The 71,871-nt window shown below is 42.5% G+C and overlaps 4 protein-coding genes across 4 annotated transcripts in view; all 4 read right to left on the bottom strand.

Moving 5' to 3' along the window:
• Positions 1-18,408: 18,408 nt before the first annotated feature.
• Positions 18,409-47,690, bottom strand: LOC142948205 (carboxyl-terminal PDZ ligand of neuronal nitric oxide synthase protein). The gene is made up of 10 exons (XM_076090073.1): positions 47,586-47,690; positions 46,307-46,378; positions 28,404-28,496; positions 28,200-28,258; positions 26,537-26,645; positions 25,412-25,553; positions 24,196-24,368; positions 21,576-21,737; positions 20,426-20,627; positions 18,409-18,752 (listed from the first exon to the last, which is right to left on the bottom strand). The coding sequence occupies exons 1-10, from the start codon at positions 47,688-47,690 to the stop codon at positions 18,409-18,411; spliced, it is 1,461 nt and encodes a 486-aa protein (XP_075946188.1).
• Positions 47,691-50,838: 3,148 nt separating this feature from the next.
• Positions 50,839-57,210, bottom strand: cacfd1 (calcium channel flower domain containing 1). The gene is made up of 5 exons (XM_076085877.1): positions 56,354-57,210; positions 54,400-54,472; positions 53,442-53,567; positions 53,184-53,291; positions 50,839-52,744 (listed from the first exon to the last, which is right to left on the bottom strand). Exons 1-5 carry the CDS (start codon positions 56,463-56,465, stop codon positions 52,654-52,656), a joined length of 510 nt encoding a protein of 169 aa, XP_075941992.1. The 5' UTR covers positions 56,466-57,210; the 3' UTR covers positions 50,839-52,653.
• Positions 57,211-57,353: 143 nt separating this feature from the next.
• Positions 57,354-60,479, bottom strand: ptcd2 (pentatricopeptide repeat domain 2). The gene is made up of 10 exons (XM_076085865.1): positions 60,350-60,479; positions 59,672-59,764; positions 59,441-59,570; positions 59,065-59,182; positions 58,873-58,951; positions 58,680-58,771; positions 58,460-58,573; positions 58,264-58,338; positions 58,067-58,180; positions 57,354-57,948 (listed from the first exon to the last, which is right to left on the bottom strand). Exons 1-10 carry the CDS (start codon positions 60,477-60,479, stop codon positions 57,727-57,729), a joined length of 1,167 nt encoding a protein of 388 aa, XP_075941980.1. The 3' UTR covers positions 57,354-57,726.
• Positions 60,480-66,118: 5,639 nt separating this feature from the next.
• The window catches only part of map1b (microtubule-associated protein 1B), a 15,198-nt gene continuing 9,445 nt past the window's right edge, over positions 66,119-71,871 (bottom strand). Inside the window, exons 5-9 of the mRNA XM_076098535.1 lie at positions 70,007-71,871; positions 69,435-69,937; positions 67,043-69,389; positions 66,691-66,929; positions 66,119-66,274 (exon numbers count right to left, since the gene is read on the bottom strand). The exon at positions 70,007-71,871 is cut by the window's right edge and continues 326 nt beyond it. Coding sequence (XP_075954650.1) covers positions 66,119-66,274; positions 66,691-66,929; positions 67,043-69,389; positions 69,435-69,937; positions 70,007-71,871 — 5,110 coding nt within the window. The remainder of the gene's footprint in view (positions 66,275-66,690; positions 66,930-67,042; positions 69,390-69,434; positions 69,938-70,006) is intronic.

Genomic DNA, 71,871 nt, shown 5'->3' with positions numbered 1-71,871 from the left:
CAGCTGCACCGCTGAGGGAACTGGCTCTGTGAGTTGATTAAGTCTTCCTGTTCTGCCTTTCAGGTTACATCTGCCTCTGTCAACTGCAGCGTAATCTCATGTGAATCACATGCAAACAGGTGTGTTGGAGATGCATTCAATGCACGACTACAGAGAAACAAATGGACTGAAATGTGGGTGAATAGGAGACAGTGGGTGAAAAGGGTAAAGGGGGGGAAGATTTAAGAGAGAAGAGGTGAAGATAAATTTAAAATAGCACTGTGCATAGGACGAATGAGAAGAAGAAAAGACAAGAGGACGGGACAAAACGAATGGGAGCAGGAGGCCAAACAGAGACACAATGAGAATTTATATAAATGAGATGGAGACCAGACGAATGACTCTCGAGGTCAAAGACAGGCCACAGTCAAAGCACATCATCTATATGAAAGCAATGGGCTGATGAAACTGCAGGCAGCTGCAGTAACAGCTTAGAGGCTGATCGACGCTTTAAGACAACAACATGAGAATATTATTTTCTGATGTGGAGCTTGATGTGGTGATGCTGAATGAATGGGGCTTTGTGTGGCCGCTGCCTGGCAACACGACAAAGTTGCTTCAATGATACAGTCACTCCCTTCCTTTAAAAAAAAAAAAAGAGAGGATAGATTAAAAGACATAAATCAATTTTAGAGAAAAAGATAAATCAATATTCCTTGGCTCAAGTGTGTGTGTGTGTGTGTGTGTGTGTGTGTGTGTGTTTGCGTATTCACACACTTTCCTTTCTGACATGTATGAGATTGAGTGCTGCAAACGTGCTACGTGTCCCTCCGGAGAGTGGTGCATCAATTTGTCACTACACTGAATAATCTGATTCATCTCCATAAGGGAGGAATTCAATTAAAAAAAGTGTGACCGGAGGGGGGGGGGGGGGGGGGGACTACAGCTGATTATCAGACAACATGAAGGGAACGCAATCAGGAGACACGCAGGAGTGAACAAAAGTTGGAAAGCAAACGTTTGAGAAAATCTCAGAGAAACCAGCAGTTTTGTCTCGTCGTTGTAATTCCTTTCCAAGGATGCCAGTCATGCTGCAGTCAAATCCGATCTCTTCCTCGGGATGAGATGAAATAAATTGAGTGTGAGAACGTATCAGATTGGCAGAGAGCTGAAAAAGCACCGCTGAGTGAGCTTATACTGACTGACGCGTCGCTCTGCGTGTCACTGCTGTTATTACTGTCAGGCACACACACAGGAATTAAAAACAGGCACATGGGGTCTGATAGGAGGTGGCAGGTATCTCATTTAATGAACAGGGAGGCAGAGAGGCAGGGCAAAGGGCTTAAAATGCTGACTCATGCTGTAGTATAATGTAATAAAGACGGCTGAACTTGCAACTCTCAAACACTCCATTGCTCAGCGTTTACGGCCTTGCCGTATTGTTCAGTGGTGGATAGCTGTCTCTACGGAAAGTGCAGGTATGTGATTGACTTTGACCAGCATTGACTCGTCTAATTCTAATCTGCAACTGGCAATTAGGTGAAAGAAGTTTGCAGACCCTTCATTTCAGTAAAAGCATCTTAAATTCCCCATTACAAGCTCTCCATTCCAAAATCTACTTAAATAAACATAAGTATTATCCTCAAAATGTTACTACAATAAGTATCAAAAATAAAAGTACTCATTCTGCAAGAGAATGGCCACAAACAAAGTTCTGCTCCATATATTTTTGTATTTTTTGCATTCATTATTTCCTTTGCTTTTATCTGAAATATTTGATGCTTTCTTCTATTATTTTATATTCATTCTATTCTGCCTCAAAGTATTGCTTTTTGACATCTTTGGCAGTGTCTTTTTGTGTTGTTTGTGTGTATTTCTGGCTTTGCTAGTCCACCAGGACTGGCAAATGCATTAGAGGGACCTCATGGGGATCTAGTAAATGCAACACTCTTCTGCAAAGCATAAATGCACACTAGCAAGCATCTTATGAGCTGAGTCAAGTATATTAACAGCTATGCATCCTTAAGACCTCTATAAAGCTTTGGCCACCAGCTTGTGCTATATCCATGTAACTCCTAACTTATAGCAATACAACATACAACTTTACATGAAAACAACACAGGGTGGTGGGGGTCACCCAGCACTGTATTGTCCAATATTGCCCAGTACAATACTTCTGTATTTTGAAGGGGAAGCATGGTGTATTAATGTAGCTCAGCTGTTGAACAAAAGGGAACTTGGTGAGTGCAACTGAAGCATTTTAGAAACACACAATTATGCATTGCAAAGAACAGGGAGTAATTCTCTCTCACTGTCCATTTGTATGGATGCTGTGCTCAGCGTTTTGTCCAGATGGCAGATTACAAGCAAGGTCACACACACAGATAAACAAGGGGGATCCGAATGAAATGATGTTTTTACTGCTGGAAAATCAATGAGGGTTTGTTCCTCTGCTATTTATTACTGTATTGATAACCACAAGGAGAAGTCCCCGACACACCTTAACAACACCATCGAAAACACAAAAAAAAAAAGCAAGAGTGGTCACACTTGTGCCAAGGCAGGGAGGCAGAGAGGCAGGGAGGCAGAGAGGCAGGGAGGCAGGGAGGCAGAGAGGCAGAGAGGCAGGGAGGCAGAGACAGGCTGAGAGGCGGCGACTAAAAGAAAGCTGATGGAAATGGAGCAAGGTAAGCTGAAATTATACTTGTGGCCCCTCAGGGCTGCAAGAGGATGTATGAGAAATGGGCAACTTGGATGAGGAAATGTCAACCATATTTACAGTTTTACACACAGTTGGATTTGTGCAGTCAAAATCAAGTTTTATGTCATTTTTATACGGAATACCTGTGGTAGTAAAAATCTCGTAAAGGGATGGCTGAAGCTGTAGAGATAACGACCTGTCGGTCTACGTGTATTATTTTCTCCTCTGTTGTTGTTCAGCACTTTTATGTTACATGTTGGACGTGAGGGTCGGTCCTACCGCCATTGTGATTGAATGGTTGGGTAAAAAGTGACAGTGACAAGCAAAGTGTTTTACCCTCGGCGACCCCAAAAAAACCACCAAAGGTGTAGCAATCAGTGCAGAATAGATTGCTATTCCTCTTTGAGCTGCTTGCATTGTACCAGACGCTCCCATTGCAAAGGGTTAAAAAAAAGAAATAACATGAACATAGCAGTTTTGGCGGTTGGCTTGTCAATAGCACAGTATTACAAAATTGCGGTTATTGCCACAGCCCTGTATTTGTCTCTTTAGCGGATAAATGCTGCAAAATGCTCATCAGCTGTCGTTAGGTGATGAGCTCCATACTGGGGATGTTCAAAGCTTAGAATCTGTAGCATTTTTTTCAAAAGTGCTACGATAACATTTAGTCTAAATGTGCTGACAACACAGGCTGGATGAATTGAGCCTTCTTTGAGTTGGTTCACACAGGAGCAGTGTGAACTCTGGGACAACGTCAGTGAGAAGAGGAAGTGAGCTGTGCTGAAACTGTATTGGGGTGGAGACTCATTTTGGGTCCATGGGTGTGGATGACAGATGCAGTATATTTAGGAACAGTGACTGAGCGGAAATGTGCAAGTTACACAAGCTATGATTGTCTTTATATTGTATCAGTGTAAAATGCATTGCCATGCAATTACAGATATTCATGGTCCCAAGACAATGAATCCTAATGACTTTGGTGATCCCGACTGTTCGTCTTGCGCAAAGTTTAATTTGGCCACTACTTTGGCTTATGACCTAATAAATGCTGACAAGCTAACACGCTGAACTAAGACGTTGACATTTTCATTTTGAGCCACTGAGATGGGTGGTGGAGCTCGCAGAGAGCCACGGAGACGCGCTGTTGACCTCCTTAAAAATGTGACAAAGACTCTTCATGTTGTTGTGTTATCAGTGGCTGAATCACTGAATTAGATGCATTTTTAGAAAGTACACTACCGACGTGCTACAAAGCTATTTTTTAATTTATTGGATATAAAGTCATTAAAAAGGATGAGATCCCGAGAGTGTGATTGGCTGCAATTTGCAATCTGTCGTCCCTCCGTGACTGGTTCGCTTCCAGGACCCTGAAGCGAGCAAGAAGGATTGTAGCCGACCCCTCTCACCCTGGGCATAAACTGTTCCTGCCTCTTCCATCTGGCAAGGAGGCTGCAGTCCATCAGGACCAAGATATCACGCCATGAGAACAGTTTCTTCCCGTCTTCAGTTGGACTCATTAACAAATCCCGGGACCCCCACTGACTCTTACACCCCCAGGATTTCTTCTTAAACACCACTCTATTAATATACACTTGACACGTATATAATATACTTGTTTTAATATACTCTTGTTTGTTTATTTACCATATTTTATTGTAAATTTCACTAAGTTTCTATTTTTAAATCATGTCTTGTAATTTGCACTGTGTTGATTGTTGTTAAGTTCCTTTTATGTGCAACATACTTTGGCAATTAAACGGTTCTGATTCTGAGATGGTGACTAGGGAAAGGTGAATAAAATGATTTTGACAAAATCATGAAGTCAATTGTGTAACATGAATAGCAATAACTTTCTATCATTTATTTTTTACACTCAGTAAAGCCTGTATGTTTTTCCCCTTATTAATTAAAGTTTCCATCTCTCACAATCATCGTGGACCCTGGTGCAGGCTTAAAGGTTGCGAAAACAGACAAAAAAGAATCACAGTTGAACAATGTGCTTATTCTCACGACGCGGATATTAAATCACCCCAGGCAGCTCAAGGCTTTTAAACACACGTAACAAAATACAAACGCTGTATTACTATTCTGCACCGCACCACGTCCATGCTCACAAAAAAAGCAAAAAGGGTGCCAAACCTCCAACCCCATGTTAACATGCAGTCATCTCCCTCGCTCCTCCTTCTGTCCTCTGACCTTCTGTGGGGAGATGCTGCCAATCGCCTACAGCAGTTGGGAGAAACCACAGCGCTTTTCAGCCAGATATAATATGATGCTGTAATTCCATATTCATACTCTGTGCAAAGCCATCAATTATCATATTCCTGAGACTCCCTCTGGATATTTAGCTTTCAACAAAATGGTGTTTACATTTTTATTCACACAATATAGTTACAATGATTCTCAGCAGTTTTCATCTGCACATTTTGTTTGCCCATTACACCACCCTGCTCTGGATTACACTTTATTACCATTTCTTCCAATATTTGATGTAGTCTGTGAGTGGGTGTTAATGGCTGCTGTTGGGTTTTTTCTGAACATGCATAACATCTGAGACAAATGAAGTGTGAGTCACGGGTTAAGTAACTCCGCAGTAACGCTATAAGCTAACCATCTTTTGGCAGTAGCTTCATATTTAACGGACAACTATGAGAGTCTCATCTAACTCTCCACAAGAAAGCAAATGTTTCCCAAAATGTTGCACTATTACTTTAACAGTGAGATTTATTGACCTTTGTTACAGGTGTAGTTCACGTCAACATACTATAGCTAGACTCTTGGCAAACAGAAACACAACACACTTCAACCCACCTCCTCAGCTTTCTCTCTCCTGGCCTCGGCTTCAACCCCTCCATGCGGTGAACACGCCAAGCAGCAGCTCTGAAACAATATCTCCTGCTCAGCTCTTGTGAACTCGCTGAGCAAGCTGACTCGCTGAAGTAGTGTTTCTTTCTTTGGGCAACTCCCATTAGACACACACACACACACACACACACAGAAAAAAATCGAAATCAAAAATCACTTTCCAGACTTGTCATCACAAACTATATTTAGCTTTTCAAAAAGGGCCAGGATGTATGAGATCTCAAAGTGCAAACAAGAGCTTTCTTGGCTTTCAGACTGTAGCCGACTGTTTTGGTCAGGTTGTAAAAGTAGGATTACTTCTCCTCCACTTGACTTCAGAGGCAAATAATTCTGTGGAAAGGAAATGCTTTGAACCGAGGGGTTATTGCGTTTCCTCCAGACACCTAAAGCCCTCACTCACATGGGCCTCACAGGCTCTTGAAGGAACTCTGTGACTCAGAACACTTTATGTCCGTCCATCGCCCCTGTGAGAGGAAGAATAAATGCAGCATTAACCACCCCAAATTCCTTATGAAAAGGAGTCAGGATGTCACACCGAAAGATGTAGGCGCTCCTCCGCTGAGACTTAAAGAGCAAAAGGATCAGCATCTCCATGACATTCATGTTCTCGCTGCCTGCCGCATGTCTCCACAGTCCCACCACTGTTTCCTCTTATTCCCAGCTCCATCCATCTGCCCGACAGCAATGTTTGCATATCTGAGATGACGGTCTTCCTAATAAAGCCATGACACCGTGAGGAAAGACTGCAGCTAGGCAGGGCAGCAGAGGGATGCTCCACCGTGTCTGAAGCGTTTGTCAAATACAGATTCTTTCTCTTTCCTGTTTTAAGTTTGGGCCTATTCATGACATTAACTAATGTTAATTTGTCACAGACGTCAGATATTCTGCATGTTCAGAAAAAACCCAACAACAGCCATAAACTCACAGACTGTACATAACATATTGGACGAAATGGTAATAATAATTACCAATATGTTTTTGTATAATGTTATATATATATATTAAAAACTAAAAAAGGAGCATTAACTTGATTGATATGGCAAATTTCTACCATGTCGATTAGATTTAGTCTGGGGTACTTTTTTTTGAATAATTTATAAAGTCTCTTAAAGCTCTAATAGCAACAAGAAAGCCAAATCTGCCGTCTTATCTTTATTTCCACTGGCAGCTGTTAAAATGAGCAACCATATGCGCCTGTGATCACCCGCCTCACACACAAAGCTCTTTGATCACTGCCTCGCTCCTATACCAAGACTAATGACTTTCCAGCAGCATTAATGGGCACATGAAGGGACGGCGTCCATCTACTTCTAAGCATCTATGTAAAGACACAGAGCCAAGGTTAACAGTCTGCACAGAGCGCCGGTCTGGCTCTTTGCAGGTACGGCGGATTGATCGCAGATCAGACGCAGTCTGGTTTTGAACCGGCTGAGATGGAGGCCACCTCTCTGGAGAGAAAGAACAAGAGAGCAGGGAGACGCTTCAACTAACCGGAGCTGCAGACATAGGCCTACTGCATTATTGATTAGCCAGTTGGGGAAGTCCAAGTTGAAGGAGGGCGTGAGGGCTCCTGTCCCGTGCCACACATGAAACACACCACACACTTTCTCGTGTTTAGCCTGCATCAGGGGTGATGTTTGCACTCCTGAGATAACAGGAGAAATAATAGCTCTAACACCTTCGGGCTGAGGATTTCCTGTTTGCTTCCATTCTCAATACTGCTTCCGTCCCACTGACGCCCTGAACCCATTAGGCCCCGTCAGTCATCTGTTCCCTTCTCGCAGCGACCGTGTTACACTGAGCAGAGCTGAGCTCTGTGCGCCCGGGGACAACAGAGAGGAAACAGCACGCCTTAGAAAAGGCACCTCGGGTGCAGAACAGCTCAGAGAAAGTGACAGAAAGTCTCTACAAGCCGTGAAAATGCTACGCGTGTGGAAAAGAGTTTGAGAGGCATGAATTCTTAATGCCAAATGTGAATGTAAGGAGATGTAATGAAGGCAGAGTAAAAGGGCAGATGAGGAGTGCTTGTTCCCATTCAGACCAAAGAGATGAAGCGAACAGCGCTTCTGTTTTTAATGGCCTGTGGTCGCATCGTTACTCAACGGGTTTGAATCCAGCTGTGCGCTGCTTGTTAGCATCTCCTCGGCTGCACCTGTCTGAATCCTATATGTGAAGAGAATCCAGCAAAAAACATGCAAATGGTGATTCAAACAGCGAAGTGAGAAGAGGTTGCTTTGCATACCTACATAGAAACGTACAGAGGCAGTTTTGTCTTTATCCTGTGTACAAGATCACATACATACGGGTGTAGTTTTCTGCATAGAACACAAACAAACTGGATAAAGACGCATGAGAAAAAAAATCAAGTAAGTGCTTAAGTTCTTCAACTATTCCTCTTTATTATTTTCTTCCACGTGTTATTGCTGTTATAGATTCCTGCCACATGCGATGTTGAGAAAAGCCTCGTTTCGGGGAGTTAAAAGCCTTCGGGCCGTTTACACCTGCACCGTTACACCACCAACCTCTATCACACCTCAGCTGCTTTTCCTCTTGCGTCCATTTATTATCACTTAGACCTGCTTAATTGAATAAAACACTTGTATACTCCAACGCAGTACAATGCTGCCACTTGCATGTAAAAAAAAAACATTATTATTATTGCCATTATCTGCTGATAACTTTCTCTGATTATTTATCGCTTAATCTACAACACGTTCAGTGAATATCTGAAAAACAAGCAAATTTTCACCAAATATTCACATTTGAGAAGCTTGAACCAGTACATATTTTGTACATTTTTTGTCTTTGGGCCTCTGTGATTCCCCAATTATCTCCCCATTGTGAGTGAGGGCTCATTTAATAACACACTACTTACTCAGAGAGTTGCAATCCAAAGCGTTCAAGGCTGTTGGCTCGTTTTTTTTGAGGGTTTGCTTTCTTCCTGCGCTAAAATATCTTACATTTAATGTTTTTTGGAAGAGACAACCATGCTACATACAGAATCAGTGCAATACAGCATTCAAAATCCAGACGGATATTCCGCTAATCTCTCCAGTGCTGCTTCAAAGCCGGCAAGTCTGGAAAGCCCCAAATACAAGGAGCACAAAAACATTCTAAAACGCACTCAACAGCCACGAATGGATGTGCACAAACCAAAACACATCTGCTCACTTCTATCCTCCCTTTATCTGACTTCCTTGTTCTTTGCTTCCCCTCCCATCATCCGGTCAGGTGCTTTACAGAAGGCGAGGCTCTTCCCAACATCACCGACATGTGCGTGATCATCACGATCACTCTGTCAAATCTGCAGAATACGACAGTTTCGACAATAGCTTGCACCACACAAAGGAAATGTTTTACGGTCGACAACTAGCAAAAATAAAATGTGTTCCCTCGTTCTCTTTAGATTCTACGGTGACTTAATGCGTGACCATAACAGTGCAAGAATTGCTACATGTATTCTGCTTAACATTCTAGTCGCTATAAAGTAAATTAGATCATTAATTTAATTACAAAAATACTAAATCTGTCTATTGGCTGATCATTTATACAATAGATAGTTTTGCAGTAACCGGTATATGCTATGTCTGTACTGTGTCACAAGTGGATGGAAGAATTAAAGGTCCTGAAATGGAGCCCAGTGCAAACACAGGAGGGTCAGACAGTAGGTATTGCATTAAAAGCTGATTGAAGGACAGAGTGAAAGGTCTCCAGGGGCCCATCAGCTCCTCCTCCTAACTCCGCTGAGGGACATTAGGGTCTTCCTGATTGCTCTCCAGCAGCTCATCCTCAGAGAAACTGATATGAAGGCAGGTATCATTCAGAGGAGCAGAGAAGGGCATCGGCCGCTCATAGGTGTCCGGATGTGAGGCGAGGGTGGGGGGCTCAGCGGAGTACGACTCAGAGGAAGAGAGAACAGCTTCGTTTCTCTCCTCCGGGGGACTGTCACAGCCGCTGGAGGCCGTCATAAACGTCTCGCGGTCTCCGAACAGGTCGTCGTCGTCGCGCAGCGGGGACAGCAGGGACTTGGTCTCGGAGCGGACGCCCGAATCCTCGCTGACCGAACAGGAGCTGCTCTCGCCGTTGCTGAGGGAGTGGAAATCAGCGGACGACAAGGAGCTCGGGGTGACGTCCGGGAACGAGAGGCTACTGCTGCTGCTGGGGGCCCCGTCGTTAGCGGTGACCTCTCCGGGCTTTGGCGCCGCTGTGACTTCTGTTCCCGGAGAAAAGGTCCTGCTGGCCCGCTTGCGGCTCATGGAGGGTGGAGGGTCAAGTTTAGGGATCATAAACCTGCCGGGGAGAGAACAGAGAAAGCGGTTAGTCTGACACAACGCCTTCATTGGTTATCATGTTGTGAGTAAATCCATTTAGACATTTTTATTGTCCTAATCGTGCAAATTCAGATTCAGCCCTCCTCTCTACCAAGCAGGTGCACGACAATCAGCCTCAAGCCCGTTTTCCTCTCCATCAGTCACGTTATACCCCATTAACCTGAAACGTACGGTGACATACGCTGTTACTAGATAGAAACTCCCTCTTTCTCACTGGCTCCCTGCTGTTTCGGCTGTCTGGGGAATTATCTACATCCCACAGCTGCCCTGTTGAGAAGAGAGAGGAACGGGGGAAGAAAGGCAGCTGAAGAAAAAAGAATAGTGAGAGGGGGGGGGGTCAACGAAGCGAGAAAGGAGCTGCAGGCGTCCCCCTCCTCAAACACACACCAGAAATAGCTACACTGCAGTCTCTCTCGCTGTGAAAACAGAAATGCCACAACTAGCACCAGTGCGCTCAGCCACACACAATCAATGTCATTCTCTTGGACAATGAGTCCTAACGAGCCCCGCCTCCTCCACCGATCCACATTATACCGGTGGCTGCTGTGAAATCCGGTCCACGGTTGGATCCTGGTCTCAGAAATGAACTTATGTATGTGCTTCTGTAGGAGATTGGTGTTGATAGCTACGCTAATGACAGACTTGTAATGGTGCAGGGAACCCATCACCAGAGATCATTACGGTGCCGCCGTTTCCCTCTTCCGACAAATGGAGACGCACATACATACAGCACTGTGGGGTAAAAGTCAAGTTGAACTCCACAAGCGGTATCATTGGTTGTTATTATGGCTCTAGGCGTGGCACCGTGGTAGATCTGTGGGTCCACCACTTTGGTCCGGAAAAGATTATTGAATAGATTGCTGTGAATTTTATACAGACATTCATGGTTGAAGCCAGCTGACTTTCATGATCACCTGACTTTACCGCAAGCAACACCATGAGGCCGATGTTTTTGAGATTTAGAAAATACTTTTGATGATTTCCTTGATTTTTCCTCTAGTGTCACTAGCGGATTTAAGTTTTTCTTTATTCTCTGAAATATCTTAACATCCTCTGAAAGGATTTGAACAGAATTTGGCACAGACACTGATGGTCCCCAGAGGATGAATCCTTGTGCCTTTCCTGACTTTTCCTCTAGCGTCACCATGTGGTTTTCACAAGGTGATTTTGAGTGAAATGTCTGAACAATAATTGGATAAACTGCCATGAAGTTTTGCTCATTGTTCTATTTGAAGAGATGACATTAGGGATGTGACAGTGACTGATAGAGTAGATCACACAACAAAATGAAACCCTTGGATATTTGCATTGTTTCCTCGCCAGGGGTAATCGTTCCTCTGGGGCTTATGAAGATAAACAGTCCAGTTTGAAGTTTGATTATTTTTGTCTGCTGCCAAGTTGTGGAGATGAATTTGCAGCGGTTTCCAGGAGCAGGCTGGTCTCATTATCATAACTTTGACTCAGCACTCCTCTCTACTGTCACATCGACGCCTCTCTCCACCTCCCTGCCCCCTCTCCCTCCACTGTGTCTTCTCTCTCTCCCTTTATTACTCCCTCTTTGTCTCTCCATTCATCTCGCTCCAGTCTCATTCAGCCTCACTGCCATGCATCTCTGCATTTCTAATCCATTTACTTTGGAAATTCTATCTCATACGTGACAAACAAGGAAAGAAGAACTGACATAAAGGTCGATTCCATTCATTTTAATAATTCAAACCATATTTGTGTCATTTTGGATGTCACTATTCGTGATTTTCAGAATCAAATGCAAAGTATCTTTGCGTATGATGAACATTAGACAAATTGGATTACTTGCGGTGACTAGCAAAGGGTTATTTTTCATACTAAACTGCTCAGCACAACACTGCTGCCTTACTGTAGGTGTTGGTGCACAGACTGAAAGACAAGCTTAGGACCTGTGATTTGGCCCACACTGCTCAAACCCTCCAGTGCTCATTATACCGTGATGTTGTCACGGTAAAACAGATTATTAGGAGCTTGTTCAAGTCCGACCATTTACGACAGCTCATGTACACTTTATATTACTGCTAAAGAGGAATAGCTCAATGCTTTCTTCTGCTGTGCTATTTAGGCAGCCACTGGTTTCTGTTCATTTCATGGTGGAATAAAAATGGACCCGCGGAGACTTGTGATACAGTAGGTTATCCATCACAGTGAGAACTCATTGGGTTTCTTTTTCCCAGTGAGAATCTTTTTGCCAAAATGCAGCTGAAGACAGATTATTTCACGTCTTCTAAATTAGTGCATGTACTGTAATTGTGGGGAAGCTCCGACATCAGAGAATAAGATTGTTTTGTACAATGTTGGGCAGTAACACATTACTGTAGTGTAGTGCACAATCTATCATGCATTAAATAGTTAGGACCCTCAGTTGGAATTCAAATAATGACTAGCCAAAGTAATGTAGTTATAGAACAAGTAAAGTAACTAATTACTTTTGATATCAAGTATTAATTGAATTCACATTGTTCATTTTTAAAGGAGTAATAAATAAAAAGTAACTCATTACACTTCCTGAGTAACTTGCCCAACACATTATCTTTTTCCCATGATGCTTATTGTTTGTTATCCGTTTTGGTCAGACTCTATAAAGCAAAACATGCACATGACACAAAACACACATACTTCAGTATAACAAACCTCCCTTTACCACAGAGGTACTCGTCCTCTTCCTCTCCTCTGACAGCTTCACTGTTCAGGTGGAACCTCCACTGACAAGTTAATACCAAATCTTGACAAGAGCATTTCTTCTATTTCGGCGCAAGTATGCGAGGACAAAAAAAAGCCCTCGCAGTCCAACACAGTGTATAAAACACAGACAGTGCTACCGTGCGTATGGAATGCGTGGCTCACTGCTTACCTCAATGCAAATGTGGTTATGAACTTGCAGAACCACATGCAAACGGAGGTTATTATGCAGACATTAGCAGAGAACTCACTGGTGAGACCTAAACATGAGCCAGCAAAACACCCACACAGTTCACCCACCACATGCTCAATCACCATGCTTGTGCCACAGACACTGGTTCCACATGCTGGTGGTCATGAGTAATACTCACATAGAGGGAGGAGAAAGGGCAGAGAGGAGAAGAGGAGGAGGAAGAGGAGAGGAAGGGGGCTTAGGCAGTGGCAGGGAGCTCCTGCAGGCTCCTAGGGAGAGGCAGGCTGGTGCAGCAAACGATGAGAGGGGCGGGGACGAGACGATGGAGCGTATGAGTGGTGGGTTAAAGGAAGCGGACCTGCTTGTTGGGTGTTATTCAGGGGTTCAGTTTGTTGGTTTGGGCAGACTGACGGGGGAATGAGGGATGGTTAGATGAGGAAGAGGAAGAGCAGCAGAGGGTCCTCGCACCTGTACCAAAGAGAGGCAACAGTTAGACTACAGAGGATCAGGGAGCCATGTAAGGGACTAGTGAATTTAAAAGCCCACACCAGCGATTTAGTATGTTTTAGCACATTAAAGCCACGATGCGGAGGATATTAACAACTGGATACTTTAATACTACAGTACCCATGAGCCTCTGCTGTATTTGCAATGGAGAAAAAGCCAGTTGGAGGCTTAAATCAGAGCTGTGGAGAATTCAAAATGCTTCCACTACTACGCTGTGAATAAAACACAATGCCATTGTGACAACATTTCATTCAGAATTGAGCCAGAATCAATTCAAGCTGCAAATTGTTTTATCATTTTATTGTCTCAAGCTACAGTCAGCCAAAAACAGAACTGTTACGTGGATGATTGTTAAATTAAAAGGGATTTTGGGAGTCATAACTTCTCAGCTTACAGTTTTATGTACACAGGCCTGTACTTTTTCATCAACGAAGATATATTTCAGCGCAATAGTCTTTTGTACTGAAGACTCAGCTGAGAGAGTTTCACGCCCAAAGCAGCCATGAAAGTGCTCCGACTGTGATCCACCATCAATTGAGAAAAATACCAGCGGTGCCCAGAACAGCTGTACACCGTCTGCTCCTCTCACCAATCCACCCCAGGAACACTGAGCTGGATGAAAAGCATCCCTACTTTATACTACAATATCACCACATGGTAATGAATCATACTGCAACAATGTTCACTGTGTTGGGTTGTCTAACTTTGCTGTATTTCTACACTATAATGAATGCAACCCCATGGCAGTAAGGTAAGAGATCAATCTCAACATGTCTATTCTTTGGGAAAACATACAGAGCCACTGGTATGGACCTTGAAGGTATATATTTTAGGGATAGGGATGTGTCTCAGGCCATTCACTGCCAAGACGTCTTAAAGTGTTACATAAAAATCCATATAGAGACCATGTGTGTCTGCAAAACACATGACTCATAAGCACAGCATGCAGATTTAATTCACCATTCAATAAACAGGAATTAAGCAGGCAATCAGGAAGATAGCACGAAAGAATAACACAACAATTTCATATTAAAAAAACGAAAAAAATAAGCTCTGCAGATCAACAGGTGGAGACAAATAAAAGGAATCAATATCTTCCTATGTCTCTGGACAGAAGGTTACCAGTAAAAATCATTCCCCCTTCAGCCTTTGGGACAGACAGACAGATGCACGCACACGCGCACACACACACACACACACACACACACACACACACACACACACACACACACACACACACACACCTTTGCATCTTGCTTTTGTGAGCGTCCGCAGGAGCAACAGAGTCTCTGTCAAACATTATTCAGTGTCCGACAGGCCGACATAAACCTGAGAACACAGATGACTCTTAAAAGGTAACGTCAGTATCGCATGACTCTGAACAACAACGCGTGTGAATCCAGCTCCACCCAAACGCCTGGAAATATCATCCGTTACAATTCCATCACTGCAATTAAATTACTGGCCGACGAGGCTGCCGCTGAAGCTCTGACACGCAGGAGATGATGTTAACGATGAAGAGGGGAAACAAAAAAGGATCTAGGGGGAGGAAGAAGATCCCCGGATAGGTCAGGAAATGTGATTATGCGACATTCAATACTGTCAGAGAAAGAGAGTGCAGTCTATAGCATGCCAGGGGAAACGCATGACTCACTTGTGTATAATACATAGTTGGGTGTTCATATAAGCTGGTCACCATATGCGTTTGTTTTCACTCTGTGTGGCCATGCTGCTGCTTTCAGCTCTGGGGATGACAATGTTGGTTGATGGGTTGGTCCAACTACTGCATAGATTGCAAAGACATTTTATACGGATATATTTATGTTTCCCAGACAATTTCCCCAACTGACTTTGTTGATCCTCTTTGTGGTTTTGCCATGAAACTTGGTACAGACATTCATGTCCCCCTGAGGATGAATTGTAATATTTTCGGTCATCCCTTAACTTTTCCTCCAGCGCCATCATCAGGTCAGGATATCCACAAAACTAGCATGGCTGCCGACTCTTGTTTTTGTGTGTGTCATAAATAAAAGGACAAAGAGGTTGATGACTCAAAAAGTTGCAAATAATATGGTGCAATGTTGTGCACACAATGTGTATTTTAAATCTACGATTACATCCTGTTTTGATCCTACTTCCAATGTTGTGTTTGTTGTGTAAAGCGTGACTCACTCCATGGTTAGGTATTGTGTTGCCAACACACCACATGCAGTGATCATATAGCGCTCGAGTCAGTGGGCCAGCTGGAGAGCACATGGATAATGTCTGTGTTGGTCGATAATGCCTGTGTGATTTAAAGCTGAATGGCACCGATAATGTGAAGGGAAATAACCCTGCATGACCAGCCCTGGACCCAAGGGGGAGGTCATCTTAGTCAGGGCGAAGAAAGGGAGGAAGAGGAGGAGCAGAGACGGTCAGAAGAGTGTCTGTCTGCTAGTTGGTAGTACATAAAATAGGGCCACTCAGGCTGTAAACATTGATTCGCTGGGGAAATCTGGAAAACAAGAGCAAATGGAAGCAATAAAATGTGCCGTGCGGAGGGGGAGGGCGGGTACACCAGACTGTGCCAAAGGTAATGCAAAGGAGTTTAGTGGGGGAAAGCAAAATAACACAATAGAGCTAAAGTTTCCATTTCTTCAACCCTCATTCTGTCTTGTTCTCGTGATTTAGTGAGATTAAAATATATAGTTGAGTCGCATAAGCAGAGAAACATACCATTTAAAAACATTGAAAGGTCACATCATAAACTAAGCTGCCAATTTTTCTGTTCAGCAGGCAAATAAAGAGTCTTTTTGTGCAGTAATAACCTGGCTTTTTATTCTTTTTATACGCCATTTGTGAATAAACCTAGTGTAAAGCTTGATGATTACTATTTACAGAAAGATGACGTCACTCGGGAGAGGAGGCAAACAATAGCCAATAAAAGAGAGGGAGGATGGCCGAGAGGGGAGAGCCACTTTAGAAGATAAAAAGCCCCGGTGGTGTATTTCTGAGCTACTGAATCTCTCTTTAAAGCCTTTGCGACCGAACACAGAAGAAGTGTTGCTCAGAAGGAAGAGTGGCAGACAACAACTGCAGTCAGTTGTTACGTAATTACAAATAAATGGAAAAGGGGGTTCAGCCTGGCACACAACACACTCCCAGGTGAACTCGTGCTCCGAAGGAAATGTACGGTAACAAGATGCCTCTCTTTGTATTTACTCCCCCCCCCCCCCCACGCTCGTGAAAAAGGAAAATAAATATTGTGACATTTGGACTTGAGTAGAGTTTCAGGTTGTGACGGGATGGGAGATGGGATTGGCTGAGAGTCTGTGGTGCAGGAAAACCACAGGATGTGAGTCTGGCTGTAGGTAGCTAAGCTGCAGCCTCAGACAAACAAACACACACACACACACACACACACACACACACACACACACACACACACACACACACACACACACAAAACAAAGCAGATGCACAAAATTACAACATCCCCAAGCACGCCAAATAAACACTACACCGCCATTTCCAACGACTTAATTTTCTCCTCGTCTGTTTTTAAATCAACTTGAACATGCTCTCCTTGGAGACTTCGCTGTGGATTGCTTTCAGGAAGAGAGACAGCGAAAAGCAAGAGAGGAGAGACAAATTAAATGTGAAGATGAGAAAGAGAAGGAGGGGGATAAAAGGAAAAGGACTGAGGAGTTTGTCCTGCTTGGGAGCGCTGCTTGATCTAATGTAGGAAATGTTTAATTTTTTTAACTATAGCTGCTCTTTTGTTATGGCTTTAAGGAGATTAAAAGCTCATCAAAAAGTAATTAGATGCTGTGGCTCCACGTATGCATCAAAGCTAACGTCTGCTTGTGGATCAGTGAGCTGCATGCCAGCGCATTCAGACATTAAGTCAAAAAGTACAGGAGGGGAAACAGCGAGAAGAGCCTCAAAGATCCCTGAAAAGCAAAACACACTCCTCACAAATTATTCCCCCCCCCCGCCAAAAAAATCCATTTACTGTCTTTAATCTCTCAACGCATGTCTGAATGGCTTTTCAAAATGAGTTATTTCACGAAATAAAAACACTGGGACGGAGTTAAAGCTGATGGAGTTTCCTTGTTTCTCTTGAATCTCATTCTCTCTCTCAAGCTTCTCTGATTCCTTCTTTCAGCCACAAACCTGATCCCCTCTTTGTTTGTACAACCCCAACCCTTTTCTCCCCGTGTTCTGTAATCCCCCGAATTACAGAACACTTTCATTAGCTGCAGGCCGTTTCTGCTGAGTTGAGCAGTTCTCCACTAATAACACTAAAAGCTACCTGCTTTGTATGTCACTGTGTAGCCTGGCTACCTCAAACACAAACTGACTGGCACCACATTAGGAATGTGGACGCACATTAAAGGAATAGTTCCGACAATTTCGGAAATATTTGCTGTCTGGCAGAGAGTTAGATGAGAAGATCGATACCACCTTTATGTTAGTCCGTTAAATGTAAAGCTATAGCCGGCTGGCACTTAGCTTAGCACAAACATTGGAATTTGAGGGAAATAGAATAAATGTTCATAGATCCATCTAGAATGGGCCTCATAGACTTGGTTCCCATCGACGTGGTTCCCACCGACGTGGGTCCCACCGACGTGGTTCCCACCGACGTGGGTCCCACCGACGTGGGTCCCACCGACGTGGTTCCCATCGACGTGGTTCCCATAGACGTGGTTCCCATAGACGTGGTTCTCATAGACGTGGTTCCCATAGACGTGGTTCTCATAGACGTGGTTCTCATAGATTGGAAACTCACTGCCATAAAGCGGAAAAATGTATTTCCCAAAATGTCGAACTATTCCCTTAATGTACAATGGCTTCATTGCATAATGATTCGCTTGCACTACAAGCTGCCACTAACTTGACCCTCCGGGTGGTTTGTTACACAGAACCATCTGAGAAGCCATCATTAGAAAAGGGCTGTCCCTTTCAAAAACATCCTGGCAGGTGATTGAATAAACCATCCGTCATCAACCATCAAACTCCTACCGAAGCCAGTCAGGAGAAGAGCAAAAGGTAACGCAGCCAGTAGAATCACTGTTATTTCTGTGCGTTGGTACAGAAATAACAAGCATTATTTTCTAATAAACACAAGGACATTCATCTTACTTTTCATCCATGTTGGCCGAGTTCCTCAACGTCAACGGGACGATCTCATTGCACAAGCTCCCCTTGGTGTCCGCTGTCCCATTGGCCCTGACAAAGGGGTCCAGATCCCCGTTGATGGGTGCAGCTGGTTCGGTCCCGTTCTCCAGGTTGAGCAGGTTCAGGTAGGACTCGGCGCAGTCCACTTGGGAGGAGAGGGGTGAGGAGAGGGGTGAGGTTTGGAGCGGCCATGCAGGTGTGGAGGTTATGAGCTGGTCCAGGGTCTGGCTGTAGTGATTCTTCAGATTCAGAGACAGAGCCTTTGCTGCTGAAGACACTGAGCTGCATGGTGACTGTTGACCACCTGGAATAGACAGAAGACAAATCAACACAATGCCACCGTTAACAAAACAAGTAAAGATTCGACTGCAGCCAACATGTTGGCCTCTTCGTACTTTTTCTAAAGATCTCTCTTAAAGTGCTGACTCTTATTAAGAGAATGGATGCGTTGGCACTGTGCCAGTGGGAGCACTTAGCACAGCCATCTCTGAGATTAGCATTTTCTATCAGAGGGACTAACATGATTAATACAAGCATGAAACATGAAGTGTCATTTTTAAAATGTACACACAAAAACACACAAGTAAAAACGCGTACAAAGATGAATCATACATAAACAAACACACATTCAGCTCTGCCCACTGTGTGTGTGTGCGTGTGGTTATTCATTATTATTTTGGCAAGACTGACCGCTCTTTTAGCTCCTGTAAATACATCCCTGCTCCAAAAATCCTCCTTTGGGACAAAGTGTGTGTATGAATGTGTGTTTATGTGTGTGTGTACCAAAATAAAGGTTGTTAACATAACAAAAATAACAAAACTCCTACTGAGAACAGTCTGTGAGTGTGAGATAATGCGGACAGAATGTGTTTTTGAATCCATTGCGATTACATAATCTGCTTTTTGTTGAGTATAGAGATGTTATTGTGTGTAAGAATATGCTGTTTACACACGTTGTGTTACACAGAGCGAGTGTGGTGTTGATGCACGGCCCTCGATTTTAATTATCATTTCAAAGTGAGATCAATAATCCCATTCCGACGCATTTTTCTGTAATGGACTACACTGCAGCTCCAATATAACTTTGTACGCAGCTCAGCCATACATTCTACCTTTACAGAGATAATAGTTTTAAATAACACAGTGAGAGAGGCATTCATTTACCTATATGATTATTATTGAGGATGTAGTTTATAATAAGAATATTAAAAAACCCTTCTTATATTATGCAATCTGGTACAACAACACTCATTAGATGGCCCATCACTTTAGTCCAGACTGAAATATCTAAAAGAAACCTATAAGATGCTGAGAGCATGGATCCTAATGACTTTGGTGATCCTGTTCCTCTCGTGCTCAATACTTTCTTCTAAAATACCTGCAAAACTGATGACACTCCCTTCAGCCTCAGCAGTAGTTTGCATTTGTTGCTAATTAGAAAATGCTAACACACTAAACTTAAAAAAAAACAACTTATTTTCAGCCTTCAAGCAGATGAAATATGATCTCTGCATTTAACCCATCCGACGCATTTAGGAGCAGTGGGCCGCTATAAACGCGCCCGAGGAGCAACTTGGGTTTTAGTGTGTTGCTCAATGACACCGCGATTCAGACGGGAGGATCCCGGGATCAACCCGCCAACCGTGTGGTTTGAGGGCGCCCGCTCTACCCACAGAGCCACGGGCGCGCTGTGACGCGTTAGTACTCAGTTCAGCACTATGACTGAGTACAGCCTCACAGAGGAGGTTAGCATGGCTGTAGACTCTTAGTCCAACAGTATAATATACATTTACTAAACTCAAAGACAACCACGTGTAAGGATGTTTGCAGGCAGGAAGCCAGTGAGGGGTCATGCATGACTACATCCAGCACCTGTCCGACAGAGAAGTGAGCAATGACAAGGACCGCAGCACAAGCGGGAACCTGACCTGACACGGGTTCATCTGAGGGACTACACTGTTCCCACCAGTCACTTACTGTGTCCATTAGCTTGAAGCTCCCGTTGTGGCTGCCCTGGTTGTGTTTTTGGGGAGCGGGCCTCCAGCTCTTTTAGCTGCTGCACGAGCAGGGCCAGGTGCTGCAGCAAGTCCCGGTTCTGCAGCAGCAGCTGGTGGACGCGGGCCTGAGCCTCCATACGGGCAGTTGTCTCTGCTGCCATCTGATCCTTCAACAGCTGCACCTGTGGTGGAAGGCAAGGCGTGTTAATAGATGTATTATCCATTAAAATGTTTGTTTTTTCTGTCTCATGCCTCAATTTCGTAATGTTGCTCTATGATATTATGGGGATGGAATTGGATTAATAATCCTGCCCATATCTACAATCCCAAGACTGTATCTGAAAGCAAGGACGGGGTGGCTATTTCGGTGGATCATTAACTTGCGGGTCGATATTGCTATGGCAGTGAAATCAGCCGGATCAGACATGAAACACTAAAGTAAATATGCATTTGTGCTGCAGTTCCTCAGATGACGCCATAAATAGGAGGCTTGAAGAATCAATCGAGATGCACGGTTGCAAATGTGGCACCGCTTGTGTTTTATCACGCTGCACCGACTGCTCTTCCATTGCTGAGTTGGTGCTGCCCCCTAGTGGGAGAGCATCGGCAGACGGCGGTACACAGAGACAACATGGTGACGAGGCTCACACAGGTTATTGGGGCTTTAGTGTGATTGACAGACTGATGAACTCGAGATGAAGAGCACCTCCATTTGTTTCTGTTCTGCTTAACTGTGCTCTGGATGTGTGATGGTGTGAAGCAGAATGTGTATTAGCCCGGTCAGTGTAAACCAGCTTTTACTGAAAACAGGTGAGATTTGAAATAAGTCTGTCACTGGATGATTTTACAAAGAGCAAAGACTGTGAGGAAATGTTAATGTCACTAATTGCGACTTTTTGGTCGAATAAAACAAGACGTTTGGAGACATCAACTTGGGCTCTAGGAAGTTGCGACGGGCATTTTTTCACGATCGATCGAGAACACTAAGCATTGAATTAATTGGTAATGAAAATAGGTGTAATACAGTAGTCGTAACATATTTTTACAGTTTGGTCATGAGGTGTTTTCAGCCAAGCCTGCCGCTGTGTTTTACACAACCAGCACACTGTGCATGGAGGCGTGTTTCCTACCTGTGCGACGGCCACCTGCGTGTGCTGCTGTTGCTGCTGTAGCTGCTGCTGAAGAAGCTGCAGGTAGTGCTGCGATGCCAGCGGAGTGAGAGAGCGAGAGCAAGGGCTGCTGGGAGTAACGCCCTGGGATGTCACGGTGAAGACGGACCTTCGATCAAAGTCCTGACCACAGACACACACACAGAAAAGTACATCATATTGATGGAAGGAAAATACATGTAAAAACGTACATATATATGGTATTCTGACACATACTGTATTCTCCACAACAACCATCAAAGACACAACAGACTTCAATGTTGGACCCATAGTGCTGCCAGTTTTTACTCCTCGTTAGATAATAGGAGCTATTTTTAGACCTTTGACCCCAGATTAATGCAATTAAACCAGTAGAATAGGATTCACCCAGTGCTCCAGAGTCCCTGAGACCAGGACTGCGACCCACTGATCTGGAGCCCCCTGGAGCCCGACTGTAACCCCTCATCAGGACTGACCACAAAGATGGACTTGGTGTGTTAGTGTGTCCAAGTCATGAACACATACAAAATAAATCTGTATAACTGCATACATTGCTACTGCTGTAATGCAAAATAACTTTCTTTGGCACACAGTATATTGTAACTCCTGTATCACACCACTAGAGGGCGAAGTAGCACACGGGAAAGAACAGCACCGAAGTGTTTCTTATATGAGAGAGCCATCTTCCTCAGTATATCATTAGCTTCCCTAAATAAGTAAGACATTTGAAATGCATGTCAAAAGAAAAGTACGTTTTAATTTGGGACCGCAAGACGTAGGCTAAAGACAAAGTAACACCTTCGTAAAATCACCACCATATCATCACACCATGGGTTTACTGTCAATCTAATCTGAATAGACTGCACACACAAAGTTAGGATGGAGCAAATTATCCGAGTTTGTTAAATTATGACAAAATAATAAACAAAACAATTAAACTCATGAGCAGATTCAAGCCCCTGTAAAATGATGTTTTCGGGGCCTTTATTTAACAACCATTCGTAGCAGCCCTTGAATTTTATTTTTTATTTTTTTAATTCAATGTTGTTTGGCCTTTTTTCTGTTATCCTGATCGCTCATTATTCCTCCTTCCATCCCTCTCTCCTTGCTTATCTCCATGGAGCAGATGTTCGTGAACCCCTCAACGGGATTACGGTGGCGTTTCTCAGAAATCAAACGGAACAGACTAGGTTTTTTTTTTAGTGGGATTAAGTGTCCCCCTTTCACAGCCAGCAGGAATATTCAGGTCCCCTCTCTTCAATCCAACTCACGCTCTCTTTCAGCAGCATGATAACGGCCGTTACACTCACTCTGGTAACATATCCAACATAAAGCATCATGACACACAAAAGCCCGCATGTTTGCATCTTTTCATCCTGTGATAGTCAAAGAAAGATGATAGTCAGCTCCTAACTTCATAAGGATTTAAAGCCTGCGAAATCTCAAACACAGACAAACTAAACTGGCGTCTTTTTACCTCACGCAAGCGTGACCGGGTTGTTTCATGCCTACAGTATCTGCTGCCACCTGTGTGTTAGTCATGGAGAGCTGCAGTCAATGCTCTGGTCAGGTGCTGCAGTAGATGACAAAGCACTGTACTGTACTTCCTAAGTTCAATGAGCCATTTGGCAGCACTCCGCCTGGAGAATAGCATCAAACACAGCACTGAGGCCAAAGCAATGAATCACAGCAGAGGGATTTTTTCCTGTAGCTACAAAGCCAGAAGCTGTCTGGAGCGAAAAAACAACAACCTGTAATCATTCAAATGTGGATTCTGCTGCAGGTGTCAGTAATAAAATCTGTGATGGAAACCGTCATGAGAATGTGGTGTTCACGATGTCACGAGCCCGCCCTTGAATTTCACTGTTGCGAGGTTTAGCTGTCCAATGACTATGGCAAGAAACACAGCTTGAGTAAGGAAACGCATATTATTAATAAACTGTGGAACACTTAAAAGGTGACGTGAAATAATATCGCATCAATTCCAACTGTCAGTGCTGCCAACTTGGCAATTTTGTCACTGGATTTAACAACTTTAACGACCCACTTAGCAACTTCTTTTTCAAAAATGTCCCAAGCGACAAATCAACCAAACCGTACTTCCATTTAATAATAACAGCTGACGATGACGCTAGTCTGAAGTTAGCCATTTAAGTTGACTCAGCAGGTGTCGAAATAACGGTGTCGAAAAGTGTCCATTCTTGTGGGAATCAGTGGTGTTAGCAAGCTAGGCTAACTAGCTTCTGCAGTCTGAATGGAATACAGCTTGCTAGCTTTTATTTTCTGAGTGGGATACAAACTTAGCAGAACAATGGCTCCACCTCATACATTTTTGTACCATAGGAAATTCAAATTCAGAGGCTTAACCCTTGGATGCTAATTACAAAAAATTGTATTATCCTCTTTAAAAAATTTAGTTTTTTTGTTCAGCTTTAAAACATTAAATCTAAATCCCATTCTTCACCTTTGAAATGCCTTCATACTGCTGGGCAGGACTGTAAACAATTATATTGTATCAAGCACAGAATGTGCTTATTATAACCTTCTTGCCCTCAGCAATTCATTGTGTGTGTGTGTGTGTGTGTGTGCGCTGCGGTCTTACTATGATGGTCTGTCCAGGTTTGACCACGTTCAGTTCAGCCAGACTCTGCAGGATTTCATTGACTGCCTTTTCACACAGGGACGTGCCCGCTGAAGGATCTTCTCCCCCTCGTCTTCCTCCAAGTTTGCTGTCCTCCTCTTCCTCCCCTCGCTCTGCCCCCGTCAGCTTACGACCTGTGAAGGAAAACACATGGACAATTAGCAAAAACGTCGCCATCGCCTCTAGGGCTTACGTAAAACAACGCACGAGTCTATTAAAAGCATACAAAAAGGGATGCCTTCATTGAGATAACTAAACCCTAAATTAATGCTACTTTGAGCACATACACAGTGGTTTAACCCCCACATGATCAACTCTGCCTGTCACACAACTGTCGCTCAGTGCCAGACAACTATTCATTCACAGTGCAAATTACAGTAATTACTGGAAACAGCGGCAATCAACGTTGTGTTAAAGTTGTAATCACGGGAATCTTGCCCATCGGTACACTCCATCTCACATGAAACGAACGAAGCATGAGGCTTCAGATAACACTCAAGTCCAGATTAGCTTGATGTTGTTTCTTAAATCTGTTTACATCCCAGTGTAACCCGACATCTGTGTTGCTGTCGTTTCATCGCTGTGCTGAATTAATGAGCTGGTGAGGTTTGATGGCTCCATTTAGGTTATAAAGAGGCGTGTAATGAAACTAAGGTCAAGCTTTAGCCTGGAGAGAGATGGTCCTCATGAGACCAAAATGACCAATAAAGGCTCATAAACACCACATTTCCAATGTGTGTTTTAATATACCAGCATGCATCTCTGTGAGGAATGGTTGGCGTCATTTCTTTGTTAGAAACCATAAAGCTGCTCACTCACTTTATGAAATATCTAGAAAGTGAAGAAGGCATGCTTCACATTCTGTAAAAAAAAAATGTCTCTTTGCTATCAGAGGTGTGGACTCAAACACATCGTAAGCACAAGTGTTTTACAGATTGCCTCTTAGTTTTGTGCCGTGTTTCTTCTGTTTGGCCTACAAAGAGGTGGAAGGCTCGGTGTATTGCTTTATACTATAAATACCTTATTTTAATATATTGTCATTTACAGGTCACTGAAATCAGCCACAATAAGAAAGTAACCCAATATGCATGTTTGTCTATGTTTATTTCAATGCACTCTGCAAAAGGCGACACTGTGCACAGCAGATAACAGAAAACCCTCTTCAGATAGGCCTCACCGTCGCTGCTGGACTCCTCTGTGGACTTGTCACTCTCTCCATCCGCCTGTCCGTCTGCGTCCTGCTCAGCATGCTGCAGACTGAGCTTGTGGCACACATCAAAGGACTGACCTACTGTGCGCACAATACGCATGGCCTGCGACTGTCAGCGAGAGGGAGGGAGGCAGATGGACAAAGAGAGAGAGAGAGAGTTTGAGATAAAAAGGCCAGATTTTTTGAGAATAAGTATTCAACAACAAGCACCAAACATTTCACTGATCAAGTCCCCTCCTGTCTGCTGCAAGATAAGTGAATCAGTGAAAACCCTGGTTGTAACCTTCGGACGGAGTGAAAACATGAACGCTCTCAGTCATCCTTGGCATGCAGTAGAATACAAACGATCAAATACTAATGACATCACTTCTGTGGAACAATTCTCATTACAGCGGACTGATAATAGCTGGCCTGTGAGCCAGCACTGCAGCAACACACAAAGGCAAAGTTGTAAAACCGCATTCTAACCGCATCAGTTCTGTATTCACTGCAGGCTGTGGATCTTAAGAGACAGGAAATTAATTTAGCCGCCAGAAATGAAATAAAACGTAAAACAAAAATTGATTAACTGAGCTGACATAATCAGGAAATTAATTCTTAAATCGAATATAAATTTTAAAACCGTAGAATACAAATAACCTTCAGTCACAGGTAGCGAGACACAGACAATTGAGGCAACTCTGCATGCGGTGTGTCCCACAGTGTTCTGCACACTTGCTGTATGCAGCTGTGGGGTTTAAATCAAGGAGCAATGACAGCAGCAGATTGAGTCGTGAGAAGAATATGTGCACAGGTTTTTACAGCTAGGAAAAGGAAGGAAGCCTTACTCAAAATGCAACATGTATTATGGCTTCAAGGCCTACTGACGCTGCTGATATATGAACATTTGTATCTCTTCTCCCTCTATGATGGTATGCTCCCTGTGTGATAGTCAGTTTTGTTCTCAGTTATTTAAACAAGGAATCTCAGGAGTGGTGAAACACAAGAGCAGCAGGGTTGTGCATGAAGCCTGTTCCCCAGAAAGGTGTGTGTGTGTAATCAGCTGTGCATGTCTGCAGTCAGGAGGTGTGTGTGGGTGGGCTTTTCTTGTACCGTCTTCTTTGACTTGAAGACGTTACATCTGAAGGAATTATTGGAACCATCTCTCGCGATATAGCTGAAGATCTTTAAGTCCTGGGAGTCATGAGACACGTAGAAAATCCTGGAAAACATGACACCAAATTTAAATACATAGAAGTTACAGAAACCTCAAAGAAAAAGAAAAAGAAAATATATTTATAGACATTTATTTTCTTCTTCAGTCACAATCCTCCTATGAACAAATAACTTTAAAAAAATACTGAGATCAGGGAGAAAAACCTGACCTAAAACATAGAATAAAAGGGGACTATTTACAGTATAATTCTTTATATAAATACATGCCATACTACTGTAATGTCTTTGTGTCTTATATTGTACAAGTATGCCGTCTCGTCTGGCTCTGTCCTTGCCAGAAACCCTGCACACACTGCAGTAAATTGGCAGAGCAACGGGTCCATCTGCAGCTTTACTGCTATAAAACAACTCCACTCGGAACCGGTCAAACAACTTATGACCATCATCTACGGAAAGTCGCGTGAGACGGTGTGTACCATGTACCCCCCACTGCACAAACACACCCACAGTAACCCAAGCAGCAGGGACAATTATACCCAGCACACACGGTTCCTCGATGATGCGTGGCTTTGCCGAATGAGATCCTCCCACCGATATATAATTTACACACACACACACACACACACACACACACACACACACACACACACACACACACACACACACACACACACACACACACACACACACACACACACACACACACACACACACACACACACACACACACACACACACACAGGTTAGATGTGTGATGTTAAGACACTTATAAGTGGCTGCCTACTCCTTTCCATCACTGAGGTTTCCATCTCCATGAGGAGGTTGCCTTATTAGCTATAATTGCTTGTTTTTAGCCAGCCAAAAAAAGAACAAAAATATATTTTACAGTTCCCCTGACCAAAAATCTTACCTTTAATTTCCGCCTGCTCTTTCCATTCTAAATTTACCCTTTCCTCTCAGACAGGCAGTCGTATTTTGACACTTTACGGTGTAATTGCTGCGAGTTGTTTAGCAGTAATTGACAGCTCCACGGACCCGTTGATGATTGGTTGACAGGCTCCATCAGCATGTCAACAGGCAGGGTGGGTAATGGGATGCTGTGGCCATAATTAAAAGCATTTTTCTTTGGGCACACATGCTGAGAAATTGTGTGAAACAAACTGTACAGAGGGTCTCACCAGTCTCCTGTGATTATAACCTGTGTGGGATGCCTCACCTAAGACAATTACATATTGAAAAACATATGCTTCACCAAGTACAAGCACAAGCTATAGATTATTTATTATGCCAACTTATAAAAGTGCATTTGGCACATATAGCATTCGTACATTCAATCACATTAGTCCTGCATAGTAAAGTAGATGGGAGGGCCTGTAAAAGCCAAAGAGTCATCTCCATAAGTCCAGCTGCAGGATAGAACTTCCACAGAGAGACATACAGTGCGTACTATCTGCAGTATACTCGCAGTAATAGATTAACAAGAAGACGCAGAGTGGATAGAACAGACTGGACTGGATATCAGGCAACAATAGATTTAATATTTGTTTACCACACAGCATGAACATATGAATTAGTGAGAGACTGAGAGTGGTGGACTGACCTGTATATGGGATCCTGCATGATCAGCATCTTGCTCTCGTCCCACGTCCATTCTTTCCTCTGTGTATGAGACAGATGAGTGTGATTAAGCACCGATAACGCATCTTGTGTCCAAAAACTTTTGTATTTTTGTCACCGACTCCGCCGTTTACTTTCTGAATCCAGTAGAAAAGGGTTTTCTGGTATTCCTCTGAGAGTTCGTTACCTTCGGTTTCTTCCTCAGCAACACCTTCACTCCGTCCACAGACACCACGATGCTGACTTTCTTCTTCTTGATGTTCTTGGCCTTGAATTCATACTACCAAGGCAGACACAAAAGAATCATTTAGGAATACTAGTGTAACATTTAAATAGTAATTTATCTTTCCTGTCAGTGAATTAAGCTTTGTTGGTTTCATAGAGGAGGTTTGGTTGCAGTTGATTACACATGACTGAATAAAAACACATGATGAATCAGTCAGGAGCTTGGAAACCATTAGCTTCACTAATGTTTATTTTCATTATGGATTAATCTGCCAAATACTGTTTACTTTACATGCCCATCACAAGCTCCCAGAGCCCAAGATGACTAATTCATCCAGAAGGCTTGTTTTGTTCAAACAACAATTCTTAATGCAAATATGTTCAGTTTAGCATCAAGTAAGACAGAAAAATGCAATAATTCTCAACACTGGAGGCTGAAATCAACACATTTCAGGAAGTCTCAAAAAAGGAAGATTAAACTGTCTTATTCTATTTTAGCTTGATTCTATTTTATATTCTGTTTTTAAATTGTATTTACATGACTGTGTTTCTTTTGCACTCTGTCTTTTGATGTTTTATGTAAAGCACTTTGAATTGCCTTGTTGCTGAAATGCGCTGTATAAATAAACTTGCCTTACAGTCGTCACACTGCACACGCACACTCTCACACCACTCGACCTCCTTATTGCGGTCGCTGTTTGTGTCCTGCTGCACATTTGGCATGCTTACAGAGTGAAGGGCCTCGTTGGGAACAATCTTTCAGCACTAAAACATGATCGGCAGTGAACTTCACATTAACATCTTTATTAGCTTGGAAGCTCACAATAGGAGCACTGATAACGTCTGTTGAATAAGCAAGCCTACGGGGAAGAGAACACTTCTCCAGAGGAAAGAGGAAGGACACTTGGATAACAGAGAGAGATTGCCTAACTTCACCTTGACTGTAATGAGAACCAACATCCAATAGGTCAACATACCCAATGCAGCTGTATTCTGACTGACTGTAGTCAATAAATAGGGTTAAAAGTTGGGACGTTTTACCTCATTAATCCTCTAAAATATCCCCGGCCGTTCCTGAGGACCTGCCACACGGCTGATAAGTTGTTATGAATAGAAAGTGACAAGAAATGATCACGTGGCTACAGGCATCGCGCGTCTGCTTCTTAGGGGCACAGAACAAAAACTACAGCCGCTAAATTAAACAACATTTAGGCAAAAAGCCCAGGATGTTTGCTGAGTGGTACACAACAGCTGTGTCTGCACCGGGCGACTAACATGTCTCCGCCTCGTCAGCTGGCCCGGCTCTCTGCTGACGAGCTAAGCAAGTCTGGCCTGTCGAATCAAATCAGCGTCACTTTTTAAACACGAAGCGGGGTTCAACACTACCAGCTATCGAGGCCGACGGTGGGTCTGTCCGGCCACAGACGGTGGGTCTGTCCGGCCACAGACAGTGGGTCGTACAAGGTCAAATATAGGAGCAATGGCTGTCTGGCTTCACCGTTTAACACAGAAGAAAACTGTTTGACATTCTACAAAACAACTCATTTGTTTTCTTGCTGAACATTTGAAGAGAAGATTGATGTTACTCCGATGTCTGTCCATTGAATATGATACAAGCTTTATATGTCAAAGCCAGGCTAGTTCTTCTTTTACACTGAGTCATTGTTAATCCATTGTTGTTCTATTGTTCATATACGATTATGTTTTTAATTCTATTGTTTTTTTGTTGTAATCTTTGATCAAACTCTGCCACAAGAATTCCCTTCGGGATGAATAAAGCTCCATCTTATCTTAGCCGTTTCCTCCTGATTCCAGTCTGTAGCCTAGCTGATGGTCTCCTGACTATAACTTCATATTTGTCATATAGACAGTGGTATTAATCTTCTTTGATTACAAAAATATCTATTACAGTCGCTTTAAAATGTGTTTTAATGTCCAAATGTCTCCAAGTTATACTTCAGACTATGAATAAATAAAAACCATAGGTCACTGACCCAAGTCAAAATTAACGTTGTGTTCATAAATTGAGGTGAACAGTAGAAGTTTTGACAATTTTCTTGACTATCTTCTATTTACCACATTCTGTCAAAGTTGGTATACAGCAAGAGTGAATTCTTTAGCCGCATGAATAAGTAAAGGTGAGAGAGAGGAGAGGATGATATGTCGTTTAAAAAGGAGAGGTTCAAATGAAAGTGTGGAAACAAGCCAGGAGTAAGAAGATGGAGGTGAAGCAGATAGGAGGAGACAGAAGGAGAGGAGGTGAGGAGACAGTTATGTAAGGACACCTTGCTACACAATGCTGCCATGGAACAATTAGTTCCATTATGAAAAAGTCAAGACCTACCAGACATGGTTATGAAATAGTTTGAGTCTTATTTGTCTTGTGTGAACCTCGGAAACAGTTTGTGTTCACCTTGCGTCCTTCCTGTCTGTATCAACGTGTGCACAGGCCGACAGCAAATAAATGCCATGACTTAAAAAGAAACATTTTCTGTCACATCCGTTTCCCATACTTTCTTTCATGCTGATTTCCTGCTTGTGTCTATTTGAAATGCCCTGCTCTCCCTGCCCTGGATCCATGGTGATTAAAGTTCCAGTCTCTAATTATACAGAACAGAGTCCTGAGAGAGCTGATTAAATGGAGAATAGGTTCAGGGAGGAAGAGAGAGAGAGAGGAGGAAACACACCACAGAGACGGAGAGAAAGGAATAGCCGGCGTAGAAAGAGGAGGAAGGCTGATGCTGCAATAGTGGAGCGGTGAGATGAAAGGAACGTGTGAAACCAAAAAGCAGGTGCTGAGTTTCATTTATCTCTGTTGCACTACGCTTATGAAGCCTGTGCAAAATCTACCGATATTGAGATTACAATGTTTGCTCTGGGGCATGTAATGAGATGAGGAAATTCACAGAAAAGTCAAAGGTTATTAGATAAAATAGAGCGAAGAAACAAATACAAATCTCTATACTTTTCCTTTACCCGTCAATCAACTGGTAAAAAAATGAAGAAAAGCTGTTTCCTTTATCTTCAATAAGCGGATAAAATGAATTCAAACTTTATCTTCGTCTGTATCTTATTTATGTCTCACTAGCTAAGTGTAATCACTAATTCATCCCACTCCCACAGTGATGCGTTTTGCCTCAGAGTGGAGGGCTTTCAGTACAGTATCAGGTATTTGATAGCATGTCTGAGACTTTACACACATTGACTGTAAAAATGTTACAATAGCACTGTAAATTGAATAGACTGTTTTAGACTGTTGGTTGAACAAAAAAAAGACATTTTATATACCAAACATTTAATGAATTAATCAAGAAAATGGACTGCAGCTTCAACAATAATGACAATAATTGTTAGTTGCAGCCCAAGCGTATATGATCATTATGTCCAGGGAAGGGAATGGTCTCAGGTGTGTGTGTGTGTGAGTGTGTGTGTGTGTGTGAAACATCAGGACTGTGTGACTGGCGCGTACCTGAAAACACTGGTAAGTGGTAACCAAACATAATGAGCACCAGTCTTTACAGCTAGATAACAATCGATCATAAAACTACACAAGCTAGCGTTTGTAATGTTCAGCATCCATATACTGTACTTCATCCTGCTGAAGCATCACCGTATAAACTCTCATATAAAATCTATTTCGAGGCTCCGAAAACCAGACAAGACATCTAGAGAGAAGAACTCACTGGCAATGAGAGTGTGAGAAGTAAAGAAACTACACTTCCCAGATAACCTACACACTGCTAAGTCTAAGGCAACTTACTACCTTTACCAACCACATCAGACTCCAAACATTCACACACACACACACACACACACACACACACACACACACACACACACACACACACACACACACACACACACACACACACACACACACACACACACACACACACACACACACACACACACACACACACACACACACACACACACCTCTTTCATAATTCACAGTTTATGCCGGCATTCTGGTGAAGCAAAATGGGATTTTGCAACTTCATTCCAAAGTATGAAATTTTTATATTTTCTTTGCTTAAGTGACAAGTGCTTTGAAATATTCATGGGTTTAATGCACTTGCATTGTTGTGGTTTTCTTGTTATCAACAGCGGAACGAACACTTTAAAAAAAAGTTTATGGCGCGTTCCCCGAGTTCTAAGACGCACACTTAAAAACTATGCCTCCAGTGCTGACTGCGAGTGCTGCAGTGCTACAGCAATGTTCAGGCCCAAAGCACACAGAGTGAGAGCATTTATTCTAAACCTTTCTCCGCCTGGATGTGTGAATTTAAACCGGCAGACTCATCAGTCTTCCCAGACAGCGGAACAAATCTGAGCCAGCGCTCCTCTGCAATCTATCATGAGAGTGTCAGATGGAAAGGCGATGGCTGTGCGCTGGTGCTATGTGCACAAAACGAGGAAGAGGAAAGCTGCCTCTCAGATCCCAGTGTTGTGTGTTTGAAGTTTTCCACTTTGGAATAGAGACAAGCATATTGCAAGATCAAACCAGAGGAGCCAAGAGGCCACTCACCTTTTATTAGCAATATCTGAGCGAGCGAACACAATATCATTTGGTGTGACGGCTTCTTTGAAATTCTAGAATATATTCTGTAAACATATATTAGCCACAACAGAAAAAAGCATTGGGAAGGTGTGAATGAATGTTAAAGGAAAAGTCATTTTAGACATTTTTGGAAACGATAGGTTGTGGTTTCACTGGGAGTTACTTAAAGCCGTTTCAGGTTTTTTATCATTGTACAAAGCCAGGCTAGCCTCTTACCTCCAGTCTTTAAGCTAAGATAAGCTGACATTGATATTGGTCTTCTTATCTACCTCTTCAACAGGCAGTGAATAGACGTATTTCAGAAAATGTTAAACTACTCTTTCAAGTGTAAAGAGTGGTATTTTGTAAGCATTTGGGAGGCAAAACTTACCCTACAACTATTATTCAACAGGTATGAATACACACAAACAAGCTGGATCTCATGAGCCCAAGATACAGATCAAGATCTAATCTCGTCTTCATACCATGAGGGATGAGGAGGCGTGAGTCTGTAGAGGACGCCCCAGAGGACACGAGGGACTCTAGTGAAGTCAACCGTTCATCTCCTCTTTTCTAGGAGGGAAAGCAGTTCCAGTCATTTAGTGGAAGTAGTTGTGCTGCAGATACTGTAACTAAACCGCCTGGCTATCTGTCAGCAACCTCTTAATGAAAAGGCAGCGGATTCCTTCAGTTAATGTTACTTGGTTCATGCTTTCAAATCTGGCTTCAGAGAAATCTTAAGAGAAAAGTTGGATGTGGAACTATTTTTGGATATTTTCAGAGTGAATAAATGAGTTGGATTTAAATCATTGGAATGAGAAGTTATGGGCAACCCCCCCCACTCCGCTTCCTCGATCCTCAAAAGCAGTGGAATGCAGGGTGCATTGTGGGTCATTGATGCTCCCTGTAGTACCACTGAACCCATACAGGAGTCCACAATAGGCCCTATAGATGGCAACCTAGCAACCCCTTCATTACAATTCACATGATTTGGGGAGTTCCAAGGAATTTCACTGCTTTTCTCCCCAGTTGGGTACACAAAGAGATGACTGTTGGGAGCTGAGAAACACAACAGCTGCCCAACAGCCTGGCATTTAACTGAGGAGGGAAATCAAAGTACTGGAAAACTATTTGAAATAAAAATTTCATGTTAAACTCCAACTGTGAGTGCTAATTTTTGTGAGAAGGAAATGGTGTTTTTTTGACAATCAAGCAGTCGCATCTTGCAATGTCCCATTACTTAAACAAAGAACCAGAGTCTCCCTCCCTGTGAGTGGTATTTTTTCCGACAGTCCTCTCCGCCTCACGGCCAAACGGGGAGGACGGAGTGACTCCCATGTCGCCGCAGAGGCCCAAACCTCTGGCGTGAAGTGGCTCGTCTCATCATTAGTCAGCAGGGGTGCGATAAGGGAGCAATTACCTCGGCAGTTGCCACGAACAACGACCTTGGCTTAGACCAGGAACGGACGGGAGTTTGTGTTTGTGCACACTGGGTGTTATGTGAAACAAAAGAATAAAGATACAAGAGCTAGATAAACATGTAAAAAAAAAAGTGTGTCTGTTTGGACGCTTGCGGGTTGGTGCCTGTCTGTGCCTACGTGAGTGGTTTCCGCCTGAGTGCCCGTATTATGGATTGGACTCCTGGGCTCAGTCTGTTGGCAGCCTACAGCGAGCAGCAGTAGTCTGGTCCTGTGGGAGACACGGCGCTAACAGGAAACAACCAGCTTGAAGAGGCTGCTTAACGGGAGCTTCTCCATGACAGCGGGGTTACAAGCAAGACTGGAATTTACTGCAAAGGCGTCGAATATCTGAGGCTTTTAGTGTGAAATAAACTTTGGAACAGTTTAAACTGAAGGGCATTTTTTTGTCTTTTTTTCCCAGCATGTTTATTCTGGATTTCAGTGATAGAAATCTCGACCGATAAGCAAGTACAGCTGGCACCGACACTGCTCCGGCTCCATCTGGGAGCTACAGCTGTGACTTCTTCAGATAAATGACTTTCATTACTTACACTGCAAGTGTGTTTATAGTGGCTGACAGACAGGATTGATCAATCCCCGTGGCCCGTGTTAATACGTCTGGACGGAGGCAGGGAAGGAATCAAAGGCCCTTAACTGTGGGCAGCCATCACAGCAGACCATGGGGTACACTTAATTGATCATCATCGTCATGTCCGGCCATCTCAAATCAAAGAGGAAAAGTCAGGATGAAAAGCCGCCACAGATGAAAACAGTAAACGTGATGCGGGACGAGTCGGTTCGTACCTTTGGAGAGGAATCGACTACACTTGAAGCAGGTTTGTCAGAGGAAGAGGCTATAAGACCCGGTGCAGGCACTCCTCGAGCGTTGGCGCCCTTGCAGCGAGAGTGGACCCACGCCTGAGTGACTCGCTGACAGGCACAGTGAAAGGACAGCCAGTCACAGAGCGCTGACGGAGTCTACTCAGGGTTAGTCACATGGGACGCGGAGGAAATACAAAAGGAACGCCTTGAGCATGCCAAACACTTACTCTCAATGCGTGTGAAAGGTGCACACACGGATACACTCTAAAGTACGTACATCCGCATGTGTACTCACAAAGACACTACAGTAAATAGATCTACTCATAGTCTTCAGGTTATTATTGACATTATCTAATAACTTACAGAAAAACAAAGTGAAAGATGGAAGGAGAGCAGACAGTCTGACACGGAAAACCTCTTCCAAGTTATTGCAATAAGAGACAGTGAACCGTCTCCTTTAAATGCAAATCTGAATCACAAGTGACTCCGCTGAAATCTAAGAAAATGAGCCACAATATATCAGATCATTGCTGGTGAGGTTGAACAATAGATATTTGCATATGCGTAGATCCTGGAATTATACTAATGTGATGGGACATATAGGAAGGGGAGCCACATGATTTCTGATTTAAGCAGCCCACAAAAAACTGACATGGTCGTCGTATTTTCCAGTTTGTGGGTTGGTAGACATTCCAGATACACAAATGTATGTGTACAAGCACTGACAAAGTGAGTTTTTCAAGATCTGTATGGTTCGTTGGTTCACTTGAGTAATTTGTGTTTGTCTGTTTAGACAAATAATTATTTCTTTAAACTCAACATGACCAACTTACGCTGTAACACCAGGCTGAAGCTAGTTATGGATGTGAATAGCTGCAATGGGACCATGAAAAATACAGAGATGCTGAGCATGGCCCTGTCCAATGCAGCAGTCTGGCAAAGCAGCAGTCGGAGTAATAGGATTACCAGGACGAACGCCGTCAGATCACAGGCTCTTAAATCCTTTAGCACCCAGTGCAGGGGGGCAACCATCCCCAAACTACATCCATATACTGTAAAAACACAGTTACAGCGTTTGAGCTACTATATAGTCAACATGATGACGGCCCGCAGTCGACGTGTTGAGAGCCGTTGAGGGACAATCGAAAATGCTCCCAATCTCTGTACAAACCATTCAATTCTTCCAGTGCAGAAGAAGAGATCTATGATAACCTCAAATGTGCTAAGAGTGACTTGAGTGCATAATTAACATATTGATTGAAGATATAATATGGACATATCTTATAAGTTGTAGCTTTATATGTGATTGGACAGGGCACCGGGGAGACTATACAGCTGGTGTGAAGGAGCTACATGATGAAAGGAAACGAGGGGGGGGACAAGAAAGTAGGTGATGAACCATTTAATAAAACAATGTGAGGTTTGAGGCCAAATCAACAGCCCGATTAACCACATGTCAACCCTGTTTTAGGGGGGTAAACGTCGGGGTGTGAATCAGGGGAGCGCCATCTGTGCCTTACATGCAGACATGTCCCCAAAAAAGCCCTTTGGAAGAGGCTTTAATAGCGTGTGAGAGGTTTCATAAAGCTCAGTCATGAGTAGCTTTAATCCGTGTCTGAGAGGACAGAGACAGCTTCTCATGTAGCCCACTACACCGGCAGCAACTTGTCTGACAACAGAAGGTTGGGCAAAGTGCGCCACTGATTGACGACAGTCAGATCCACTCTACTTAACGCCGTCTGCACGCTTTGGGGATGAAATCATGGTATCATCGTTTTTTTTCTAAAACAGCAAAGTTAGTGTTTTGATTTGGTGGCTCTCTATCGCTGAGGCTCTGTGAATCACCATCAGTAATGCAATGCAGCAGATAAGAGGCAATCAAAAGCACTGAATGCCTTTTGTGCAGAATCAAAGGACTAGGAGATGAGCAATGTTCAGAATTAAGTGTTATAACCAAGAGGATCACTGTGCCATCTATGTGATATTACCCCCCCAAAAAAGACAAAGGGATGTCTGGCTGGTTTAATACCGTCCCAAACTGACAGAGATCTCATATCCACTGTTACTGACCAAAGGTTGTCAGAGAAGGTCAGTTCAGTCATACTTTCAGCTGTATAATGGAGCCCGGATAATGTTGGAAAGTCCCGACACACTCCTCTACTTGTTTGATGCACCGGATGTAGGTGATGGCCCGGGGAGTCAGAGACAACCAGGCAGAAAGATAAGAGAGACATCTGAGGAGCGCAGGTTTTTATCATAATACGCAAACACACACACACACACACACAGAAAGTGAGAAACCAGACCAGTCAAAGATTATAATGAAATCCAATTGGGATCAAAATATTCAAAAGCAAGCACAACAAAACATGAAAAAAGTACAGAGTTTGGGAAATTCTGCTTCAAAAATATGCTAATGCCTCCAGTGCATTTGATTATGCGGCTCATGGGGCGTCTCCTCCCTCATTATCCATTCAGTTTTCCTGCCCTGAAAGGTTTGATGCATGTGGAGATAACAATGAATGCAGCAGAGCGGCGTGTTATATAAACAATACTAAAGTAAGTCGCACAGCAGAAAATACAGCTTTGATTGAAAAACCTAAGCTGCCTCAGTGACGTTAATGAACGGACAGAGTTTCACAGGCAGGGACGTGGTCCTATGCGAGAGCGAGATGCTGTTAATCTGAGTGACAGTCACATTAGCCCCGTCATTTGGACTGCAGACAATACGTTATCCTGTTAGTGGCTGGGCGGATGGCAGTGCTGAAGACAGTTTAGAGTCCGTCGGGTGAGCAGCAGCGGTTTGCACACATCATTTATCCAATTAGAGGATAACAAGTTGCAACCGTTGTGTCCCGAATAGACCGAAGCCAAAAACACAATCCCATTGACAAGTCTTGGATTCCTGAAAGCGTCCATGAACCACGTATTAGTCAAACGCAACAGATACAATTTGGGTTTTTGTGACAACATGAAAACAAAATGGCAAATCGTAGATAAGGAGTGCACTCAATGTACTAACTTGCACTGTGGCTGGATTCTTTCAATGTGAAAAGATGACACAGAAGCATGTTTTTTTGCCCTTCTCCCAAATCGCTTCGGCAACAATGTGATTGACAGATGGTTCATCCAATCACCTGCCAAGTCGTTTTTGAAAGTGCGTGCTCGTTATATACTATAGACATTATCTACTGAACTTTTAATCCCTGTTTTGACCAGTTGGATGTTGCATTAAAATGTTTTATACTTTAACTGTAATTCCTGTTAATTTCAAAGATTTTTTTTACCAAGTTGCTGGTGTATCATTTATTTTCTAAATAAAAAAAAGAACAGTTAAGTAAATCTATGTATTTATTTGTAACATTTCATCAGGAAAGCAATGCTTGAAGTCAAGCCTGATAGACTGATCATTTCATCTCCACACAAAGAGGCACACAGCTTATTAACTAAACACTGGTATCTGATCGGTCTTTGGTATCGGGACTTAAAAAGCCTGTAAATACATATGATAGACAGCCTCTTTTATTCTGGTCTTGTATGGATTAAAAGAAGAAGATATAAAGTGTTAATCAGTGAGCTTTAGAGGTGCCGGTAGGAGGATTTTGTGACCTTTAGTTTGGACAAAGCCAGACTAACTGTTTCCAGTCTTTGTGCTGATCTAAGCTAATTGGCTGCTGGCAGTAGCTTTTTCAATCTAGCACACATACACGAGAGTGCTGTCATTGTTTTCATCTACCTCTCGGCAAGAGAGCAAATAAGCGTTGCGATATGTCAGACTATTCATTAAGTTGTGACAAAACAAATGCTCAGAAACCTTCACATATGTAATTTGCTTGTTTAAGCAGCCACTTCTACACCTTTCATTCAGGGAACACACGCAAAAAGGTCAACTGACTGCATATCAAACCCACATTTAATTCATTGATATGAGAAAGTTCATATCTGTTAGCAAAGTCTCCCAGTTTGTAGCGCAGTCCAGCACATTTCACTAAACCAGAGGTGAGACCTGTGCACCTCACATTACAACCAAAGATGCTGGATGGCAAAAGTCGACCCACATCTGGCCCAGGTCAGGAGGAGGGTCAGCTGACGTGTTGACCCATTCAGTCAGTCTGACTGCCATGATTTTGCTGTCTTTCTATGTGGAGAACGTAATATTGCTTCATCAAGGGTATCTAATCATTCCAAATAGTCAGTAGAAAGGTGTTACAACTATAAAAGTATGGAGTCGGTTCCCGTGAATGCTTAATGGAGTCAGTAGCGGCTCAACGTCAACTTCGGCCGAGAGCTTTTAAACCCGGACTGCTTCCTGCTCGTTTAAACCAACACAGACCCGAGACAAGAGCGGGAGAATGCAGAGCAAACGCAGCTACGATGAAAGAGAGACGAAGGTAGCGAAACAAAAAGAGAACGAGGAGGTTTGAACCATACCGGAGCGGGAGAATGAGACCTTGAGGCTTTTCTATGTAGCACGCTGGAACAAGATGAGAGAAGTGAGATGAACGGGCACGCACACGCACATGTATATATATATACACACACACGACAAATAACATTTAGAAGTAGGGCAGCCTATCTGCCAGCTCAAAAGCCTGCAGCACTTTTCTCAATCATTACCCAACAAACAATAACCATAACGCAATAGGCCACGTTTATCTGCCTACTCATGCTAAGAAAGAACGCTTCCAGGCAGACAAGAACAACCTGCAAACCTGACATGTTTATTTTAAGTAAAATGGATAAAAGGGTTTCCGGTAAGACGTAGATTTTAATTAGTGAAAATGTATTAAATTCAATCTTGTGTTTTTTTTGCAAAACTGGATACCTGCAAAATAGTTCTATATGCTAATGGGAGGGGGTTAGTTTCTCCTTCTGCACCAAACTTTGAGCCCATCCCAAACCTGGAGAGGAGTTTAGAAAGACATGTTTTGGCGGCAGAGCTGGTTGCCGGGGAGACCTGAGGAGTGGCCGGACATATGTGGTGGATTGAGATCCGCAGAATAATAGCGAGAGCGAGTGAGAGCTTAACGGCGCCATTCATCAAAGGACCAACGGTCGCAAACCATGCAAATGAAATTCTAATCTAACTCGTCTCTTATCGTTCTGTTGGGGCAATCGTGATGGCGGAACCACATTTGTAAATTTACAAACAAAGTAACAAAGAATTACTTTGACCGAATACAGACACGGACACAAACAGTTTATACACACACACACACACACACACACACAATACCGACCCAGTATATCCACACACGTGTCCACAGTTCCTGGTGACTGTTGACTTAAGTTGTGTTTGTACTTGCGATTAGCTACAGAAGGCGTTGCAGCCGGCAGTAACAGATGACTGTTTATGAGTTTCCGCCATGAGCTCCTCTGGAACGTTGACATTGTACACAACTATAAGCTTGGACTTGCTGACATATTGCAATGCTCTCTAATAGAGTAGAAATAAGACTTCCTCTATACAGTGGACCTGGTTGAGAATGACATTTGAGTCGGCTTACTTCTGATTTGTGTCATTTTTAGATAATATGATTTTCAAGTCTGGAAATACTACAAACAACACACTCTATATTTATGTATCCAACATATACACAGGGTACCGAAAAACCACAACTGGCCCAACTGTGCGTGTTCAGGCTGCAGAGAGCAATGTTCGGAAATTGTCTATGAAGAAAATGTGCCTTCCGGCTGCGCAGCAGGATTGACTTCATGGCTTTAGACATGTCTTTTTCTCAGCATGGGGCTTGTTTTTGGGTGAGCGTGGGGAGATCAGAGTGAACAAGACCTGACTAATTGTGGCACTGAAAGACACAGCATCGCCTCAGGGCAGATGATGAAAGCAGAAGCCTGTGTGCGTGTGTGCTTGCGTGCAACATGATGCTGGTTGTGGAGGCAGGGACCACTCACCACCTGTGTGTCCATCCATGTGAGCAAAGACCTGCTGTCCCTTCGGTACATTTAACCTCCGCACACACCAGTGTCAGAAAAAAGCAGTAGCAAAAGTATAAAATACAACAACAAAAAAAGGAAAAGAAATACACAATAAAAAATGCGTGCACTCATGAAAATGACCACAAGCACTTCAAATGTCCACCTCAGCATGAAGAGAAAATTATTTCACTGCTGTGATTTTTTTTTGTGACTTAAAAGGTCAAAATAAAAAAAAGTGTTCCCCAGAGAGTCTGGATGTCAGCTCACCTCCAGTTTGGAGCATCAGGTTTTACAGAAAAGTTACAACAAAGAGCTCGGTCAAGCATTCAAAACAGCAACATTTTGTTGAGAAATATTTCACAGAATTCAGAGTATGTGTAATTTTTTTATCGGAGTAGCTGCAAGTAGTTCGCTCGTAGGGGGAGGGGGGGGGGGGGGGGGGAAGCAAATCTGGATTTGCTTCAATGAAACCCGTCTTAAATGAGAGGATGTTCCCAGCTGGCTAGCCTGTTAGCAGCTAGCTCAGCAGTTACAGTAGTTCGCCAACTAGCCCTGCGAGTAGTCACTGTGCCACCGAGCATCTTGAGCCACGCTTGGATGAATCTCACTGTGACACTTTCTGGTGCGAGCGGGTCTTCAGAAAGCCGATCATGCAGAAGGATACTTTAAAAAACTGATCACGGATCGTGACTCACTTTTCAAATGACTGTTAATCAAGAAGAATGGGACCCCCTTTCTCTGGGGGGGGGGGTTGATTAAACAAAGAGTAGCTGCACCCTTTCAAAGCTGACATCACGTCTAATCCAGTACACATATAGGTCACCCACAATGCTCTTGTACATCTGCCATTAAGCTAGCATGAATACAAAGTGAAAACAATGCCCCCCCAATATGTGTCATCATGCCTCCCTAAATAGAGCATTTCCCACATTCACACACAGAACAACACCCATCCAACCGCCCCCACTTTGCTATAGATCTGTAACCCCCCAGAGTTAATCTGTGCTCTCATTCCTCCCCTGCTTTTCTGGGACATGCAGGGTGAGGAACTGTTATGCAAAAATGTGATTCACTGATATTTAAGATCTGTTTATCTTGGGTCCTGACTCCTGTGCAGTTTTCCTAATGTAGTTTGATCATCTGCTTTTAGGTCTGACGTTGCTCATTTGTTATGGCAAGCTGCCAAAATCTGACCGGAGTAAGAAACAGTATATACATGTGAGACGTAAGGTTTTGTGTTGGTGTGTACTTGCAGATCTATTGCTGCAATATAAAATGAATACAAAAATATTTGTATGCCAATATTTCCTTATTTACCATTGTTTCATTGCTTGTCAAAATCTAAAAGAGTTTTGTTTTTTTGTCCACAGTAAAGTGGAAAGCGTAGCGTCTTCCCACCACATCCCTCTTAACACCAAACATCTTCTCCTGCCTGAGTCATAGCAGTTCAGCGTGCTCTCAAAGAACAGAGACGGGCTCGACGGACCCACACTGAAACGGAGGAACCCAAAAAAAGACATGAGGTTTGCTTCTTTCTAGCGCGGCTGAGAGAGAGAGTGATGCTCCCGTGAGATGCTCCAGACAGACACGGGGACGAATGCAGACAGAAAGGGAGCCACGTAATAGAACTCTTGGCAGTCTGAAGGAAGGAGGCTGCATCCTGACGGACATGTGAGGGAGGCTAAAAATCCCATTAGAGCCGATCAAAATTCAAAGGGAAGCATGCATAGCCTACATTTCCCGTCAGCACTGAGTAGATTGCAGAGATGGGCTAAATTGAGGTACTCTATTTTGGTAGGAGGAGAGTGAGGGGATGGAAAGAAAACAGCAGTGGGTGGATGGGGAGGAGGGGGGGGGGATAGCCTTAAACTTGTTTTCTTTTGTAGAGAGATAGTTTGCGCTTGTTTCCCAAGAAAGTCCCAGTATATCCTTTCTCCTGCACAAACGCCAGCCTTTGTCCGTCATCCTCGTTAATCAATTGCGGAGGTTATTAGAAAGCAACGCACTGGAGCAGCTCACACACATTCACAGACACAAACGCTCTATGTTGGTTTCTATGCCACCGGTCAAACTGAATGAAACTAATTCTAATAAACCAACCCAGTGGGACCAGTCAGCCATAATGGGAGACGGTTTTTACAAAACACAACTCTGAAAAGATCCGCAGGATACACAATGTTGTCTTTTCACTTTGTCGCTGTGGGAATGGCAGGTGCGTACGAGGGCCTTGACTCAACGGCTCCTCTGCTCTGTCAAACCCAGATTCACCGTTTGTTCGGAGGCGATCCGGCTGCGTCGTCCGCTCTGTGCTCTCCATCTTCTCCCGTTGGCGGAGACTAAAGAGCTTAGCCGAGGGAGATGAGACGACTACGGCTCTGCCAGCCGCCGCGCAGCCCGTCTCCATTCCAGGACTTCCTCTCAAGTCTTTCTACTCACTGCCATCGGTTCATTCCTCACTCTCTTTAATCGCACTCTTCCGCACAGTCCCTCGGCTAAAAGGGTTGCACTTTTAAATTAAAGACCAGGCCTTCGCTTTTGTGAAAAGAGAGTCAGGAAGGCCAGTCAATATCCAGCTACACAAAGCTAATTACATTTGACTTGGCAGCCGACCCTAAACGCGCGCGCCCACCCTCTAAAACGCCCGTTGGTTTTGCATTCACTCAGTGTGGGAGGGTTCACCCAAAAAGAAGCGGTTGGCACCAAGATACAATCTTTACTTCCCATGTGTTTGAAACCAGGGGCCACACACACACACACACACACACACACACACACACACACACACACACACACACACACACACACACACACACACACACACACACACACACACACACACACACACACACACACACACACACACACACACGACATTAACTGAGACTGTGAATTTTGAAAGAAGAAAGAACACAATCTCCCCCTTTACAAATAAAAACCTGAATTTATAAGCAATAAAAAACACATTTTATTCAATACACTCAGGTGTTACTTGGTCTGGTACGACCGGTAGCTTATCGTGGCTAATGTTAATTAGCTTTAGAAGCCGTTTCCTGCATAAATAACCATAGCTACTGTTACAATACATTATAGCGTGTCCCAGATGGAGATTTGAATGGTTTTTATGACAAAAATAAAGTGGTACATCACCAGCAGACATGTTTGTGCTTTTCTGCTTGTGGTCCTATTTTAATTTCCCTACCTATAAGGTTTTTATTTTTTTAGAAATAACTTGTCGTTTTGGGAAATAAGCTTATTTGCTTTGTTGAATAGAGATAAAAAGATTGATACCACTTTTATATCCCTCCAGCCAGGAGACATTTCACTTAGCTTAGCATAAAGGCTGAAAGCAGGGGGAAACAGCTGGCCAGGCTTCTGTTCAAAGGAGAAAAAAAACAATTCAGCTCACGTACAGCACCTCTAAAGGTCACTAACGCACACCATATTGATGTAATTTCGAGCCAACTGACTCAGAAAATTCTTTTTTTTTCATTATGTTGTGATAGTCACTAGTGGCCACTGTTAAGTGAAAGTTATGTAGTCTTGCTTTAATTTCAACTGCACATGACACGGTAAAAAATAAGCCAAAGTAACACAAGTCTATAAATAGTAACTAGTCAGCAGAGATTACACTCAACACGCCTGACAATAGAAAATAAATAAGAGCATGTTTCTTTATAGATTGGTCCTTCCTATCAGGCAGACTCTCCGGAGTCACACGGGACTCCATAAAGCAGTACTTCATACAAAGATATTCTATACAATGGGCTGAGAGGTGCAACCTAAATACACTCACTCATTCATTATTGATCCGAGGCTTTCTTTGGACCTCAAGGGGACTAAAAATACACAAACCCAACATGAATGCATCGCCACTCTCGGACATAAATAAGCACTAATGGACCTTTAAATAGCGACATCGGATGAATAGATACTGGTAAACAGATCTTCAAGTCAGGTCTCGTGTATTTTGTTTTTTTTCAGAGAGATAATATTTTTCTTGTAGCAATCAGAAGCATCTTCCCTGCCTGCCTGTACCTGCTCTGTTCTGCCTCAGCCCGCCGTGCATCACCCCGATGATCATGTTTACTTTACAACCTTATTGATTCGTCAGTTTGGGAAATAACAAGGCACTATCTGCACAGTCAGCGCATTCACACAGACACTCGCACTCAAAAACAGCCTGGCTTTGTCTCTGTTCCATAGACCTACTCTTGTAGATGGGTTTAGTTTGCCTGAGATAGCTCGTTTCTTTTACAGCGGGGTTCCTCTGTTGTTACACACACACACACATATTCACACAGCAGCCCGATCTCTTACACTAGAAGAGCCAAAACAATGTTTTGAAAAGGAGCATGAGAGGATTCCCCAGAATGCTCCAGAAATAAACTTTGATTGTTGTGCCTAAAATGTTTATATTATGGCTTTTTAGTAGCTCAAAAAAAAAAGAAGAATTTCTTTCCTGCATATTCACTCAGCTCTGGGTTAAGAGCCTTTTCATGTCTGAATCAAGCAAGATAGTGAGTCAGACTTAAATTACAGAAGCTCTCTGATACGGCTCTGTGTTAGCTCTTAGAGGAAAACGCTGACCGGCCGGGACAATGAGAGGGAAAAATGATTACATGACCCCCACAGTAACGCTACTGATATAGCTTTCTGGAGGGGAAAGAAAACACCAAGCCTGACTATATATATAATATATATATAATATATATATAATATAACATGCCCAAACACACACTGTGCCCTTGAGCTTTCACAAACATATCTAGAAAGGGCAACGCATTAGTCAGCAATGCAAGCTTTCTTGTTGCTTTCTCTTTCTGCAAAAGCTTTTCCCAGAAGTCGTGATCTGTTGTCCAGCCAGTAAACGCGTCATTTCATTCTCGATACAAACTTCATCTGACAGACGCACACTCCTTCTGCTGAGTGTGTGTTTACTGTGTTATTGTAGAGATAGTTTTAGATACAGTAGTTCCGTCTTGGAGCAATCACCACAGGACTGATGGTGATGATCAGCGAGTGTGTGTGTGTGTGTGTGTGTGTGAGAAAGAGAGAGTGTGTGCGTGCTTCTGCTCTTAAAACACATACGGCATGTTTTCATCTTACCCTGATTCTCCTCATGGCTGCCACGATCTCCATCCGACTGTTGGGCCTGGGCACGTCGAGACTCCCCACGTACTGAAGTAAACAATCACACACACACACACACACACACACACACACACACACACACATTACAGCTGCACAATTAACTCCAACAGCTCCCGAAGTGGAGTTCAGGACAGAAAATTAGGGATCTTTTAGAAGATGTGATGTTTTTTGTTTTTTTTAATAAAGACTGCATACACCGTCTACAACATGCAGTAATGCTCACCCTATGAACTCTACAGACACAAAAACAAAACAGAAAGACAAACTGAACTACCTCAACTCTATTTTCCCATTGGAGCTGATGTATCACAAGGTAAACACTGACATTTGGCAACTAGTGCCTCTCTATGTATGAGTTTAATGTATTGTTAAAGACTAGCTCTGCCTTCTTATTAAGCTCTTTGTGGCTTGCATATATTCACACTTTGGTAATTAAGTAGCTCTAAGGATCCCGTTGTTACGTCATGGTGTATTGATGATTGTAATAATTCATTGAGATATTGTTTTAAACAATATGTACATGCTGCTATATGAGGAAGGATGGATGCGTGTTCATGTGTGTTCTTGGTCCCACCTGCCATGAGATTCTTGCTTCATACTATTGTGTTTTTGTAACAGAATTTTGATTGTTTCTACTCCGGATGTATTGTGTTTCGCTACACTCGGCGGAATAAATGAATACGGAGAAAGAAAAGCAGACAAACTGAGATGAGAAAGCTGCTTGATAAGCAGTCCAAATAACATAATAGATACAAGCAGTCATGTGACTCAACTTTGGACCAGTAACACTTCAACATTTCTACCACTGTGCTCTCTGTTTCCTGCCCTGCAAATCAACTCACACAGCCCAAGATAAAGTTACAGATTGGTGTGTGTGTGTGTGTGTGTGTGTGTGTGTGTGTGTGAGAATAGGGTCACTAAAATCTGAATTCTGCTAAGATGCTTCCCTGAGAGGTTAATAATTCAATGACTTGGGGAAAAAAACCTGAAAATACACTCAGTTCACTTTTGAGCTCTAAAAATAAGGACATCTCCCTCGGTTTTTAAGGAACACATATAAACTACAATTCCCCAGTGGCCCTGCAGCACTAAACCACACGTGTAGCTGAGTACACACATGGCATGCCTTCAAACTTCATGGTGGATCCCGGAGCACCTGCCGCTCCGCTGCAGGACAATACAGCTGTGGACTGACTGACCAAAACAAAAAGAGCGAGAGCTTTGTGTATGTCACCTTAGCTTGGAAAGAGATCCCATGGTGGTACGCCTCGTCATTGTGCAGCGGCAACCTCGAGTCCTTCACGTCGTCCACCAGGTTGTACCTGTTCCTCGCGGGCATCACGGTCTCCAACTGACGACCTCCCCCCCCCCTCCTCTCTCTCTCTCTCTCTCCCGACACAGTGTTTAACAAACAAACAGACAAATGTCGCCTTGGTTTGAAACGCTACACTCCCGTGTGTGTGTACGGCACGGCTCCAACAGTGAGTTCCCGGTGGGAACGCAGTCCATTGTTGTTGCTTTGCGCTTCAAAAAAAAAAAAATAGGTCCCGTCCTCAAGAGGGACAGATTTGGGCGCCCCCCCTTTTTTTTCCTGTGACAATACACCGAGACACACTTAAGGATTTCCTTCTGGGAAATACAAATAAAAAAGCACAGCACCGTGGAGGGAAACGCGTGTGTTTTCCAAAAGCCACGGAGGGGAAATCCAGCGTAAGAAAGCGGTGTTTCTCTCTGCGCAGGTGATGTAGCTCCTCTGTGGGTGTATTTCTTTTTTTGAATCACGTCCTGTTGGTGGCAAGCAGCGCTGCACCCGTAGTCTCCCTCTCTCCCTCCTTCAAAGCACAGAGCCAGCCCCTCATTGGAGCAAAGTTCCCAGACATGGTGCAACCTGGAGCTGGGGAGGAGATGAGCATGTCAGACAGCTCCGTTAGAGGTAGTCCTCCCCTCAGGAGATGGAACCTGTGGAGGTTACAGCAAAATAATGAGTACATATCAACAGTATAATGACATGTTGTAAATATAACCAGTGGCTGAATTACCTACAGTAGTGAAAACTAGTAGTTTTTACTCCACTACAATAATTTCACAGTAAAACGTATGACATGCTTATATGATATGATGCAGTAGTGTACAAAGTATCTAAAACTCGCTTCACACTGAGAAACTATGTCATTAAAATCCAGAATAGTATAATATTCCATAATAATATTATAACACTTTGAAATGAGCCATTCTGCATAATGAGCACTTTTATTTTGGATACTTTAAGTACATTGTGTTGATAATACTTTTACTTCTACTTGTAATGGAGTATTTTAGAGCATGGTCTTTCTTCTTTTACCTATAAGTAAAAGCTCAAGTACTTAAACTACTTACTTAGTACTTACTTGTCCATTTCCACTTTCTGATACTCGACACTAGCATTGTACTAAATATTGTACTTTTTCCTCTACTACATTTATATTTTCAGATTAGGATTTTGGACGTATGATCATTTCATAAAATCTGATGCATTGTTATAGATTTAGCTCCACAAAAGCACACAAAGCAGCTCGTATGAACTCCACCGTGGCCAACATCAAAGTAAGTATTTAATGCTGACAGGGGTCATTCTGCATTATGAGTATCTTTCCTTTTGATTTTGTTGTCAGGACATCTTGATTTTGTTTTACATTTATACCATCAATGAGTATTTACACTAGTGGCATTACTACCTTTATTTGAGTAAATGATTGGAGCCATTTCCCCCCACATTCTCCAAAAGAGATAGAATATTTGGTCATGTCATATAACATTCCCTGAATTAAACAGCGTATTTTTCCGTCTCAGATCCAGGCTACATTTTTCTCATTGCATCATGCAGTAATTCCTCTGTAGGCCATGAGCCGTGGGCTATTTTTCTCAATATAAAAGGCATCTTTCAAGTCGTCCTTTGCTCCTCAAAACTGCAATACAGAGTCAGGATGACGATGATCAAATGGCACAAACCTCATTCGGTAATTTTCATCATCCTTAAGTTTCCCCCACGGGAGTCCAATAAATCTATTAATAGACAACAAGAGTTCAGGCACTATAGTTTTTATGACTGCAAAATGATGTCTCTGTTCAGACAATAATTTGCTTGTTGCTTTGCTCATGAAGTTAAAATAATGGGAGTACTGGTCCTCATGATGCTAAGCCTCTATCAAGCTTCCACCTCTCACCATGTTGTTGTCACATCACTGCTGCAGCTGCTGGTATTAACGTTAATCCTATGCATGTTCAGGCCAATAATAAGCCTGCAAGTGGAGCATCACTGCCGGTTCAATTCCATTAAAAAGAAGGGACCTTACTCTACTTGTAATAGTAAAATAGTACATAATGAATTAAATAATAGGATAAACACTTACAGTAATTAAACCTAAAACATGTTGTTATAATAAAGCAATGGCGCCCTCTGTTGATTGCTCGCTATGTTACTGCAGTTTTTTAACCAGGTTTCCAGATATGTTTTAAGATTAAAAGTAGGCATACATATAAAGATCTTTGTCGACAGTATAGTCGGTAGCTTTACAGTGCAGATTCAGCAGATGGACTTATATGGACTAATCCTTCCAAATCAAATGAATTAAGATCTGTTAATATGAGAAAGAGGCGACTAAATCCCTGCAATCTGCACTGGAATGGCAAGCTATGACAGTAAGATTGAAAGCTGATTAGCTTTATAGGTGAGAGAAGATGCCTCACAAGGGAGGGATGATGCTGACATAATGCGGTATTAACTAAATGCAGAGAGGTGGTGATCATTAACTTGATTAATTAATCATACAGGCACCTCCACAGCAAAATCAATCAAACCTAAATTAAAACCTTTAAAATTACCTTTAACTTCGTATCCACATGTAAGGTCATGTAACCAGTTCCATAACAATACAACAACAAAACAATCCTGAAAGTGAGAGGAGCTAAGGCCTTCTTGATTTCTATTTTGGGCCTTTTAAGCCTGAGAGGGTTCAATGAGGAACTGGACTTGAAGCTGGTTTTGTCCAGTCGACTGAATTACATTTATTCTCAAAGGGATCAATAGGACAAATATCAAGAAATAGCTTGACATTTGGGCAATTATGCTTTGCTTTGCATATAAATTAAATGCGCCGGGGTATCCCAACCTGAATTTGTGTGATGAGATTAACATTTTAAGAACTCTTCAGCACTCTGAACCTGAAATCCTCTTTCAGATGTTGTTCTTTGATCACTAAAAGAAGAAAAAACTGAAAGGAAATTCTTCACACAGAAGATTGTGAAGATACTCAAGACTTTTAAAAAGTTACACTTACCCTTAAGAATTTCTGTAAGCTTGGTGGTATATTCCAAATATATGCTTTTACAGTTATGCATACGAGGATCTCTTCCAGAAGTGATCCTCTGTAAATAAATGCGTGGAAAAAAGTGTGTGGAATGTCAGGGATGGCGGGCCGCCCTACAAATCAGAAGAAGCCTAGACCACGACAGTAGTAGCAAGTTTATTTAATTCAGTAATTGATATCAGGATCAGGATTCACATCACAACACGCATTATACACATATCCCTTACAGCAAAATATGCACTCAACACTTTAAGATGTAAAATTAATTAAATCAAATCACAGGAGTCTTGGATACATGTCACCACAATAAAGTACACCTGGATGGATGGTTGTGGACGAGGAACGCCGTTTATTGTATTGAACATTGAACTAAAACGGTAGTGTAAGTGTGTTGTGTCAGACTGTAGCATACTGCTGGTGTGTATGTGTGTGTGAAAGCTGGTTGTGCATGATTTAAATGCTACACACATGCTTTTCCATCAGCTCACATGATACTATTTCATAGTCATGCTTATGCTAGTTAGCATACATCTATGATCTATGCATAAACTACTCCGTATCTGTACGTTGTGAAGTATGACACCTGAGAGCTGGTGGTGATGTGTGAATGATCCACTCAGTCACTGACCAGCCAGTAATAGACTTAGGATAGAAACGGCTGTAAGAGCTACGTGTAAACAATTATTCCCAAAGCATCCTCATTAACGATGACACCACAGAGGAAAGGCAACAAAAACAACACAAACACAAATCGTACATTGCTGACCGCTGCATACCTCATTCGAGGGACAAAGGCAAACCATGGCTTTGGTGAATGTGTGGAATACAGACCAATTAGTACCTGAATCAAGACACTTCCTCTCATTGATTTTCTTAATGTGTTTTGGTAGAGTGTACCAATTAAGACTCATAATAAACGCAGCAGACGTTCAGTAACGGATTCTAACCCCCCCCAAAGAACAAACATATTTTAAAAAGGATAACAAATAAGCGCACATTCTAGTTTTTCCATTAGACAATTCCACATAAGTTGCAGCCACGACTTGGCTACCGGCTGCTTAATCACGAGGAACGATATGCAAACAAGCTCACACACGCACTGATCGCTTTTAATGAATTTCCCTCTCTACCAGAGTCTATGCTACCAAAAGTTTAATGCCGGAATGCCTCAGCTGAGCTTAAAGCAGCTGGAAAGAAACGGAGATATGAAAATCAATAACTGTGTTTATCTTTGGGTATACCAGATACATTCCCAGTGTTTAACATATCCCTAATGCCTATGTATATTTAAAAATCATTCAGGCTGCAATTCAGAGTTTTGTCTGTACAGTGGGTTTAAAACCGCTCTTTTCTTTACTCAAAAGTCATCCAATGAAGGTATATTTTGGATTCAAATACAGGTAGAGACTCAAGGAAACACTTGAGGCTATTTACAGATATGTGGTGACTTACCGCACAGACAACTCTGAATCACAGCCTCAAAGTCGTAGCAAATAACCTGAAGTCACATTTTTACAATCATATTAATATCTATTGGGATTTCCTGAAAGGCTCTTGGGCTAAAAAAAAGTAGCTCAGTAGCTCAGTAGCTTTTTCCTGCAGAAATAGGGTTTACGACTGACAGCAGCAACAAAAGGAAACAAATAATAAATACAACCCATGAGAAGACCATAAACCATAAAGACAAAGCTTACAATTTAAGTTATGGAGTCACCATGAGAGATACCATTTACACGCCAGGTACCAAATAATGGGCTAAATCCAATCTGCTTGGATGCTACCAGGTCAAGAGAACAAGAATGCAGCAGTTTAAGTAAATAAATAAAATCAGTATCATAATTATGTTGTGACAGAAATGGGAAAGAGGAAAGGAGAACGGAAGATGGATGAAGGGCTGTAAAAACGGAAGAAAAAGGAGAGTACGGGGAAGGGGGGGGGGGGTGAAGGGCAGACGCCTCACACCGGAGCCCCGTTTGCCATTTCCGTCATCCTCTCTTCATCCCCCTGTTTCTGATGCTGCAGTCTGGCATAAGTCACTGCGTCTCCCCTGAGAGAGGAAAGAAAAAAGGACGACAGGATGCGAGAGAAGGGAGGGCAAAAAGAGAGAGCAGGTACCACAGGAGAGGATGACGATGTTAATTGCGATTATTACAAGGCTCACCTTGTCCGAGGTTAATTTGCATCAATAAAGAGACTCATTAGGGTTGTTAGAAGCATTAAAACAAATCATATTAGCTGATTATAATGTGGAATACTGCATTTAATGAGAGCTTGTTTTAATGTAACCTTTTAGAGGGGTGTTATGATGAGTGACACATGGAGAGATATGATTAATTACAAAATGTCTACTGTACAGTTTTCTTTAAAATAGACAGAAAAAATGATTGTTGTATAGAACAGCTGTCATCTTTCCTTCTTCCTGCTTCATAAGAGCTTATAATATATACAGTATATTACATGGTATAAGCTACAAACAGACATCTTACTTTTTGCCTAAAGACGCAAGGCCGTACAGAACTCCTGTAGCGAAGGCGATGGCGTTTCCAAACAAGGTCGTGATGGAGAAACTCAAGACTACAGGAAATAGAGCCATCCTGACAAAGAGCATCAAGAGACAAAAAGTCAGTGAATCATGTTAAGTACATGCTGGAGATTCCAAAAAATAGATAATGCAATGTTATTAACACTCAGAAATTCACAGTCTGAAACGCCATGAACTGTGGACGGTGCATAGCTGTCCTCACCCGCAGTAGAAGAAGGCTTTCTGCCACGGTTTGAATTTGTCTGCACGGGCTGCTATTGCATTAGCAAACTCTATGAACTGGCAACAGAATGGGACTTCGCACAGGAACAGCACGAAGGCGTTCAGCCTGGAGACAGGACAAGAGGACACAAACACAAGCAGTGTTATCTTGTGCACTTCCATCTCAAATACTGCACAAGTCTGGAGGACTTTAAACACGGGAGCTGTGTAGAAAAGAACATTTACGCCGTCAGTGTGCCGGAGCACTAGTGCTCAAATGTTTACTTCATGGAGACAGCAGGAAAACGTCTACAGCGAGCTGGATAGTTGCAGATTAATAAACTACGTTTATTTATCAAACGATCATTGTAGCACTAAAAGGTTCATTTGATTATGGCGTAAAGAATACAAATGAATGTCTACGTTGTCTTTTTGATTCATCTTTGTTTCTAGCTAGCATTGTAGCTAAAGCTAATGCAAACGTGTTCTAGCCAGGGAGGAAAACAAACCACAGTCGGCTTTCCTGAGGCATGTGCACAATTCTTCAAGTTCTGAGCTGCGGTCTTTGGCACAACATGTTCAGGAGAAGAATTTCTCCACACCTCTGTCATTTGAGCAGGAGGTGTGGCCACATGGCTACATGAGACTGCTGCTCGCTATCCATGTAAGATGATACTGTACGTACAAATAAAGGAATGTAAATGAACAGGTGAGTGCACGACGCATGAGATATAAGATAAAGGGTAAATATGCAGTAAAGCTCTGATGGAGCATTGATATCTTAGGATAGTTTGTATGGGACTTTCAGTAGATGTTTAGTAAAACGTTAATAGAACCAGCTCACATCTGTGTCTGAAACCGTGTCTAAATAAGTAGTTTTATAGTATGTTTGTTTGGAATGTGAATGAGCTATTCTGTGCATGCTACATCTAAATAAGCGTAGCGAGTGTTAGACTTACACCATCCACACTCCTGCAGCGATGTTTAAAGGGTTCACAGTGACACAGTTCCACACTCCTGCGATGGCACAGGCTGCAAGAGAGCGAAGCAAAAAGGGTGATTATTAAGACACATGAGCAAGACAGAGCGAAAACACAACAGTATGTGGACGCAAACGCACAAAAGACAAACACACAGGCACGTCTTCTGCTGATATCTAAAGCAGTAAACAACTGAAACATTCTGAATAAAATCACCCAGCACTCAGATCTAGATGTGAAAGCTATCATGACACATGGTTGGGCTGAAAATTAATAAGTTAACCCATGTCAAATTTGAAACAATTATTACCACAGTGTGAAAATCAAAGCAGGCTACATTTTCCATGCACAAAATTCCTTTCATGATAATCTGAGCATTTTCAAAATAAGCCATTTCTATCTTTTCCCATGGCTATGATATGTGTCAACAGATCCCTTATTTATTTCACTGTTCCCAAAACACACACACACACACACACACACACACACAGGTCCACTGTCTGACTATCCACTGTCAACGATAAGTTGTGGAAAATTCAAGTCAGCATGTTCTACATGTGGGAATATTTGGTAGATCCTGAAATAATGTGTGATATGGATAATATCACACATTGTAGAAGTGTGTAATCAGTTGTATTCACACTAACATTAAGCAATTAAGCATACAACATGTGAGGTGTATCTGCTGTAGCGCCTTTACGGCTTATTTGAAATATAGTAACACAAAGGAGGGCGTGTCAGCTTTTGGTGTGAACTGTCTGGTAACAATTAATCTGGCAGTTATGTCAGTAAAACGTTAGAAAATGTCGACCACCACCACAGTTATCCAGAGCTCAACGTGACATGAAATGGTTTGTTTTGTTCAACAAAAAAGTCCAAAATTTGGATTCAGGATATAAGGTTTGCAAACAAAAACAAAAAGATTAGTTGCCAATTAATTTTCAAATGTGATAAAGAGCTATTAAAGGTAATCACGCCTCCCCAATAAACACATTATCGTGTATTCCTTCCACTACAGAGAAGGAATAAGATGTAAAAAAAAAAATCACCATCGATATTTCCCTTTAATTTCACAATCAGTCACAAGCACCAATGTTTATCCTGTCTCATTTATACTGATGTGGTATTCATAAAGGGAACACATTATTTGATATTAAGTGCCAAGTATGATCTTTAGTGTTTGAGAGTGAGAGAAGCTCCACAGTGAGAAGAGAGAGGGTACATGTGTCGTGTTTCTATGTGAACTACACACTGCCACAAACAGTGGAACAGTGTCCCCCTCCTTTAGACCATCCAGCCTCCTCAATAATACAGAGCCCATTGAATATGCAGAGCCCCGGGTGGTTCATGTGATACCGGCACTGAGACTCTGGTGTCACTGTGAAGGAGAGCTGCAATGCTGCTGGAAAACTGCAAAGCCAGCAGTAAAAAAAAAAAACACTTCTCACACTGAACTCCTGGGGGATGGAGTAATAGTACCTGCTGTGGACTTTGAAATGGACTTTGTGCATGCATATCATATTGTGTAATTTAGGAATAACAGGCTGTTATGAAGTGAAGCCATGCAGACAGGCGGTGTCTGCTGCAGGGAGGGCAACAATGGGCTGTGACAAAGCTTTTGTCTGGCGTGGAAGCACAACTGAAGTGAGAATTGTAAACAATAATAAAAAATGAAATAGTAATCTGGTGCCCTTTCTGTCCCGTTTATACTCTAACCCGCATATTAATGCGGAAGAGTACACACAATCAGTATAAAATAATGCTGACATGGCAATAAAATGTACCTGCTTGTCACATAAAGTAGCACAAACTTAATATAAACTGATTCACAACACACTCAATGGTTACATCCGCAGTACATGTAGCCATGGCAGGGTTATCTCGGCGGCCCATCACTCATGTACTTATAACAAGATACTGACCGCTTACTTACACATTCCTCCCAAAACTCCGGCTATTTTGCAGAGCCATCGGTACCACCACGTCATGCCATCATCCTCCGGAGTGGTTTTAGCGGACGCTGCGGTCTCTGCCTCGGTGCTCATTGTGTTCTTCTAGCGTTGTTAGCTGAAGCTAAAGCCAGTGTTCACAGATGTCAATCCTCAGACGACCTAACAACAGCTTCGTTAAGTATGTAACGTTACGCCAGTCTCAACAAACTAACTGCTAAACTTGATTATTACGACACAGCGGTCCCCACCGGTGATACAGATTTAACTTAAAGTTGTAAGTATTTTTTTTTAAATGATCTTTTCTTTCCTTTGTTTTGTTTGTGACCAGCTGCTTTAGTACCAGCTAACCGGCTAGCTAATGCTAAACAGCACCACCACCCAGCCGCCGCTAGGAGTGGATATCACCGCTGCATTAGTCCTGAACTCTCTAGCGGTCTTATTAAAAGAGCAGAAACAACCCTGAACTCTTTGTTTTTATTGTATTATAAACTGTACACTGCCCACGCTGTTTGTTTGGGAGGCTGCTCCGTTGTTCTCCTCTCTGGCTGCTCAGCGGTGCATTGTGGGAGGCATCTGATGCGCGTCATGGTTTGTTTACATACAGGGAGGGCTCAGCTGTTTTTTGGCGTTGTAATAAATATGTTACTACATGTTTTTTGATTATATGTACAGAGGGAAAACCTGGAGTGACAGTTTTGGGTATTTGTTTGGTTTGTGCCTTTCCTGTGTACCATTACATTAGAGCAAAATATAATAAATAAATAACCAACAATCTTTGAAAAAGAAGGTTGTTGAAAGAATAAGTCACAATTATTTAAGTAACATATTAACGTCAGGTGCATTTTAAACATACATACATACATACATATGATTCACTATTGTTTTAAGACTTAAAACGTTGTGAAGCTATTCACAGCAAACCTGATTTCACCAGCAGCACCTGATTTCACATCAAGACAAGCGGAGAAACTTGCTATTAAATATCCGATTCATCTTTAATTACCCATTCACACTTTTATATACACAACACATTCTTCCCAAATCACTCAATACCCATGTGAGTTCCTTGCAAGGAAATCAATACATATGTAAATGTCTCTCAGTAGCTTTCTGTTAATGTGCCTGCTGTAGAAACGTGAACTGTGACCTTCTTAATTAAACATTGGACATGGATGACAAAGAAATGGACAAAAGTCCGGTCTGCAGAGGGATGATCGGGTCGGTTTAAGGAGAGGTAGGTGCAGTAACAAGGACAACGTCCACTCTAACCAGTCAGAGTTGTTTGTCTTATTGCATTGAGCCTCAAACCAGAGCCTTTAGTGAAAGCAGGCTTTGGAGCGACACATGGCGTCTCTCACTCCGACAGCAGAGTGGACTGTAGTGACTTCAGAGTCCTTCGACTGGTCTTCCTCGCCTCCATCATCAGCGCTGGTTTCCTCTTCCCCGTGGGCGTGCGGCAGAGCATGCCATCGAGGGTCTGCTGGGTCACCTGATCGGCTCGCTGAAGATGAGTCACTATCTGCTCCACTGTCATCATGTGCGGGCCGCCCTCACTCCTCAAGCGCAGCACATCCACCTGAAACAGGTCACAAGAGGTCACTGAGCAAACAGCAGCTTTTCACTGATTTAGATAAACATCTCCATAGCTTGTGTCCTTAGTGAGTATAAGTTGCGTAGACAACAGACTGACTCACCACCTCCTGAGAAAAGTCAAGCTTCTTCACAAAAGAAGGGCTTTTAGGCAACAGGGCTGCAGACAGGACGGAAACGGCATCCGTCACCGCTCCTGACATTGCTAGTACTATGACCTAAATCACCATAAAAAAATAATTAATAATTTAACAAAAAGGGTAATAAATAATGTAAACTGCAGTGACATGAGCACCCTTACCTTCAGATTTTGGCATAATCTGCTGTCAGTGGTCATTATTCGTGAATACAACGACTGTGCATTTTCTATGTCATTCTGGAACAAATACAAGACAGAGAAAACTAATTATTGATTATATATATATACACACATCACACGATATTCTCCACAACTTTCTGCATGAATGAAATGAACAGAAGAAGAAGATATAACTCACTTGTCTGAGTGCTAATGCTACAGCAAAGCAGTAAGCATGTCGGGGGACGGACTGCCCTTTGGTCTGCCCCTCCTCTATCAGAGAAGTGCAGATCGTGTAGGACTCCGCCGTGTTCTGAACCAACATAGCACAGAGCATTAGCTGACCGTAAGGAGTTTCTACATCTTAAAACAAATAGAACTTTAAGGACTGGAACGTTAAAAATGTATCGCTCAATTACCAGTTTAAAGCAGGTGCCAGCTGCCAGTGTCAATGTGTCTTTGTTGAATGGTATACCTTGGGCCCTCATGGTTCTTAGTACCTCCAAGGCATCTGCAATAGCCAGATATAAACAGTATATATGTATATATAATATCATACACACGATGATTTCAGAAGAAAAAAAAACACTGGGAGGTTAATCTGGCACTTACTTTCATAAGAGCCTTTAGTGAACAACATGTCGATGGTGATGTTAAAGGAGGTTGCGTCGTTGAAAAATCCCCTCATATTCTGTTCAGACAAGTGAGAGGAAATGTCACCAAGTCCAATTCAGCTGTTAGAAAAGTACAGATTCTGTCTAAGCGTTGCCCCTCATGGCACTTGGTCAGTAACCAGGGTTTTACCTTATCTGTAAGTGTAGCAGCAGCCAAGCTCTCCAGACCCAGCTCATAGCACAGCCTCACAAAGAGGGGACCAAACTTGAACTCTCCATACACCAAGTTCCTGTTCTCTGCGTGATACCTTGTGAGTGCAAATAAAAGAACCATCACACATGCATAATTCAGCTACTCGATACGAGATGACAGTCGAAGCCATTCAAGACATATTTGTTTTGCAGTGTGAAGTGGGCAGAATCTCATTTCCTTCTTTCTAATTGTTTGTCAAAGGCAATTCAGAGAAAGAGGATAAACATGGAACACGCTTTGGTACTGAAATGATCTACTTTGCAAGAAAGTGCGTTTATGCTTTACACAATTGCAAATGAAAGATGTACCATACCTATGAATGGCATCTCTTGCTATCGCCATGTCATCGGCAGACTGGCACAAGTGAAGGAGAAGCTTCAGCTCATCTCTCAGAATCAGCTCATTCCTTTGTAGCTTCTGGCTGAATAGCTCAATGTAATTTCCTGTAAAATGGGGGTGAGAGTGTGAGAATATGAACTGTGAAAACGTCATAACAGATGGCGTAAAACTGCAGCCGTAGAGCCGGTGAGGAGAACTACTTCACCTTTCGATCCAGTGACAAGATGAGCCACAGCCAGCTTCCTTTGCTGGAAGTCTTGTAGTTTGATAACATCTTCTGACAACAGATGCCTCTTAGCTGCAGAGAAAAGAGTTACCAAGAACTACTTATATAAAAGTAGCAATTATACGATCAATTATTAGTCAATTATAAGATTTCTATTTTGTGCAAACAGTCTTAACTTGCAAAGTAACTGAAGCAATTAAATAAATGGAGTGGAGTAGAAGTATAGTGTAGCATAAAATGGAAATACTTAAAGTTAAGTACGAGTACCTCAGAATTGGGTGTACATTTAGCCAAAAATGCAGTGGTGTTGTGTGGTGAAGGCTGGTAAAACCACCAAAAATAAACTGAATTTGAAGAAAGGTTGCTCGCTTGAGAAGCCATTCATAACTTGGCCTAGCGGGATAGTTTGTACTGACAATAGCATATGTCTTAAAATATCAAAGACAATGTTGCAAGTGCTGCAAACCCTGCGAGTAAAACCCGAGATAGCCCACGTGTTGGTGGATTGTTATGGTATGTAAAGCCACATGCAGTCAGTACAGTGCCTTTGTAAACATGTGGGTTATCCACCAGCTGCTAACGTAGCTTCTCTAAATAAACAGACCGCTTTAAGGGTCCCAGACAAGGGAACATATCGACGGGTTTTATTAGTCTTACCTCCTATGCAACCTTCAATCCCACCTGGCTGTAAAACACCACAAAACGCTACTTTAGAGGGATCGCGTACTAACGACCGACAACATTTACCGACCCTGGCCAGCGCCATAGTGCCCACTGACTGTACCATGCAACGGAAAACCAAGGGGGTGCAATCGGAGAATTAATAGAGTTATAAAATGCTGATTTATGCCCAAATAGTGAGACGTGTTTTTATAATGCACTAGTACCTAATACGCACTTTAATTGGATTAAGACAGAGTGTGTAACTATTTGCTTTATTTAGTGATGCGCAAGTACGCAATTTGGTATCATCCAATATGGCAGCGCCCTGTGATCCGACGCAGGAGTCGGCTACAAAACTGTCATCATTCACGTTATCCTCATTTCTCTCTGCTCTGTTTTAATTGAAGCTCTATTCTTTATTTTTGCTCCAGCTGTTGGCCTACTTGTTTAAGCTGGAAAAGCATTTTATTACCATAAAGTTTTGAATCCTTTGACCTACAGGTGGCGCTGTTGTATTACACGTTAAACATGTCTGACGAGTTTGCTGAGGTTTGCTGCTATCAGAAAGTTTAGGACACAATAATGAATAATAATATGTGTAGATAATGTGTCTTATGTGTACACAGTCATTCACATATTTGCACTTTTGGCCTGTCATTGGCGTTGGTTGTCATTGCGTTATATTTCAAAAAATATATATAGTTTAGTGATATACATTTTTCACACAGTTCATACTGTAGGTTGTCTATTTTAGCATATTCATATCTACCCTATACTGTTTGTAATACAAATATATATATATATATTCCTATTTAGATTTTCTGCATTTTCATTGTGTTATATTTCTGAAATTTTAGCTCCAATTAAAGATATACCCCCAGAATGTAACATTATTACGGTGAAGCAAATGAAGCAACACGAGGGAGACTTTGTACCGAGGCCATTGTTTATGCTAAATCAACTAATCTGACTTTTATTTTCAAATGGGAATACCTTTTCAGGCCTTGACAACCTTCACAATTAGAGTACTGAAGTATAGAGAGGACAATTCATGTGTATCTTTATACCTTTGTATAATATGTATACACAGTATGTAAAACACTTTCTTCTGTTCCAAACAACTATTACAACAGATTATCTTGCTGCTTCAGAGTCCACAGAGTCTCTTCTGAATTTGCCAAAATTGCATTTTTGCACATCGCACCCTGGGCTTGAATAATTCACAAAACAAACTTCATATGAGACATGCAAGCGCCACAAGCACATGTTGTCACACGAATGTTACTGTTTCAACTATAGTCACACTCTCCTTTATGCCGTTATGTAAATTGTTTGTGTAACTCCATCCATTTTGGACATCTATCTTGTAAAAGAGATCACATCTCAAGAGACTTCCTAATAAAGGTTAAACATATATATCTTTAAACGCTTACAGTTTGTTTTTTGAATCAATATGATTACGGTCACAAATATTACAGTTGTGGTTTGTCAAAAGGTTTTAAACCAAATTATCCTTTGAACTCATACAATTTTGTGTAAAAAAGCTATGATTTATGTTATGATAGTTCAGAATTGCTTGCACTGTAATCATTTTAGGCCCAACCTTGTGGTTATGTTGGAAAATGTAAATTAAGTAGGCCCTTTTATTTGATTTGAAGCAATTAACCTTCACTCTACTTTAATATGGGAGGCCCCGGTGAGCACCAAACCCTGCCACTCGTTAGTGTACCCATTGACCCACACAGCATTACATAACCAAGGACTTATGTCCTTGTGAGGGAGTTCTGCTGCATTTTCTCTGTGAAATTTGAAATTCAACTCTTTATAAAGATAGTTTCTAGATTCATATGGCCTCTTGAATATTTTTAGTGTCAGAACTCTGACGTAAGTAAAGTCTTATTCAGTGCACACTATGCATGTGTACATTTCATTATAATCTAATGTTCTTTCTCTTGTTTCTTCATTCAGGTGAGGTGCTTCTTAAAGTGACTCCAAAGATAGACTCCCTCTCACAGAGAAAATAGGGCTGGGACAGGGAGTTCCCCACTGTTGCCCTGGCAACAAGATCTCAGCCCATCCAGCTGAGATTGCGTGCTCAGCCAATCAGACACGGGGCCTTGGATAATTCATGGTATCCTGCAAGGTGTGCCTGTGTCTCTGTGGGTTTCTCTCTCTGTGCATGAGTGTGCGTTTGAATGGATTTAAAAGCAGGTTTTCCCAACATATAGCTCACCGATACTGTACATTCTAGGGTTTAGTGTGGTGGCAGCTCATGTTGAGTTGCTCAATCAATGCAATAAATCAATAGGGAAAGATAGTACTGTTTGTAGCTGAGGTCTATGTAAGCACTCAGACTTTGATTTCCCAAACATTGAGGTTCTGCCAACAGATAGTACTTATTATTATAGTAGCTCTTACATCTTCTTTGATTTATTCCTGTGTGCACTTCTCTTTGGTTTTGGAAAGTGCCCGGGGTGCCCCATCATCATTAATAAATGTCCCCATTGAAACAGTTTCGGCACGGAAAACAGCTACTAATCACTTTGTCAGACTGTGTGCAACTGTTCTAAAATGACTGTCCTTGAAAGATAATTATATAGGTTATCTTCCACCTATAGCAATACTTACGACATACATTTATATGCATGTATGTTCACTCAGTGACTAATTTTGTCCTCTTATCCTGCTCTGCTTTTTTTAGTTAATGTCCCTGAGGCGTCTGAGGAGGTCCTTCAGTTCATTACATCCTGAGGAGCTAAATACGCTCTAAATTTACATTTACGTATCTTTCCCACATCCTTCTGACATGTTTCATGTTCTAGATATTCTGCTTTATTTTTGATCTTTTAATTTGTTATAAGTTACATTTATCTTATTCATTTGGTCTTTTTTTTCTTCATTTTCCTTTGCATTAAAAGCAGTAGTGGAGTCTCAGCACGGCTGCATGGTCCTGGGTTCAATATAGCGCTGAGTGTTACATGTCCCTAGTGTAATGTCGCTAGCAGTGCTAAAATATTCAGACAGTTTCCAGACATGGATGACTAAGTGCATGGCACAAAATTTAACTGGCAGTGTCAGGCAAAAACCTTTACAGAACAGTGTCAAAACACTCACACACAGCTACTCTATCTTTGCTTACATCACTTACTGCACCAGCCTCAGCTAATGCGTTAAACTAATGGTAATGGTAAACTATGGTAAGCTCATGGTAAACTTTGGTCTGCTAAACATCAGAAAGTTAGCATTGGTATTGCGAGCATGTTAGCATGCTGGCATTAGCTATTAGCTCAAAGAACCGCTGTCGACTCAGACAGCCGACAGCGTGGCCGGCTCTTGGTCTTGTTTATATGAGTAGAATTGTAAAGGCGTAACTTCTTTGGGCATGTTAATAGCCAAATTATTTTTTATAAAGTCATTATTCACTTCTAAGCAAGATACTTCGATATGTGATATTTTCAAATGTGGTACTGTTTATGATGAGAAGAAGAAGAAGCTGTTTTTAAAAAGCAATGGAGCAATTTTCCTTTCAACATCACAGTCTGATTATAACATTATAAGAAATAACACTGCCTTTGTAATACACGATAACTAGACCCTATAAAGAGGTTGGAAAAAAACAAAAACACAAATTCTTTTTTTTCACACCAGATTTTATTGGGGTTGTTTTAAATGTTTGTTCTTACATCAGTTTCGCCATATGGGGAGAGGAAATATTGCACACAAACATCAGAAAGCACTAAGGAATACTTTCACTTGAAACTAATTGCTATACGTTACATATGAGTTGGGGTAAGGGGCAGAGAAGATGCAAGATCACAAGACAAATATACCACACAGCTGCAGACAAACATTATTAAAGTTCTCCCGAGAGAAAGATAAGGAGAAAAAGGCATAGATAAATAGAGAGAAAGAGAAAGAGAGGAAGTATGGAGAAAGAAGAAATGCCAGTTCAAGAGAATTGTCAGTTCAGAGATTGTGTGTTGTTGGTTTGAGTTCCCCTGCAGGACATCTGATTATAAGTATCATGAACACCGGACATCATTTCAGAAATATCTGGTGAGCTTGATGAGTTGATAGAATAGCCCAAAGTACCAAAGTCTGTCATCATCGAATTGTGATTTTTTAAATGTTTCTCCAGAAGGTGGCCTGTCAAAGTTGATCTGTGGCATCTGTGCTGTTTGTTGGGTTTGTGTTGTGTATGTGTTTAAAGTGTTTTTGTTTTACATACTTTCATCAAAAACACACAAGTCACTCACTCTCACCTCCGTGAGCTGCCTCTCTCAAGACTGCGCCTCTACTGGAAGCTTTTACCTTTTCATCCCGACTAAAGAGGAGAAACTCTTCTGTCACAAGAAACTTTCAGCCTTCAACCTTCTGTACCACACCCAAAGTCAAGTGTTATATTGATACAGTGCACGTTTGTAAGCCATTTGAGTTACTGTAGTGTACAATGTCATGACACAACTTGCAAAAATCCTAAAATGCTCCTTACATTAATGTATTTAGCCTAGCCCTGTTGTTCTTAATGCAAGTCTGAGCAAAATCCCCATAAAAAAAGAGAAAAAAAACATCAACACATCATGCATGTCTTCCAACCACTCCATCGGCCACAAAGCTATTTATAATTATAGTACAATGCTTGAGAAAAACAAGACATTTTAAGGTTTATGAAAATATCCTGCCTCACCAGCTCTACAATGGGAAAGGCTAGCACTCCCATAGCTCAATGATTACATTAAAAACAGGTATAAGAAATAAGATCTGATCTTCTCTCTTTTAAATAACTATAACTGAATAACTGAAATAAAACAGGCATTTTGAAATAAAAGGCGATCCTCTAAAAAGCATTGTGACAAAAGGCAAGGGAGCGCATTCTGAAGCAACTTCCTGTTGCGCAGTGCAAAAGGCTATCTGGACAATCAAGCACAATAAATTAACATTTAACATAATAAATTAGTATTCATACATAAGCAGCAACATAAACATCCATTTTAAATCAAATGAAACCCAGCCGACTTAAAAGCATAAGGTTTCACAACAGGGGCACTTTGTCTCGCCCGTGATGAATATGAAGTCAGACATCATAGTAATGCTAATCAGTGTTGAGTGTCCTTTCAAGTTATTTCATATCCATCATCATTCAACTATGTAACCATATAACAGTCCTTTTTGGGATTGACCACTAGTGTGTAGAGTTACCTGCCCACTCTTCTGCTAGTTGCACCAGTTCTTATACATTCACTTTGACCCTCTCCCTAAGGCAATAACAGAAAACGTGTTTTATACTTTGGTGTGGATAACAGCCGTTATTCAAGAATATATCATATGCAGGGGTGTTTTGTTCACTGACAGCAGTTAAATTGATTAAACCCTCTCATGTATTCTGATCTGGGGAATCAGACGAAACTCAATACTTCATCAACATCATCATTATTTGAACTGTAAGAGTTAACTTAATTGACAATCATGACTTGGCCGTGCTTCTTTTGGATTCTAATTTCCACCCAGCATGATACATTTATACCTAAAACTTTACAGTGCGGAGGAAACATTGTCCTTTAGATGGAGCCCCTCAAAGCTAATTTGTATTCGTGTTAGTCCTCATTGGAGATATTATCTTTTTCATGGTTTGGTACACAAGAAAGAGCATTTTAGAATATAAGTGTTTAAGTGTCTGCTTATGCTTTATGCTACATGGATTTGTTTTCTTCCTTAAATAATCATTATCAGTCACTAGGCCCGCTGTTTTCTTGCTGAACAGGCCTACATCTCTATCTTACAAGCGGGGAAAGACTCATCCTGCATGACAACAGTGCTGCTGCTGGCCAGGACCATGATGTTGAGCTCCTGCTGCTTGTCGTGGGTCTCCTGGTACCACTCCCTCATCACATCAGTGTCATGGGTTGGAATCAGAGTGACCTGACACAGAGAGGAGGGAGGTTTCTAAGCTCAAGCATTCAGATAATTCAATAATCATCCTTTACTGTACAACCAAAAGTTTTCTTTGTCTTTCTGTCTCCCCCTCCCATTTGACATTTACCCCTGCTTATATACAACATTCTAATCCAAATGCAAATGTGATAAACAGAGGACCAAAGAGAAAGTCATATATCAATAATAAATCATTTAAAAATGTGTTTATAACTAACAAATCTATTATATATTGTATTTATACCCTCAAACCCTTCTGGCACAGTTAAATTGGGGCGAGGGCATTAACAAATAGGAATTAAAAAATCTCAAATTGAGGCTCAAAATTTGAATGTCAAATAAAGCAAAAATAAACAGCATTCCAGTTAGTTTTACAGTATCATATCAATCATATAAATACTCACCTGCATATTGTTTCCCCACTGGGCCTTTCCTTCAAGTAAAGCATCAAGGACAGCCCTACTGGGCTCCTGAGCTGTTGGATCATTGCCACTGACCACATAGTAAGAAGAGCGCACCCGCTTAAAGAACTCGGCATCCGCATTCTTGGCATTGCAGTGATTAGGGATGTAAACCAAATCCATGTACATAGGAGGACAGTTGGGCAGAGATACCCCACCTGATACCTTTCCACTGCCGGTACCTGAAAGGGCAAAAAATAAAGTACTCTCTTTGGTAAGGTCATTAATAAATATGAGCAAATTATGTGAAGTAGTAAAGTGATTTAAATGATGACAATAAGTAGGTAATATTCACCTGATGAAGCACTTTTTACACCTCTGGATGCAGAGGTATTGGTTGCATTCTTTGCATCTTTCCCTTCTCCGACATTCTTCTTTGGAGACAGAGTCTTTGTGTCCTTTACTTTTGATAGAGCAGTCTTCCTAGCTGGCGAGGAAGACTTTTTCAAGAGCTTTTTCTTCTTGGGCTTTTCTCCTCCTTCGGTATTAGCATTGTGGAGGTTTTCTTCCGCATTAAGGGCTTCTGGGTCCACCATGCAGACATCATGGTGGCCTGAAGATGGAGCGGAGTCCCTGAGTGTCACAGGAGGAGGATCGGCATGCCTGTAGGTCAGCGTTCTGTCAGTAGGCAGAGTCTCAGAGTCGTCTTCAGAGTCGATGTTGGCATCTGCTGTAATGGAGGGGCACTCCTCTGTCCCTGGTGGGACGTCTGAATCCGTCTGGGAGGGGGCAGATTCACTGATGGATGTGGGCGGGGTCTCCTCACACTGCTTGGTGGAAAGCTTACCACCTGGAGGTGGGGGCCCTCCTCCTGACTTGACCAGAGGCTTCTCCTCATCCGTGGCATTCTCTTCATTGATGAAGTATTCTAGAGGGTTAGGGTTGATGAAAGACGGGGACAGTTCTGTCTTGGGGTGGAGATACTCACATGAAGTGACTAGACAGAGGTCGACATCTGTCTTAGATGGAGCAGAGGGAGTCTTCTTAGTGGAAAAGTCTGGGTCCCTGGAGCCACAGGCAGAATTGTAATGACAAGGATCAGAGGAGAGAGGTAGATATGATGGAAAGGGAACTTTGGGGCTCACAGGGGATTTTGCCTCAAGTGTAGAATCCTCACATTTAAAGGGATTAGTCTCCTTTGCCGGGGAAAAGGTCTCTTCTTTTGTAAAGGTAAAAGACGATGAAGGAGAAGCAGCTTTGGGAGGTGAGGGTGACTTGTCGTATTTCTGTTGCATGTCAGATTTATTAGTAATGCTCTCCACAGATGGTGAAATTGGGCTAGTTTTTTCTTTAGCCGGGGACCCTCCTAGCACTGGGGATGGCTCATTGGAGTAGGGAGAATGGGTGAGAGAGGATGCCTTTGGGGTGACCGGAGACTTCTGGTCAGCCACGGCATGTAGCATCTCTGTCATCTGGCATGGGGTTGTAACAGAGGGAGTTGACTGAGATGCATCTGATGGGGTTGCAGAAGTGGCAAGCGCTGAATCGCTCTCATCAAAAAGAAAAGGCTTTTCCACTGTAGAACTATGGTCTCCAGATGGTTTTCCATTTGCTCCATCTGAGGGGCTATAGTCAACCTCAGTCGGGCCATTCTCTGTAGCATGTGAACTGCCTCCCACAGATAGATGCTCTGGAGATTGCTTACTAAAGTCCAGGGCTAAGGAGTGGTCAGGGGACTCTTGGCCAAACTCGATCGACATGGTGGAGTGCTCTGGGGATTTTGTGTCCTGTGTTCTGCTTTTTGTCTTTGGTGAGATGTCTGGGGAGATAGACATGGGCCTCGGGCTATCTTCCTTTGATGGCGATCCCTCAGCTTCCTGGAAGGTGGTTGGGGGCTGAACCACAGACACAGAAAAAGAGTCATCTACCTCTGTTGAGTGAGGAGAGCCTACCTCAGCATGAAGGGAGGGAGAGTCAGTGGTGGGTTCTAGCAAGGAGCAGGTGGCCAGAGAGGCGGTGGATGCTGAAGCTAAATGGGAAAATGTATCTTCTGCTACCACCTCCTCCAGAGGGGTTCCTGACTTGTCTGATGTGGTACCCTCTGAAATGGACATTTTACTCTCTTCTTTGAACGCTGTAAAAACATTAGTGTCTGATTCCTGTTTGGTCATTGGTGCTGAGGACAAGACTGAATCTCCATTTTTCTTCTGATCTTCATTGAAGAGTGACTTTTCCATCTTCGTTGGGGAATCGGGTGCAGTTGAAGGTGAGCACTTTGGAGAGGACATTATCCTCTCTACAGGGGATGAACTTTCTCGTTCTGGCTCATTAGGCTCTGGAGTACCTCTATTGGAGGACTCCTCTTTATCACTTGTTACCTCCACAATTGTTGGACCCTGTGCTTCGTCTTCTGACACAGGTGGTAGAGCTCCTGCTCTTTCATCTACTGGTGACTGATAGTAAGGTGTGTGACCAGAGGACTGAGGCGAGTTAGCTCCCTCCAATGTCTTGTCATCGGGGCTGATGGAGGGATTAGCTGTCTCTCTGGCGCACCCTGCAAGTGTGGTGGACAGTTCTATTGGAACAGCAAACAGTGATGGAGAATCAAACTTGTCCTTGCGGTCCACTGAAGGAGAACGCACAACAGGTGATGTTGTGGAAGTTGAACTGAGTCTAACAGTGTCTGTGTCTGTGTCATGATTCTCACATGACTCTTGAGCTGTGGCAAACCCTTCAGCTTTCCCTGCATAGGGAAACCCCTGACAGAATTTATCTTCTTCTAGTAATGAAGGAGGAGATATCGTGGAAGCGGAGTGGTTGTAGTCCTGGCCTTCTGTGGCATCACTCTGCGAGTGATCTGTCCCTTGCATATCCTGAAGTGGAGACAGCTTCTTCCTGTCAAACTCTCCAGATGCTGATGTCACAAACCTGCCCACGTCCTGTGAAGGAGACTCATCATTGGTGTTTTCGTCACTCATAATGTCCCTAGGAGTCAACATCTCATCCATGGGAGTAGGCACACTGGAGATCTCAAGGGTGGACTGAGTGTGGCCAGAGGTGACAGTGTAATCCTCAGGGGGTTCATCTCTGTTCTCATAATCCGAGGCTGTTGACCTCTCAAAGCCAACAGGAATCATTTCGTCATGGATAGATGCAGCTGGAGAAACAGGTGAAGACACTTTTGGTGAGGCTGATACAAACAGATTATGTTTGTCATTTTCTCCCACACTTACATTCTGACCTTCTATATCTTTATTAGTCACATCATTGTTGTCTTCAACACTAGCTCTTGGTTTGTCGTCCTGGTGTTCATCTTCACTAGGAATAAGCTTTTCTTTATCTGGTTCCACCCTCTGTGGTTCATAAACTTCTTCTATCTCTCCCTTATCTTCATAATCTCCTCCCTCAGATGTCTCCTCCATGACAGTACCTTCATCTTCAAACTTCTCACTTACACTGCCGTTGAATTTTCCTTTAAGAACTTGTTCTTCTGGAGTCTCTCCAGTGTCTCCTTCAACCTCTGTTGTGGTTATACCCTCATCCACAGACTCTAATGCCTCAGGTGACTCTTTGGTTTGTATTATGTCTTCACTGTGGATCATCACAGCCTCTTCTTCCTTAATTTGTGGCACAGTTGCGTCATCCTCCACCACATCTTCAGCTCTAAGCTCCTCAAAGTCCTTAGTGAGGTCTTCTGGTGTGGACATCAGAGATCTTACTGCTTCTGCATCCTCTGCAATAGCAGCTGCACTTGGTGCAAGCTTGCCACTGTCCACCTTTGTCTCCTTCTTTGTCACCTTTGGCTTTCCTTTCTCTTTTAACTTGGATGGGATTCCTGCATCTTTCTTTGAAGCATTTTCTTTTTTCAGGGGCTTTGGTTTTGGTGCTAGACTCTTTTCTTCACCCACAGCGGATGTCTTCTTTATGTCTTTAAAGGGCCTTTTGACATCTTTCTTTTGCTCTTTCTTTTCTTCCTTCTTCTCCTTCATAGGTGAGTCTTTTCTGATATCCTTTTTTATAACTTTCTTTGCCTCCTCTCTTTTTACTTTTTCATCCTTTTTAACACTGTGTTTGGGTGTATCATCTTTCTTTGCAACTTCTTTTTTAACCTCCTTTTTCTTTTCCACAGACACTTTGGCCTCCTTTTTGGGTTTTATGTCAGGCTTCTTTTTTTCTGGAGTTTCATTTTGAGCTGTTTGCTCTGCCTTTGCTTTTGATTCTTTCTCGGGTGCCTTTGCCTTCTCCTTTTTCAGAGGGGCCTTTTCTTTTTTCTCAGTCTTCTGTGTTTTTTCATGAGACGATTCCGCATCTGCCTTTGCCTTTACTTCCTCCTTTGAATCCTTTCTAATGCTTTTGCTTGGTGATGGCTTTGGGGTAGTCTTCAGGCTCTCTTTGCTGTCTGTTCTTTGTTTCATCTTAGCTTGCTTAAGTGTTGGTGTAGCCGGCATATTAGAAGACATCGCTTTCTGAGTGACAACTGGCTGTTTCAAGAAGTCCAAGTGCTTTAGCTTTTCTAAACCTTCAAAGATGTGATGCTGGGTGGCATTTCCAGGAAAGAGAACACGCACAACCTTATCTGAGGGATTTGCAGGGTGCCACACAATGAGTGAAGAGATAGAAGTCAAGTAAGAGACGGGGAACTCAGATTCTTTTCCGTTTGGCAGCAGAATGGAGGTTGTGTCTTTTTCACTTCCTGTCCACTGCTTCATAAAGTGCTGCATCTCCTTGCTGTTCCTTGATGGATTGAGCACATACATCTCAAGCTTCCCAACGCCCATTTTTTGAAAAAGTATGAGTGGTTCAATTGTGTTTCCAACAGGCCTTTGCAAAGACTCTAACCTCAAATTTAGCTTTGTGAGGAACTGCTGAGTGAAAGCTGCCTCCTCAACATTCCTCCGCACTCTGTAATTAGGTTCTGGGTTATCCAGGTTTTCAGGAAGATTCACAAACACAATGCCAATATCTGGAGAAATCATGTTCTTCACCCAGTCACTGTTAGCTGTCGAGCCCTGTGACTGTTCCTCCTCAAGCTCTGCAACCTTCCTCTGCAGCATGCTATTGATGCCTGGCAGGTTGTCGTCACCAATGTGTGTCATGAGGATGGAGTCCACGCGGTCCAGATGTCTCACCAGCTTCCAGAAGCATGACTTCCTGTCCGAGCCACCATTAATGAGCATGTTGAAG

Source organism: Anarhichas minor, unplaced genomic scaffold (genome assembly GCF_050575085.1).
Source record: "Anarhichas minor isolate MPS153535 unplaced genomic scaffold, ASM5057508v1 ptg000002l, whole genome shotgun sequence".
Classification (NCBI taxonomy): Eukaryota; Metazoa; Chordata; class Actinopteri; order Perciformes; family Anarhichadidae; genus Anarhichas; species Anarhichas minor.
This window is presented reverse-complemented; position numbering and strand designations above follow the sequence as displayed.

What these genes read in the sequence shown, in the direction of transcription:
- ptcd2 (XM_076085865.1), bottom strand. Translation starts at nt 60,479, where the DNA reads ATGGTACAGTCAGTGGGCACTATGGCGCTGGCCAGGGTCGGTAAATGT. An exon ending in GCAAGAGATGCCATTCATAG is followed by an intron (nt 59,183 to 59,440) that starts GTATGGTACATC and finishes TGCACTCACAAG; the next exon opens with GTATCACGCAGAGAACAGGA. An exon ending in TAGCATTAGCACTCAGACAA is followed by an intron (nt 58,339 to 58,459) that starts GTGAGTTATATC and finishes TATTTGTTCCAG; the next exon opens with AATGACATAGAAAATGCACA.
- cacfd1 (XM_076085877.1), bottom strand. Translation starts at nt 56,465, where the DNA reads ATGAGCACCGAGGCAGAGACCGCAGCGTCCGCTAAAACCACTCCGGAG. An exon ending in CGGAGTTTTGGGAGGAATGT is followed by an intron (nt 54,473 to 56,353) that starts GTAAGTAAGCGG and finishes GCTCTCTTGCAG; the next exon opens with CCTGTGCCATCGCAGGAGTG. An exon ending in AAAGCCTTCTTCTACTGCGG is followed by an intron (nt 53,292 to 53,441) that starts GTGAGGACAGCT and finishes GCTCTTTGTCAG; the next exon opens with GATGGCTCTATTTCCTGTAG.
- LOC142948205 (XM_076090073.1), bottom strand. Translation starts at nt 47,690, where the DNA reads ATGCCCGCGAGGAACAGGTACAACCTGGTGGACGACGTGAAGGACTCG. An exon ending in AGAGGAGTCCAGCAGCGACG is followed by an intron (nt 24,369 to 25,411) that starts GTGAGGCCTATC and finishes TTTCCTTCACAG; the next exon opens with GTCGTAAGCTGACGGGGGCA. An exon ending in CGCAGGTGGCCGTCGCACAG is followed by an intron (nt 20,628 to 21,575) that starts GTAGGAAACACG and finishes CTTCCACCACAG; the next exon opens with GTGCAGCTGTTGAAGGATCA.